The sequence below is a fragment of the Mauremys mutica genome, chromosome 6 (genome assembly GCF_020497125.1).
Source record: "Mauremys mutica isolate MM-2020 ecotype Southern chromosome 6, ASM2049712v1, whole genome shotgun sequence".
NCBI lineage: Eukaryota > Metazoa > Chordata > Testudines > Geoemydidae > Mauremys > Mauremys mutica.
The window spans coordinates 82,997,512-83,069,600 of NC_059077.1; the positions used below are offsets into that span (position 1 = coordinate 82,997,512).

General features: G+C 40.7%; 1 long non-coding RNA gene across 1 annotated transcript; it reads right to left on the bottom strand.

The window, feature by feature from the left end:
* Positions 1-6,991: 6,991 nt before the first annotated feature.
* On the bottom strand, positions 6,992-54,828 carry LOC123372170. Its single transcript, XR_006580151.1, has 3 exons — positions 54,316-54,828; positions 16,319-16,692; positions 6,992-7,250 (listed from the first exon to the last, which is right to left on the bottom strand). It is a non-coding gene; the product is annotated as an uncharacterized LOC123372170 (long non-coding RNA).
* Between the last annotated feature and the right edge of the window lie 17,261 nt (positions 54,829-72,089).

A 72,089-nucleotide genomic window follows, 5' to 3' on the forward strand; every position in this document is an offset into this window, starting at 1 on the left:
TAGTGCTGTTACTTTCATAAGACAATTTCTTATCATTATGGAAGGTGCTTCTAATGAGAAAGGAAGAAAAAACCCTCACTCACATAGATTTTTCAGACCTTAAAACACAGCAAACAGAGTATAACATCTTGCCAGAGGACACCTAAAAATAAATATCTTTAAGCTTCTATAAAGTAAGTATACATTTCTGCCAGTAGAAAACTCAGAGGTCCCAAAGGAACATTATCCAAAAATAGCAATTACAAAGTAGACAATACAAAATAATTCCAAAAGAATAGCTAGTGCATGTCAAAAAAAATCTCCCTCTTTCACAAATACAGTAATATAGTTTTCTGGAAAATTATATTGTATGTATAGTAATGCTTGCAAGACAGCCAGACAAAGAAAAGATTATAGACACAGCAATTAGCAGAACATTTTCATGTCTCCTTTTTCCATCAAATATGTAATAATATTTTGCTAGTGATGCTTTAAATAACTGTCAGGTTTTGCTGCAGAAAACACATATCTACATATACGCATTCATTAAACTTAGGGTATGTCTACACTGCAATGTAAGCCCAGGGTCAGTAGAGCTTGAATTAACAGACCCTGAATTTGTTAATTTAGGGCTTGAACATCTACACTCATTTGTAACCCCAGGTTAAGAATTGCTGAACCCTGGGTCCAAGCATGGGGCTCCAGCATCTATACTGCATGACCCGAGTCCAACCATCCATATCCCAGAATTCCTCGTGCCCTTCCAAAATATGGCCACTCCCGCCCTTTGTTTGTGTTGCAGTGTTGGAAAACTTTACTGTCCAAACTTGTGAAACCCACTGATTTTCAACTTACCAGTAGCATCATAAGTTTTTTTTTCAAGAGTATAAAAGCATACAGACAGCTTAAAATAAAGAATATCACAACTTCCAAACACCCAATAACAACAACTCCAACGACAACACTGGCATGACAATGGACACAACAGTCAATCTCCCCTTTCCAAACTGGATGGGTATGGACTCGTAATAGTCAGGTGTGACCAGCTTCCAGATAGCGATGGCAATCTATTTCTCAGCAGGCATGGGAATCTGCATGTTAGAACACTGCCTTTGCAGCTTCAGGACTAGTTCAGTATATATCTCCAAAAAGGTTGCCTTCACCATCCTGAAATTCTTTTGACACTTCTGATCACCCCAGGTCTGCAGAATGATCCTTTTCCACCAATTGATACTGGTTTCCTGAGCTCAGAAACAGTGCTGCATGTGTGATCCTGCTTCAGGAACAGCTTGTATAGTAGCAGTTACTCAGTATCATCCTCTTCCCGTTGCTGCTGCTGGAGGAGGTGCTGTGGTAGCCACATTAGCTGCTTAAGTGATGCAATGGCTGAAATCCCAAGATGAAGCCACTCTGCACCAAGAGGGCAAATAGAACCCCAACAGCATCTGCATATTTGCAGTTGCCAGCATCACAATGGGGAGCACGGTTCCATCCATGCTGGCCAACAGCAGTTTGAAAATGGCATTATCCCAGGCAGAAAAAGAGGAACTATGGGATGGAGGGAACAGAATTATGGGATTTTTGGAGTTTACACCCAAATCCCAGAATTCCACTGACTTCTGCTAGGTATCTATGCACAGCAAGCAAAATCGTAGACTGCACAGAGCTCAGCAGTGAAGCAAAAGACTGTGGGATACCCACCCAGAATGCTAGGCACTTAGTGCATCCCAAGCCCCTGTCATGTGTATACAATGATGAGAATTGAAACAGGACACAGCTTTCCTCTGTGCATGCTATTGCTGCAGCTTTAGTACTGTGCACAAGCTAGTGAACATCAACTCACTGTGAACTAAACTCTTCCTGTGGATAAGCCCTGAGAAAGACCCATCCCAGAATATCCTATAGCCCAGTGGGTAGGCTACTCACCCACAAGATGACAGACCTGGTTTCACATCTCTGCTCCATGAGGCAGAGTATGGATTTGAACCCAGGTCTCCCACATCCTGGGCCATTTTGGGCTATTAGGTATAAGGGTGGGGAGCACCAGCATCACCTTCCTTTCCCCCTCTTTTTGTAAGAAAAGGCTGACTTGGCTTAGGCACCTAACTCCAGGAGAGGGTTCACAGCTGTGAAACCAAAGCAGAGGTAGGTACCTCTCTCTGACCCAGAAGGTAGGCGTCTAACTCCCTGAGGGGGCATGGTTTAGGCGACACTACTTTACTTAGCATTTCCTACTGGCGAGTTTAGGTGGATCCTCACTTAGCATGCTGGCTTTTGTGGATCCCATTCTTTGGCCCTCAACTCTCCCCATTAATTATATAGGGAGCCTGGATGCCTAACTCAGAGCAGAAGATTCTGCTGCGTATCAGGGTACCCAAACTTGGGAATTGCAAAACCAAGCCTAAATCTTCTGTGGCTCTATCCCATTCTATCTAATTTATGGATAGAAAATTTTGGTTACCATGACTATCAATCCATCACTAATTAAAGTACTAAATTCACTTTTAAAATTAATATTAACCTGAAGACTATAAGCATAATTCAACAGTAGATAAACCATTCCTTGTGAACACTAGCTGCCACTGTGCACACAGGGTGAGCATAATCTAGGGTTGGACCACAGGATTCAAGAAGAGTCAGGAAAAATCTAGTTTCTACCCCGGCCAAGCCACTGATTTACTGAGTGACTTTGGACACAATTTAGTATGTCTACCTCATTTTCTCTATCTGCTATTAGTAGCAGTAAACAGAACTGGATGATTTTTTTAAATCATTTTTTAAATGAGAAATGGCTTTTAAATAACAAAAAATAATTTTCACCAAAAAATCCATTTTGGTCAAAATTTTCCAGTTTTCCAAAGAAAAAAACAGAAACTGAATATTTTTCAGTCAAATGTTTCGGGTTTCAGTAAAAATAAAATAAAAAAATCTTTGGGGGGGTTGATTTAGTATTTTCATAAAACAAAAAACATTTCAATGAGCAATTAAAATAACAGAAAATGATTATGTTAAAAATTTCCCATGAAAAATAAGTAGTGTTTTTCAACTAGCTCTATCAGTAAATATCTATATTATGGTATTGCCTAAAGTCACTAACAGGAAATAGAGGCATTATTGTGCTGGGTGTTGTAAAAGCAACAATCTCTGCCATGTCTCTGAAATTAGCATAATGATGCCATCCTTCACAGGGGTGTTGTGAAACTTATTTTATTATCTGGAAAGTGCTTTGACATCCTCAGATGGAAGCTGTGAACAAGCTACTATGGGTTGACATCCAATTTCAATTTGTCTTTTATTCATCATACTTCAGGAACTATGAATTGTCCAAACATGGAGAGAATACATACTGACTGAGAATCTGTTCTCAAGGTGTTTCTGGTTCAAATGAAAATAACAAATACTAAGGGTACTAGTTCGCCAATCTCTACTTCAGTTTAGCAGATCTAAGATGTCTGGATATACTGAAGAGTATCCAAACTCTTTAGTGCTGATTAAAACTGAATACACTCGCTGAACCTTTTGAAGTTCACCTGCCACTAATTCTGTTCATGAAGAAGTTTTCTGAGTCACTAACTTTGTCTTTGATACTGCAGTCCTGGTGCAAGTAAAACTCCCATATTTCAACTTTCACAGTCCCCCTTTTGATTTCAATCAGTTTTGCATGCCCAAGGACTGCAGGATTGGGCCCATATCACAGCAAATGCTGGCTAGGTGGCAGTGGAAGCCTTTAATCGGCCACAAATGCCCTTAATTTTAGTCATGCAAAGAAAGCAGGAAAATAATAATAAAAGGGCATAAACTGGAGTTTTACTGAAATCTTGCACTCTCAGGAAATCCCTTACAAATACAAAAGTGCCTGCATGAAAGCAACTGATTTAGTTAAGGTATCTGTTTCTATTGTCTTTACATGGAAGGCATAATAAAACATACCTGATTTTACCTGTAATTAGACTTGCTCATGATCCACAACAGTGAACATTTGGCTCCTTGCAGATATATGAATGTATTACATGTTGTTCCGTTTAGGTTTCCCCTAGTGTTACTTGTTAATAATGTTCTATTTGTTTTCCTCTATGTACGTGTGTTTTGTTTTATCTTTTAATTACTGGCAAACCAAAGGCCTTGGTATTCTTTCATTATTCTCTTAGAATTTCTGTTACTTTTGTTTCTACTCTTTCCTAAATTTATTTTATTTGCAGCCTGTTTCTTTTATGGCTTCTGAATGCCTGGAGTACCTGTTGCTGATTAATTATTTCACTGAGCCATAATAGCAGCTGTTCTGTTTCTGATGCATACAGCCTTCAAGAGGTGCCAGAATACACAACATATGCAATCAGCCTGGTGGGCATGCAGATTGAACAGCACACATTGAGTGTCTGCACTGCTGTTTTCCTGGGAATTCAAAATCTCCAGCAGGTATAGAGAGAAAAGATGAAGGACTGGTTTAATGCATAAAATGTGTAAGTTGACCAGAGGTGTAGGACTATGGGAATAATGGATGCAGCCAGTTAGTGACACATTCCTTTAGTATGGATGAACTATTGAATTGGTTAGGCAGTTGATGTGTTGCAATCACTTCTTATTTCACTGTTCATAAATGGCTCAATGGTCCCATGTGTTCCCCCATCTGTTTGCTGTATCCACTGGTTGGCTCTTAAACTTAGATTGGAAGGTATTTTGGTCAGGGATCATCCTTTTGCAATATGTTTGCACAGTCCCCAGCACAATGCAGCTCTTGCATCTAGGTGCTACTGCAATAAATCATCATCATCATATTAGTCCACAAAACCTGAAAATCATTTCCATCATGTCGCATTTGTTCTCACTATCACTAAATATTTCTCTGAGTTATGCTGCACATTGTGGAACAGGGACATTTTTTTCTGAGTTTCGTCCCAGTACTCCTACTATATCATGTATTCACAAGAAATTATTAGATTCATTGGGTCATTTATTTACATTAGGGGTGGCAAACTAGTTCACATACACTAAGAAACAACCTTTTTCTCAGAATGAGAATCAAACCCAATTCCAATATTGTTTTTGGGGGGGTTGGAAATGATTGGTTAAGTTTTTGGTTTGTTTGACTCGGATGGTCTTTTTCCATAAATTGAATGAGCAGTAGGCTTTCTTTACTGGCCCTCTGAGTCTCTGAGGATAGGAGTGGGCCAGACCCACTACTCAAGAAGTTTCCCTAGAATTGGAGGAGTGTTCGAGGTTGGCCTGAAGTTGGCCCAAGTTTATTCTGGAGTTAAGACAAATTTCCTCAGTTTTGCAGGTACCTGTAGAAATTTCAAGCTAAACTAAAAACAGACCCGAGTCTTCATACAAAACCTAAACCTTCATACAAAACCTTTTGGAGAATTCTTAGAAATTTGGCTGACTTCTTTCCTCCCTCTATTATTTTTCATATTTTCACATCCATGTATTTCCAGGTTTGAGCCTGCAGTAGGAAAAGGAGTGCCAAAACCATAATGAGGTAAGCATCCAAATCAACCCACAAAATGGTTTGCGGTTCATCATTTACCATGCTCTCAAGTGTACCATTTTTTCCCTCTATTAGTCTACTAATCAAAACAGAACAGTAAAGAAAAAATAGTCAACTATGAATAGAGTTCTAAATGACATTAAGTTCTCCCTATTTAGAGGCAAAGTCACCTTTTTTATGCACGGCGCACAGTTGAGAGAAAATATATAAAGAGTAAAGTTTAACTTATTCTCCGTAAGTATGCAAATTTCCTGCTCTACCTGAACACAAAGACCTTTAAAGACACTCTTCTTAGGAACAAGCATTCATAAGCAAGTGCTAGTCTACACTAGAAGTGCTACATTGGCACAACTGCACTGATGCAGCTGTGCCACTGAAGCATATCTAATGAAGACACTCTATGCTGATGGGAGAGAGCCCTCCTGTTGGCATAATAAAACCACCTCCATGAGAGGTGGCAGCTATATCAGCAGGAGAAGCTCTTCTGCTGACATAGCGCTGTCCACGCTGCCACTTAGGTCGGTGTAACTTACATTGCTCAGGGGGGGTGGCTTATTCACACCTCTGCACAACATCAGTTATACCAAAGTAAGTGGTACTGTAGGCCTGGCCTAAGTATTTTGATTTTTCAGGGCACGGTTACAATAGCTGCCACATTTGACCCCAGAGGACAGCCAACAAAGGACAATCTCCAATATCCATCATCATTGCACAAACTAATCAAGGACCACCATTATACCATCTTTCAAAGTAGGCAGTGGGGCAAAGCAGGGGATGGCCTGGCCTTGAAGAAAGGGGTGGGGTGGGTTCAGTGCTGGGCCACAGTGAAGGATGACTTGGCCCTGAAGGAAGAGGTGGGGAGGGCTATGCTGAAGTAGCAGGAAGAGGTGGGGTGACTGGGGTCAGCTCTGACCTCATACCTCCGCATAGTGCTATCCCTGCTGCCACCCTGGTTCAGGGCCTGGAGCCACTGCCTCATCCCCATGAGGGGGTGGATAGAGCTCCCTGCGCAAAGCCACACCCCTCCAACTCTCTGAGCCCTCTTGTCCATTCGAGGGTGGGGCTCAGAGGGGAGGCACTGAGACGGAACATGGTGGGGGGGTCAGAGGAGGCACGTCCCATGGGTGGGGCTCTGAGGGGGGCTTGGGCTTCACAACTGCTCATTGTTTGCTTGCTCCTGTTAGCACCACGGGGACAGATGCTGCAGGCTCTAGGAGCTGTCAACAGAATCTCCTAGGCAGCAGGGCCCATAGCTGGTAGAGCCCCGGCCAGAGGATCAGAGAAGTGGGGGCAGGGCTCAGGCAGAGTTGTATGTGTGAAGTGGCTCAGCGGGCAGAGTGGGAGTCAGCCCAAAGGGCAGGAATTAGACTGGCACGAAGAGCAGCATGAGCCGCTGGTTTCACCTAGGCCAAAGGGCCAAGGTAGCTCCAGTGATGTAGCAGGCAGCACTGAGGTGGCACATGGGGGGGGGTGGGGCGGGAGCTGTTGAAGCACCTCTACTGGGCTGTGGACTGAGTTGGGTGGCAAGTGACTGCGGAAGGGGAGAGTGAGGTGTGGAACGGCTGCAGGAACCAGAATTGCCAGATTCCTCTGACTTTGCAGCATCAGTGGCTGAGGATGGAAACAGTTTCACAATGATGCTAAAAGAAGTCTTGGAGTTAGAATTGCAGGAACAAACTCGGGGGAAACAAGGCCACCTCCCTAGTTCGTGCTCAGTTTGCGTTGTGTACATGGCGTTTGCTGTGCTGTGTCCTCAGGCTGTCTTAACTTCTCTCTTCAGCGCCTCCAATGAAGAGAAAAGGACAAATTCAATTTGACAATATTGATAAACATGGAAAAGGGGGGGGGAGACACAGGTTCACTTAAATTGCTTTAGTAAAGAAATCTTTAAAAGGGATTCACTATAGTGTAAAAATAAATGTCTAGTGTCATCCTTGTTGCCAATTAGTTTGGTCTAATGCAGAAATGTGAAGTTTGAATGAAAAATAACTATCCACAATCATTTTAAAATGCTCGGTAAAATCTATTGCATTAATGTGTGTTCTGGCTGCATTAATTTGGAAAGCTTCATCCTTGGCCGAGGTCCAGGAATGAACAAATACCCCAACTTTCTTATCTAAATTGAGTGTTATCTGATTTTCTTAAAGTTGGATTGTTACTTTCTCTAGCTCAGCATGAAGAATAGTGTTAATCTTACTAGTCTCTTCATCAGATAGCAGCAATATAGTGTCATCAGCTTACATGTAAATAAAATATTTATCAACATGAGAGAGAGAGAGAGATTATACATATACAGGAAAAGGAGGGAGTAAACACTTGAACAATTCCAATATTGACTATGGCATTTGAAAAACAATCCATATATAATTTCAACTTGTTGCTTCTCTTTTTAAAACAAGATTGTAATCATCAGAATACTCAGTTATTAATATCTAACAGAGAACTGCTTTAGCAGAAATTGTGATGAACTCTTCTACATAAAACAGTTCTCAAATGAAGTGTCAAAGTTCTGTATTTCAATCTCTTATCTAAAGAGGAAAATATTTCATTTGTAATGAAAGAACTAAAAAGTCATTCATGTTATGAGCAGCGGCCATTAAATGAATATGATTGAGCTCTGGAAAAGATTCCAGTTTGGGTTTTATCTATATTAAAGAGAGGTGAAACACATTAACTGATAGATAATTCCAAGGAACGTGAAAGACGGATTCCTGTCTGTATGTGGGACAGACTTTTTTTCTGCTAATGCTTTTCACCTCTGACAGTCACTGGTAAAACTAAAAGGAAAATGTACTACCATTCCCACCCACAGCAAGTCTCTGGAAGGGCACGAAAAAGACTGATTATTGTTAATAACACTGTGGATATGATACAGCAGGCTTCATGGAACAGGTGGTTATTATACAGAACTTAAAAAAAATATTCATCCTATAGTCCCAACGAATCTGTAATTATGATGGGCTGTCATGGGAACTAGTGCTGTGCAGAGGAATCACTTCAGCAATTTCCAAAAATATACTATATCTGCCATCAAGCAGTACTGATTTTTTATTTTATTTTGGCGGCTGCCATAAGTCACTTTTGATGTTTTCATCAGTCTATCACAGATATTTATAAAGGATAAATATTTTCTAGTCTTTGAAAATCCAGAAAGGAGATTAAAGCAACACGAATTATACAGGAATAATGATGAAACAGAATGCATTCATAAATTCCACCACAACTGTGCCAACGTGCAAATCAATGATTCAAGAAAAATATAAATAGCCCCCCAGTTGCAAGACAGCACTGACAATTATTGATTTAGGAGTATTGTAAAATATTTGAGAGAGATCTATAGGCTGAGTGAAGTATAAGTACATAGTATCAGAAGGGTAGCCGCGTTAGTCTTGATCTGTAAAAAGCGACAAAGAGTCCTGTGGCACCTTATAGATTAAGGTCGCTTTTTGTAAGTACATAGTTTCACACTGATGTTAACTCCCTTGATTTCTGAGGTTTCATTTACTGCTTTGACATATCAGTGTTTTGAGATAATATTTTGTGTTCTGGTATAAAGCTGCATTATCTCAAGAGCTTATGTGAAACTATACTTATTTATTTGGGACAGATTATGATACCCTTATTCACAACAAATAGCACCTTACTCTATGAGTAGCTACAGTGAAGTCAATGGGAGTGTTTTCCAAGTAACTTACTGCTCACTAAGTGCATTGGAATCTGGTTCTTACAAATATTTTCTTTGACACCAAAATGTTAATAACTGGATTTTAAACACAAAGGGCCAAATTTTAAACTGATTAATAGCCAGAGCAACTCTGTAGGCCTTATGAGATGTAAATCAGCACATTGTTTAGTGTAAACAGCTAGCAGTTGAAACAAATTAAAGCAAAATTATAGTATTAATAAAAAGAAATACTGAGGAAAACATTTCATGAACCTGGAAAAGAACTAGGTACAATGCTTAAATCTTCTGCTGTTTCTTTATACACCAGCATCAAAGAGTAGCGTTTACCAAAGAGGAGAACTCTTTAAACACTGGGATATTTACGCAATCCATAATCTATTTGAAAATATTGTCAGTTAGCTAGATATATCTGTTCTTGATGCTGTTGGCATAAATATGTAAGGAAAGCTTTGCGCATAATGTTTTACTTTGAGGAATCAACCATGCCAGCTAGAATGGCACAACACATTTATGCATTACAGGAATCAAAAAGTGATCTCTTTGTCTATATATGTCAAATTAATAAAATTGCATGGGACCTCAGAAAGGAGAAATCCTCATAACTGACACAAAATGAAATTGGGTTTGCTGCTTTAAGTTGTTTTCAGTCTTTCACTTATTACCCAGATAAACTTTAAACAGAAAAAGATTTTATTCAAATTGACTTTGCATAGATCATACTAAAGTTTATCTAGAGAGTAGATGAAAACTATTATAAGATCAGACATCCTTTTTATGGGAGAGGAGGGATGATCAATGATTATTGAGCTATATATGATGCATACTCATATATGGCCCAAGACATAACACCTTACGACCCTTAAAGTTTCAAGAAAAAAAACGAAAAAAAAACTAGAAAATGTAGATCAATCAATACAAAAAGTTAATGTAACCTTAGTCAATACAGTAATCACTTCTGTTGTACATACAATTGTAGAGGGTCATCATACCAAAGACTAATGCTGTAACATACACATTTTGCTTTATATAGTCATATATAAACTTACACTAAGAATATGGTCTTTAATGACATTTATTTAAACGATCTAGCAGCATTAGCATTAGTACTGGGAAAATGTCCTTTTCCTTTACTATTCAGGTGTCAGCCTAATCAGTCTGCTCACATGTGGTGTCTAACTAAAAAAAACATATGGACATTTACTGTAGGCAGTCAGATTTCAGTAGCTATTAAGGAGGAAGTTCAATTTTAAACATGTTTTCCAATAAGAGTCCCTCTCAAGGGAAGGTGCATGAGGAATAGGATGAAAATGGTTAAGTCAATACAAGACTGACTCCATTACTCTTGCCATCTGTTTATCATGGACCTTGCTACAGCTGTTTTGCACTCTTCTATTGACTAAAGGATATTAATATTGCTTGACAACTGCCTGATGTATGAAATAAATGATTATCTCAATTTTTCCCTAACAGCTGTTGATTCATCCATGCTAACATATTTGTGGCACATCAATCATGTATTTAGAAGGTGGACAGGTCTCATTCTACATTTGGTGGGAGAATATTGGACAATGTAGAAAGGTGGATGGTAGGAGCTAATGACAGGGCTGTACAAATAACTTGCAAAGTTTTAATAAACTACACATCAATCACATTGCAACAATGACTTCTTCCCCAGGCTAAAGAACCCTGCAGGTGTGTAGATAAGAGCTATTGCCAAAATACAACTCAAATAAACATCAGCTTCCTAAGTTACTCCAGACGACTGTTTTCAAACTTGATGGTTGTTGTGAAAAGCTTTTCAGCTCTGGTAATACTAGTGGAAAGAATGACTCTCAAGCAGCACGAAAGATAAAGGACAGAAGAAATTTGAGTTTGATGATGAAAGATTCTTGGCTCTGAGGGAGAAGTACGCCTTTTTCTGTAACTGGAAACTTTTATGAAATTTTTTCCTTTTTTTTCCAAAATTTTCTGATTTTTCATTGAAACGGGATTTTTCTGATTCTCTTTCCATTCTGTTCCACTCCATTGAACACATTAGAATGAATGGTGTCCAGGGGGCCTTTGGGTTTTTCCCTCCATTTCTTCATTTTTCCTTTTTTTTTTTTCCCCCACAGCCACTCTGCAACTTCTCAAAGCTTCCACTTTTAAGAAGTTATAGAGTAGGAAAAGAAAAAAATAGAAAAATGAAAAAGTGAAGAAAAATTCAAACTCTTTAAATCATTTGTTCCATTGCACTGCATTCAGTGGCAAAATGGGAGGAGAAGGTAAAAGGGGGAGAAAAACAAATTTAAAAAAATTAAATGTCATATTTTAATGAAAATTTGTTCCATTTTGAAGTATGAATATTTCAAAATTCTTCACAAACCTGTTTCCTTTTTTCAATCAGTCTTCCTCAAACCCCACCCTTGGAGGATTTTTGGAGTTAGCACCACAATGTACAGTAGTTTTGATAGGAATGAGCTATTTGAGGTTTCTGTGGAACCTAAGTGTGAGCCTGTGTTCAGACCTCAATGGAACCCACAATGAGAGCTGGAATGTAAGCTGCAGGCAGGTTTGAGTCTATTTGTATACACTAGTTAAATGTCTCTCAGGGTACGTCTACACTACGGGATTATTCCGATTTTACATAAACCGGTTTAGCAAAACAGATTGTATAAAATCGATTGCGCGCGGCCACACTAAACACATTAAATCGGTGGTGTGCGTCCACGGTCCAAGGCTAGCGTCGATTTCTGGAGCGTTGCACTGTGGGTAGCTATCCCGTAGCTATCCCATAGTTCCCGCAGCCTCCCCCGCCCCTTGGAATTTCCGGGTTGTGATCCCAGTGCCTGATGGGGCAAAAATCATTGTCGTGGGTGGTTCTGGGTACAGCCTCACCCCTCCCTCCCTGAAAGCAGCAGACAAGCGTTTCGCGCCTTTTTTGCTTGGTGAACTGTGCAGACGCCATAGCACAGCAAGCATGGATCCTGCTCAGCTCAATACCGCAATCGTGCATGTTTTAAACACCTCGCGTACTCTCGTGCAGTATATGGTGAACCAGGACCTTCACACCGAGGCGAGGAGGAGGCGGATACGGCAGCGCGGCTATGACAGTGATGAGGACGTAGACACAGAATTCTCTCAAACCACGGGCCCCTGCGCTTTGGAGATCCTGATGGTAATGGGGCAGATTCTATCCATTGAACGCCGATTTTGGGCCCGGGAAACAAGCACTGACTGGTGGGACCGCATTGTGTTGCAGGTGTGGGACAATTCCCAGTGGCTGCGAAACTTTCGCATGCGTAAGGGCACTTTCATGGAACTTTGTGACTTGCTTGCCCCTGCCCTGAAACGCCATAATACCAAGATGAGAGCAGCCCTCACAATAGAGAAGTGAGTGGCGATAGCCCTGTGGAAGCTTGCAACGCCAGACAGCTACCGGTCAGTCGGGAATCAATTTGGAGTTGGAAAATCTACTGTGGGGGCTGCTGTGATGCAAGTAGCCAAAGCAATCACTAAGCTGCTGCTACGAAAGGTTGTGACTCTGGGAAACGTGCAGGCCATAGTGGATGGCTTTGCTGCACTGGGATTCCCTAACTGTGGGGGGGCGATAGAGGGAACCCATATCCCTATCTTGGCACCGCAACGCCAGGGCACCCAGTACGTAAACCGCAAGGGGTACTTTTCAATGGTGCTGCAAGCACTGGTGGATCGCAAGGGACGTTTCACAAACATCCACGTGGGATGGCCAGGGAGGGTTCATGACGCTCGCGTATTCAGAAGCACTACTCTGTTTAAACGGCTGCAGCAAGGGAATTACTTCCCAGACCAGAAAATAACAGTTGGGGATGTTGAAATGCCTGTCGTTATCCTGGGGGACCCAGCCTACCCCTTGATGCCATGGCTCATGAAGCCATACACAGGCAGCCTGGACAGTGGTCAGGATCTGTTCAATTACAGGCTGAGCAAATGCAGAATGGTGGTGGAATGTGCATTTGGCCGTTTAAAGGCGCGCTGGCGGACATTACTGACTCACTCAGACCTCAGCCAAACCAATGTCCCCTATGTTATTGCTGCTTGCTGTATTCTCCACAATCTCTGTGAGAGTAAGGGGGAGACCTTTATGGCGGGGTGAGAGGCTGAGGCAAATCACAAGGCCGCTGATTACGTGCAGCCAGACACCAGGGAGATTAGAAGAGCACACCAGGAAGCAGTGCGCATCAGAGAAGCTTTGAAAACGAGCTTCATCAATGGCCAGGGTACAGTGTGACTGCTGTGTTTGTTGATGAACACCCAACCCCCCTTGATTGACTCATTAAGCAACTCACCCTCCCCCTTCGAGTACAGCTTACTTATGCAAATAAAGTCACTCTCGTTTAAAAATCATGAATTCTTTATTAATTTATTATAAAAAGAGGGAGAGAAGTAAGGGTGTGGTTTGGGAGGAGGATAGGAAGGATGGAGAAGGCCATTAAAAAAATTTCACATTAACGACAGCCTTCTGGTTGGGCTGTCCACGGGGGTGGAGTGGGCGGGTGCACGGAGCCTCCCCCCACGCGTTCTTACACGTCTGGGTGAGGAGGATAAGGAACATGGTGAGGGTTGAGGGTGGTTATACAGGGGCTGCAGCGGCACTCTGTGATCCTGCTGCCGTTCCTGAAGCTCCACCAGACGCCGGAGCATGTCAGTTTGATCACGCAGCAGCCCCAGAGTTGCATCCCGCCACCGCTGATTTTCCTGCCGGTCTTCCTGCCGCCACCTCTCATCTCGGGTGTCCCTCCTTTCCTCACGTTCACTGGCCTCTTTCCTGTAATTTGATACCACGTCCTTCCACTCATTCAGATGAGCTCTTTCATTGCGTGTAACTTCCATAATATCCGAGAACATTTCATCTCGCGTCTTCTTTTTCCTCCGCCTTATCTGTGCTAGCCTTTGGGATGGAGGAGGAATGGTTGAAAAATTTGCAGCTGCATGAGGGAGATAAATATTTAGAAAGATACATTTTACAGAACAATGGTTATACTCTTTCACAGTGAACAGCTCTATTCACCTTACATAGCACATGTGATTTCCCTACAAGGTCGCATTTTTCATCTTAATAGTGAGTGCCTGCAGCTCTGGAGTTACAGATCTCACAGACACAGGTCCAGGCATCAGAATTCAGCTTGCATGCGGCCATGGTAAGCCACTGTCTTTCGGCTTCTGCAGTGATTTACCCCTCCCCCCAATGCATGGCTAATACCACGCTAGCTCCCTGCTAATCAACACCCTTCCCACCCCCCCACCCACTGCGTGGCTGGTAGCTTGGGGAAGCCCCGCTGACCAAACACAAAAAAGATCATCGGCATTTCATTCCTCCCCTCCCCCCGCTTGACTACGTGGAGGAAAGGATTTTTTTTAAGCTGCTGCAGTCCACGAACCCAGTAGGAAAATGGCCATCCCCCTTAATTAAATTCCTGATTTTTAACCAGGTTATCCTGAACGATATCACTTTGCTGAGGATAACACAACAAGATAAAGAACGGATGCTTCTTGAATGCCAGCAGTCACCGGGACCATACGCTGCTATGCTTTGCCACGCAATGATACCTGATTACTTGCTACATGCATGGCGTGGTAAAGTGTCTACCATGGTGGGCAGAACAAGGCTGCCTTGCCCAGAAACCTTCTGCAAAGGCTTCTGGAGTACCTACAGGAGTGCTTCATCGAGATGTCCCTGGAGGATTTCCTCTCAATCCCCGGACATGTTAACAAACTTTTCTAAGTAACTATACTGTCTGCGAATGCATCCCAAGTCCTCAAGGCAAATCAATCATTAAAAAACGCTTGCTTAAAAAACAATGTTTGCTATTTACAAAGGTACACTCACCAGAGCTCCCTTCCATGGCGTCATTGTCTGGGATACTTGCTTGGGAGGGCTGGGAGGAGGGTAATTCCGTCAGGGTGATAAAAAGCTCCTGGCTGCTGGGGCTCATGGAGTGCTGTGTGCTCTCTGCTAGGTCTTCCTCCTCTTCTTCATCTTCATCTTCCCCATCTGCATAATCCTCAGCCATGGCAGAGATTACAACCCCCACCTCGGAATCCACGATCAGGGGTGGGGTACTTGTGGCGCAGCCCCCTAAAATTGCATGCAGCTCAGCATAGAAGTGGCATGTTTTTCGACCTGCCCCGGACCTTCCGTTTGCTTCTTTGGTTTTCTGGTAGGCTTGTCTGAGCTCCTTAACTTTCACTCTGCACTGCACTGAGTCCCTACTGTGGCCTTTATCCGTCATAGCCTTAGAAATTCTTTCAAATACTTTTTCATTTCGTCTTTTGGAACGCAGTTCTGTTAGCACTGAATCCTCTCCCCATATAGCGATCAGATCCAGTACCTCCCGTGCAGTCCATGCTGGGGCTCTTTTTCGATTCTCAGGAAACTGCATTGTTACCTGTGCTGATGAGCTCTGCGTGGTCACCTGTGCTGATGAGCTCTCCACGCTGGGGAAGCAAGAAATGAATTTCAAAAGTTCGCGGGGCTTTTCCTGTCTACCTGGCCAGTGCAACCGAGTTCAGAATGCTGTCCAGAGTGGTCAGTGGTGCACTGTGGGATACCGCCCGGAGGCCAATACCGTCGCTTTGCGGCCACACTAACCCTATTCCGATATGTTAATCCCGATATTAGCGCTACTCCTCTCGTCGGGGAGGAGTACAGAAACTGATTTAAAGAGCCATTAAAATCGATATAAGGTGCCTCCTAGTGTGGACGGTTGTGGCGTTAAATCGGTTTTACGCTCCTAAAACTGATTTAAATGCCTAGTGTAAACCAGGCTTCACTGTGTAACTCTTCTGGCAGGTGGCAGCAGCAGCAACAAGAGCTGGGGTCCATATCTAGGAGTTACTCTTAACATTATAAAACAGAACCTACTTGAGCCCCCTCCCCCAGAAATCTGGAAGATTGAATACTTCCCATTTGCAAGTCCTGCCTTGAGTGCAGGGGACTGGACTAGATGACCTCTCGAGGTCCCTTCCAGTTCTGTGATTCTAAGTACTGAGTTTGTGTATAACAAAAGAAAACTTTTAATAAAAGGAGACGGAACACAGCATTAATTTTAAAAAGTACCAAAAAATTATTTAAAAGTATGCAAATAATAAGTAAACACCTGCCCCACAGTAGTCTTTTGCAATAGTCCTTTGCCTCAGTTTCCTACCTTGCAGTGTGACAGTCCAATAGACGAAAGCCCCTTTAACACGCCACTTAGGGCTGGTTCTCTTGGATCAGTGAAATCCCAGAATCTCAGGGTATGTCCAGGTGTGTTCACCTCTCGCCCATGTGAGGAGTGAAGGTTGCTGCTGCTGCCCACTGTTGCTGCCACCTCTGTCAATGTTGCTGCCCACTAACATCATTGTTGCTTCTGCTGCTTGCTGCTCTTTAGTTGTGATGACACAGTCTCAGGTTCCACCATTTAATCCACTTCTTAGTGATTTCAGTCAGTAGTGGGGAACCTCGCTTCTGCTGCATCCTCTGCCTTGCCTTTCACCACAACACTGTCTTCCCATCAGGTCTAAGCCTTAGGCCCCTAACCTGGAATAGAACCCAAAATGATACTCACATTTTAGGGAAATATTACTTAGCCTCACCAAATAGCTTTAGTATCCACTCGTGTATAATGATCACACTACGCACTCTACATATGCTGGCTCCTCTGTGTGTCCACCTGCTAGATGTTCACCTATTGATTTATTTCACCAACATTGGCTTGTCTCTATCACTCGGGTAACAGTTGACTATTAATATATCCTGTTACTTCCTGTTTACATCCTTTTCTGTATGGCCAGTATTTTCTGTGCCTGGCTTTAAGCTCTTTCTTCAAATCACAAAAAAATAGTATAAAAATAAATTGGCAAATACTACACAATGACATAGCAGGATACAGATTTTCTGCCATGGCAAAGACAAAGTGGTCTAGAGAGACTCCTCTTAGAGAAAATGGAGTACCAGCAAGTTAAGGACCAAAAAGAGCTAGAGCTTTTATGTTTTTAATTTTCAGGAAAAAAAATAGTTTCAAGAAAAAGCTATGCTAGAAACTTTTTATACAGCCTTGTTTGTTTAGCCCTTTCACGGCTGTTACACCATACATGTATCTCAGCAGAAGTTCTCGTAAGAGATGGTTCAAAATTAGAATCTCAACTCCAAACCTATTTACATTGCAGGGTAGAGTCATTTCAGATTAAATCCATAAATCCAAGTCCACTTCCTTAGTTCTGACTACAGGTTATATTAAAAAAGAACCAGGTTATGATTTGGATGGAACCCAAATCTCATAAGAACTGCTGTTTTCACAAGATTTCCACCCAGTTTGGTGTAAATCTTTTGATACCACAGCTGACCTTGAAAGATTTCTTCAAATAAGAGCAGGAACTTGTGAGAACAGCCTGTAAAATGTAACTGGTGACAAATCTGAATCCAAACTTCAGTTTTCAACCTTTGAGCCTTAAACCCAAACCTAATATTAACCTTATGGAATCATTGCCTCTTAAGCCTACCTCTAGTTGTAATACTATCATAGTCATTAGCATTGGGAAAGACCTAACTCATTCAGTTCCACATTCTGCTAAAGCAGAATTGCTTCCTCCAGTATCTTCTCTAGTGTTTCATCTATTCAAATAAATTGAATGTCAGGATGTAACTGCGGCCACATTGGACAGAAACATTTCCTGAAAGTAATTGATACATCTAGCAGCATCCAAGGGGGTAATTTTGAGACCAATTGTGCACAAGTTCACAAAGGTTCAGCCTGAATGTTCACCTTGAACCTTGTAATGTTGGTGTTATTAAGTCTGTGTCCTGTTCATTTAATAGGATTTCAACGTAACAAAGCTCAGATGTTTAGGACTTTTAAGTTTTCAATAGTATTTAACTTTTATTCACTAGGAGAACAAAATACAAAAGAATAAAATCAATTATCCAAATGAAAGAGCAGCATGGCCCCGTGGTCACAATATTCTGGCTAATAAATCATTATGAGATTAAAGTACATATCATTGTGCTCTGTTCTGAACACTGACCTCGCGTGGTTTCCTCATACTCCCAGCAATATTTTTTATTCTGATTTAGTCAATATGGCTTACAGCACACCTCCTCAGGCTATGATCTTGTCAGATCTTGCAAACTAAACAGGCTTGGTCCTCATTAATACTTGGATGGAAAATGTCCAGGGAAAACCCTGAGTGAATGCTGCAGAAAGGGGTGTTAATGATTAGAAAGTGGCATTCTTCCTTCTGAGAAGTTTTCTTGAGGGAATATAACTCTGCTGCTGGAGATGCTGTCTTTTTTAAGAGATGTTTAAAAAAAATAATCAAGATTCTGTCCACTTGTGATCATTAAAGATCCCATTGCACAAGTTGCAAAAAGCCAGGTGTTAGCCTGGTAATATAGATTAATTCTGTATTTAGTAGATACGTTCTGCCTCCCTAATTCCCCCTTGCCGTTTTAATTGGAAACTGTGCTGAACTGCTGTGCAGTGTCACTGTGCTCTGTTAAACAGCTGCTGAATTCTCGACCTCAATGAATCCATTCGTGCAGCTTGAAAAACGTTTTCGGATAAAAGTGTAAGGAATCATCAGTGCTGTACTTTGTTTTCACATTTCTCATACAAATCCAATAGAAAAAGTTAATTAGCTATGATACAATTTGGGGACCCATCCTTCTCAGAAACCTCTGGGCTGACACAAATCTGATATATTATTGGCATTAGATTTATAAAATAAAACTCCTTTCACTTTTCTTTGCGCATTGAGTATGGGAGCTATACTTTCAAACATAATTCACCACTGTGTTACTCCAGGTTTATTCTGGTGTAACTACATTTATTTCAGAGACATAAATCTGGAATAAAGCAGTGGTGAATTAAGCCCATATGTCTTATTGTGGCATATATTTGCCAGATTTTAATCAATCAAATATAATTAGTTTAGTTCACAAGCGTTATTCCTTATTTGTATAGATATTATAGAATTCATAGAAAAACTCTCTCTACCTTTGAAGCGTCAGATTGTGCCCTACCTAGATGTGCAAAGAAAGAAAGGGGGCTTGGGAGGAAAGAGAACAACAACAACAAAAATCTGGACTCTCTGATGAAGCTTAGAGCTGTGATCCTTTTATCTCTTTTAGACACTATAGTGCTACCTAAACTGTTTGTTCATGGCTTAGATACAACAGTGATAGGAACCTTAAAAATACTTAAGATCAGTGAGAGTCAGCCAGCTAGCTTTCAGCCTTGCTTCAGTCTTTTGTCAGACACTGGGAAATTCACTCAGCAGCTCTGGACGGTTCACATGAGCCGGCAATACAAAGCTGGATCACATCCATGTACTGAAGGCCACCTACTCTAAAATACATCCCCAACTCTCCTAACTGCTTCACATACACATTGAACAGGAGGAGTATTCTGAATTGCTCAGATAGTGTTTTGAAAAACTATCAATAGAAGAGAATTAAATGACATTGAGATGATATGTCAGACCTAATCTCCCATGACTAGTCTGACTGTTCAAAAGCAGCTAGTCAGACAGGATTCAGCACAAGGCTCTCCATTTTTCCTGTGAGAAATGATGTGCAGTTCAATATAGCAAATTTTTCACTTGTGATTTGAATTAAGCAAAAACAGAGTGCAAAGCCACAATCACTCACGTCAAGCTATTCTCCAATAGCCATGTGAAGGCTTGTATTAATTGAGGGACTCTGATTATTATCCAAAGGCCCAAGGAGCACACTGGCCTAAATTCTACCCTCAGTTACCTCTGTGCAATCTCCATGGACTTTTTTATATAATCTGAGCACTTATTTTTCTTAATTTGGTAATATCTGTTTTACATATTATAATACAATGAGCCTGACTCACCTCTCCCTTACACCAATGTAAAACACCAGTAGCTCCATTGTAGTCACTGGAGTTACTGGGTGTAAAACCCAGGTAAACAAGAACAAAGTCTGGCCCACACTGATGAGGAGGCTGCATCTTCTCCCTGGTTAAGGCTGAACCAGCTTTTATTATAAATTTCAGTCTCTGTATAAACTTTAGCTTGGAAAAGTAGATTGGCCTGAAAATTTCCAGATTGATTCTGGGTCAATGAAAACTCCATGCATCCCTCTTTTTTATTTAAAAACCTGTACTTTCATTGATATACAAAATAATAAATAAAGAAGTAACAAAACACATACAAAACAAAAATACCTTGGGAAGTTCCAAAAAGAAAAGCAACAACAAAAACTATTTGTTTTAAAAAAAGCTAGGGTTGCTAAGTACAGCACTGTAGTTCTGATCATATTTACATACTCAAAGCAAGGCAATAGCAAATACTACACAGCCCATCTGCTAACCATGAATACATTTTTCTTAGCATGTGTAAGTACTGGCCAAACATAAAGAGGAAACCTGAAGGAAACGTGAAGATTCATGAGGCAATTGGAGCTGCTCCCTGATTTGCAGCAGTGAGGCAAAGTAGGGGGAGCTCTCCTTGCAGGACCAACTGTGTAACAAATGCAGCTGTTTTCAAAGGTCCTGGTAACTGCAGGATCTGTTACATGCAGTTACATGTTTTAAGGTGTCTTTACAAGCATAATCATTAAAATCGTTCTTTTTTTAAGTAGCTCAGATTCTACTGAAGGTGGCTAGCATTGGTCCTGCTTAGCTTGGAGAAATTCCTACTCTCCCCAGACAAGTGGGATTTTGTCAAATTGGGTTAATATTGAAGAAGGTGTGCACATATGTCTAGGATAACTAGATAGCAACTGTGAAAAAAATGGGACGGGGTGGGGAGGCAATAGGCCTATATAAGAAAAAGTCCCAAAAAATGGGATTGTTCCTTTAAAAACGGGAGATCTGGTCACAATATATATGTCCACGACAAAAATGTTGAAAAGAGGATTAAGAGGTCTATTTGCTGAAAGTGCAAGTGAGTAGTGGGAGGCATATAGACACCTGTTTAAAAATAACATGCAGTGTGCATTATTACAAAATAAAACAGGCTTCACTTTGACTTAAGCCATCTTCTCTGTCTTTTTCAGTGTGCTTCCTCACTCTCTTTTCCATTCCTGTCCCCATAGATGTAAACCAATACACAAAACTGCAGCCCCAACAACTTATAAAATTACTATATAAATATATGTGCAACATGAAACAGTCAACTTGCTGGTGATGAAATGCTATAATTCTTGCTCCCACCCTCTTAATTAAATTGACTGTCTTTCTACTGTTTTAATTAGTAAAACCGTTTAATCAATTTTATGAAAAAGAATAGTAGAAAATGTATCATGACAAGTAGAGGAAACGCTATTCTTATCTTAAGTGAGTATCATTGTTTTCTTTAGAAAGACGCCTTTCTGACATAGAAAAGTTCAGCCAACAAACACTTGTGGTATTAACTTTTTTCCCCTTATACTGAGGATATTTGATATTAGATAGGATTATCCAATTTTGAAAGATTCTGAGCTAAACTTTGATCTCGGTTATGTTTTTTAATGTACAAGGAGCAAACAATATATTTTCAAATGGTCTTTATATCAGATTCAGGAAAACAAAAAAAAAGAAAGAATGGATTAAAAACTGAATGAGAGAAAGAGAGATCTTAACATTCTGCCTCTGAAATAAAATACAAAATACCTCACAGCTGTCCCTTCTACAGGCACAAACACAATAAAAAGAAAACCATCTCCTTTGACTTACATAGTTACTACATACACCGCAAACTTCACTGAAGTTATTCCTAATTTACACCAGTGTAACTGAGATTAGAGTGAAATCCTGGTCCCAGTGACTTTAACAGGGACAGGATTTCATCCAAGAATTTGGCCCAGAGTTTTTACATAATTTTATTGCTGAAAAACTATAAAAAATATGAAACTTAACAGAATTCAAGTTAGCTGATTCAGATTTTATTCTCTGTGATTGTCTAATAAATTTAAGCACATTAAAGAAAAAGAAATGATCTTAAAGAAAATGGCAGTAATAAAAATTCTACACATATTTCCTTATGGCTCAGTTGAAACCTGATAGATGCTTATGTATGTAAGCAGAGTCAGGATGAGCCCCACCCTGACATCTGGTGGTAAATTATGGGGAGTGCGGAAAGAAGTTTAAAGTGTTGCATTGGTATTTTGGTTATTTGCATCAGCACTCCCACCCCACTTAGCATACCGCAAAGCAGCATGGGATGGTTATTTTCACAGCTGTGGGAGCCCCAATTTCATTGTTATTGGGGCAGGAGCAATAAAATGTTGTCACCCCGATTAAGTAAATGAGGAACTACAAAACTGTCTTATGATAGAGGGTTTCATTATCAATTAAATAGCACTTGCTAGACAAGGGACATGGGTTCCAAAACCCAGTCAAGAGAGAGAGGCTGGGGACAGATATCTGTACTGGGTGGTGCAGGCTTCTTGTGTGAGCCAGAAGCACCAGTTCCACCTGTGCCTCTCTCCACTGTGGAATGTCAGAGTTAATTTTTGATTCCCTTAAGAATCTAGATACAGGTTACTGAGCTGAACTCACTGGCACTGGGGCTCCCCTACTATGAGCTGGAATCACTAAGAGCTGAAATCACTGAAGAGCTGGACTTGCTGAGCTGAGAGCACTGTGCTAATGAGTGGGGGGAGCCTGAAGCAATACCCTGGAGCAGAGCAGCTGGCAGAGCGGAGTGGAGCAGTTTGTGCAGCCACTGGGTGAGTGGAGCCAAGCAGCTCGCGAGGACGGCTGGAGTGGCTCACAGGACAGCTGGTGGACCAGAGCAGCTGGCAGAGCGGAGCAGCCCACAGAGCAAGCGGAGCTGAGCTGTTTGCGGGGATGACTAGTGGAAGCAGAACCCCACGAAGAGGCAGGGCAGTTGGCCCCGAAACCACGTAAGGTGCCCCTTTCTACCCAGGCTGGGGAGGGGGACCTCTGCAGAGAGACTCTTGAACTCTGGGGCTGCACTGACCCCAAGACAGAGACTTTTGGATTGTGGGACTTTTGGGACTGTGGGTGATTTGGGGGCTGCTGGACTCAAGGGCCCCGAGAGAAGGACACGGCCCAATTTGCTGGGGTGGGTCTTTGCTCACAGTTTGACCCATGAACTCTAGCTGAGGTATTTTCCCAATTTAATGCTTGTTGTTTATCATGTATTAAACCTTTTCTGCTACACCAAGACTCTGTGCTTGCGAGAGGGGAAGTATTGCCTCCTCGAGGCGCCCAGGGGTGTGTGTAAGATTTTCCCAGGTCACTGGGTGGGGGCTTGAGCTAGTTTTGCATTATGTTGTGGGGAAGGGACCCCTATGTATTGAACCCGGCCCTTGCTGCTATCGTTTCGGCCCGGCAGAAGGGTTACATGTACATCAGAATATATTTTCAAAACTCCACATACATGCATGTTAATAGATTTTTTGAGGCTACATAATGATGCAAATGTCTTTTACCTACAGGTAGATATTAATCCTTTGGCTTGAAATAAGTATAGTCAAAATGTTGATAACATTTTTATAGACAAGGAGCAATAGTGCCACCAGAGCAGTGGCTGAATTGGCAAGCATCTTATACTTGGCTTTAAGTTGCCAAATATACATTTTTAAAAACTGGATGAAGTGAATCACTTCATTAAGAACTGATTGGCTAACTTTCATCAGAGACTGTTTTCCCTTTTCATCTAGGTTATAATGAAAGACTCTAAAAATAAACCTATAATCATATGATATTAACCTTTCTACCTGAACAGACAAAGGACCAGATTTTTAAAGGAAATCAATGGTAGTTAGGTGCCTAAATATATTTTAAAATCTCCCCAATGCAAAGAAGTTCAGAAGAAAGGCTATTCCTCTTTCCTGATCCACTATGATGTACGTATTTGTAGCCTACAGAAGTACTGAGACCATGGTCCAACAAAATGAACTTTTATCCATTTATGGCAGATTGTTTTCAAATGCATAAAAGGATTAGATTGATAGCAATGATAAATTATTCACACTGGTGCCAGATAGGGATATGCAGGCATCTGAATACTGAAGTCTTCATGTCAGTCTACCACTCATACCCATCTTACAATAGTTCTCCCAAATCTTCAGTCCTCAAATAAGCAGCTCTGGCTCCCTCCCCATTAAACCCCTATACACTATAACGTTCTATCCCCTTTCACCTTCCAATACTCTCATGATTTTCCACATTCACTGACACCCTCTAATACAACCATGCCCGTGTCCTTCCCTTATAATCTTATTCCAACCCTGGTTTCCTCAAGCTTGCTTTTCATGACCTCATTGATACATGCATTTTTAACGTATCCAAAACCAGATTATCTGACTGTCAGCATAATATGGTGGGTTTAACTCATGTGTACTAGGAATGAGGCACAGCTAACTAATTTTACCCAGACACCAAACCACCATCCAATGATATCGACAAACAAGTTACCAGGCTTCTGAGCCAATCAGTTCCCTCTGTTAATGCTTTCCTATGGAATATAAACCTTTTGATGTCTTGTATTTCAGAATAATGGAAACTGTATGCTTGTTGTATTCTTGTTCCTGTAATTGTTGGTCTTCATGATCTTTCCTGTTTTCCAAGAATCTAGAAGACACTAAAGAATTGCACAGAACACAATCTGATTGCCATTGTCAGCACTTGGACCTTATTAATGACCACTGTTTAAATAATGTGCCACTAGTAAGGATCTGTATAAACTCTCACTGTCACTGAGAGGATTATTAGGATCATGTTATCATTCATTTAGCACCATTAGCACAGCTTGAGGTATCATTGCATCCTTAACAGAAAGATCTTGCCGCTGGTGTTTTCTCATTTGTTTGGAACTGTGTGTTTCTAAATAAATCAACGGGGTTCAATGTAATTACACACTTGTGAAAGGAAACAACAGATTTCAGAGTGTAACACCCAATAAAAAGATAACGGTCTTGTAAGTATCATGAAGGTAGAAAATACCCACATCCAATCTATTAGCAGCTAATAAAAGCATAGCATACTACACCATCTTAGTTAGCACTGGTAGCTAGCATAGTTCTGGTTCAGTTTCAATGTCTGGTATGGACAGAATTTTTTTTTAAAGACAACTGTTAGCAGAAACCATTCAATCTACTATTCCCTAACAAGTCTATATGTTGGTTTCTTCTCCTTGATCCTCAATAACCCATGTCATCTCACTATTCCACACATGACCATAAACTTTTCATTGTTTCTCTGACCTCTCAAATACCAGTATTGAAAACCTGATCCAAAAGTCACTGTAGCCAAGTGGGAATCTTTCCAGTTAATTTTATGAAATTGGATCAGGCTTTGAACTTGCTGGTGACAGTTGACTCTGAAAATCAGGTCTGATTTTGCATGAAGTACTTCAGGACCCTACAGCAGAAAGACTCCAAAAATCTTTCTGCTACCTGATAACAGTATAAAATCTATGTTAACTATACTTTTTTACTGAGCCTGCCCATCATAGTTAGACATTATTGGGCAAATTTTCAGCACTCCACTATAATATGACCACACAAACACCCATAGTTCTTTTCGGCTGACATAAATATAGGAAACTGCAAAGTTTGCAGATGCATTCCTGGCCTTTGACGCTTAGCAATTAAAAGTGTCCCCTATGCAACAGCACTTGACAGTAGAACCTATGGTACATTTCCCCTAGCTGGAAGTCACTCTAAGAATTATTTGAGTGCATATAATGCTGCCATATACAAACCAACATGTATATTGTACCACAGAATAAATGGAGGCATCAAGTTGGAGTATCAATGGCAAGATTTTCATCTGTGAATGTAAAGAAAGAATTTTTGTACTCACGGTCTAAAATTGCTAATCCTAGTCCAAGCCCAGACAATGGTCACCTTTATAAACATAGCAATTGTCTTAGATATCCAACTATGGTTACGTCAGTAATTACAATATAGTATATAATTCATTTAACAAGTACAGGGAAGTTTAAGTAATACCACAAATACCGAGGTTAATTTAGGCAAAAATGGCACAGATGACAGCAGCTGAACTGGAAGGATGATGAGGAACCACAGAAGGAGTCTAATTTAATGCTTATTGAAAGTGCACTAGGCTCTTTTAAATGTCAACAAGAATAATTCCTTGATCTTGATGAGTTTCCTTGTGAATACTATAGAGTACCAACCACACAGCAGTAGCCTGTGTATAATTCCAGCCAAACAGAATCCTTTCCTCTATTCCTTGCACTATACAGAACATGTCTGCAACTACAAAATACTTCATACCTTCCAGCTCTTTTTAAATCATGAATTAAAAGTCCGGCTAAATCTTGATGATCATAACTTGAAAGGATAAAAAGACTGAACTGCTTAGAATGAAGACTTGAAGAAACTCCTCTAAAATTTATGACTTCTACTATACACACTTTAAATTCTCCATGTAACACAACATTAGACAAGGTGCAGGCATAATTTTTCAGAGATTTTTACCCATGGCTATGTCATTTTAACTTTGACTAACTTTTTATTTAAAGAGCCATAGAAGGAGCTTTTTAACAATATCCAGTGTATTTTACACTCTCTGTGTTTGTTAGGTCCCTCTGTATAAAACAGACATTAAAAAGCCAGGACACTTTTATTTACCTTACACTCATGACATTATCAATATGTAACATCAATCGCAGTCATGTGTTTGTAAAATGTGGAATGTTATGACATACATTTCTAAACAGAAATAGTCTTCCTTCTTAGCACAAAAATTAACAAATATGGTTGACATTAATTCATGTATAGGATTTCTAGTTACAAAGAAATTGAGCCATGCACCGTAAAATCATCTTGGAAAGTCTCCTTCACCTCTCTGTGACTCTGATTCCCCTTCTATAACATGGGGATAACAATACCTACACTTCTTTGTAAAGCACTTTGAGATGTATGGATGAAAAGCACCATATGGGCCTGATGCACAACACCCTTGAAGCTAATGGAAAGACTACCTCTGTCTTCAATGGGCTTTGAGTGGGCCTTATATGAGCCTATTATTATTATTATTATTAATACCTCCCTATCAGATATCAATATCCTTAAAAGAGACAGTAACCAATAAATGAGTCTGTAATATATGTTACATGTCAAATAAATTTGGTGGTTACTGTTATTTTTATAACCTTTTTTATCTGCAAATAACAGGTACCTTGCTTTAGCTTGGGGTGGGCAAACCACGGCCCACGGGCCAGATCCAGCCCAACAGGACTTTGGATCTGGCCCACAGGATTGCCATTCTCATGGCGCTGCAGGGCTAAGGAAGGCTCCCTGCCTGCCCTGGCCCCATGCCACTCCCAGAAGCGGCCAGCACCACATCCCTGTGGCATCTGGAGGGGAGGGGGAGAGGTTCTCTGCATGCTGCCCTCGCCTGCAGGCACCACCCTCCGCAGCTCCCATTCACTGGGAACGGGGAACCGCAGCCAATGAGAGCGTCAGGGGAGGTAACCACAGGCAAGGGTAGTGCGTGGAGCCCTCTTCCCTCCCCCTCCCTCAGAGGCTGCAGGCATGTGGTGCTGGCTGCTTCCAGGAGCTGCATGGGGCCAGGGCAGGCAGGGATCCTGCCTTAGCCCCACTGCTCACCGCTACCACCCCGTGCCACTCAAGGTAAGCGGTGCCAGGCCAGAGCCCACACCCCGAACCCCTCCTGCATCCCAACCCTCTGTCCTGAGCCCCCGCTGCACACTTCCTGCAACTCAACCCCCTGCCCTGAGCCTCCAAACCCCCGCCCTGACCCCCCTGCCACACTTTACACCCCCCCCCACAGCCCAACCCCTTGCCCTGAGCCCCTTACTGCACACGCACCCCTGACACACTCTGCACTCCCTCCCGCACCCCAACCCCCAGCCTTACATTCATGGCCCTGCATGCAATTTCCCCACCCAGATGTGGCCCTCAGGCCGAAAAGTTTGCCCACCTCTGCTTTAGCTTATACATTCAGTATATATGAACTAGTGTACCTCTTAAAAATAGCCAAAAGGTGAATTCCTAAGAGAGGTACAATTAAAATAGTGGGAACACCCCATACACCAGATTTTGTAGATGTGGTAATAACTGCTGCACATTATACAAGAATCTGACTTGATGTTCTAAATGGCGTGTACTTACTTTTTGTAATAACTGACTAACAGTTGAGGTGACTCTTGGCTGTTTCAATATAAAAGGCACTCTCTAGGAACCACATATTTCTTCAGATGTACAAAACCAGCTTAATTGCACAGTGATGTATTTTAATAATTAACTGAGAGGACTATTAAAAATAAAGTGTGCCATGTTAAGGCTGCTGCAGATGTATTTTCCAGACCTATGTGGCCTGGGAAGTGAGATGTCGTTTCAAAGGGGAGTCGACAACAGAGCTAAAAGCCGGGGTTAGAAGGAAAAGAGAAACATGAGAAGTCTATGTTTCCACTGGCTTCTAATGAAGCAAGATTATCTTTATTCTGAAATACTCAGACAGATACAACCAGGCCTGTTTTTATAGTTCATTATTTTCCTTTTCTTAGGATAATTCCAAAGGCTATTTTTGAGATATGAAGGTTTATACACTTCTTATTCCACACTATGCCAGATTACCAACTTGCCTTTTTTTTCTATTTCACTGAATTGTTATTTTCAGAAACTCAAGATAGGGTGGCAGGTAGTCAATGGTACAATAAGCAAATGCTTGGTCACACTACAAAAAGTTACGCAATGTATTTAAGGGATTACATTGGGACTCAGGAGATCTGGGTGATTCCATTCCCAGCTCTGTCACAGATGTCCTGTGTGATCTTGGGAAAATCCTTTAATCTGTTTGTGCTTCAGTTCCCCATTTGGGGAAAAAAAAGGAGTAATAATACTGCCTTTCTCCCACCTTTTGTCTGTCTGGCCTATCTAGATTGGTAGTTCTTTCAAGCAGAGAGTATCTCTTACTATGTTCTAACACAATGGGCCCCAATATCAGCTGGCACCTCTATGCACAACTGACCTATTAATAATAATATTAACCAAAAGGTATGTTTTCATATGTCCAGAGAAATCTAAATCCTGTAACATTTTGTGTAAGCCTTCATCAACCAAAGATCTAACTACCTAGTTTAAACCTCTTATTTTTACAACTTTGTTTTCGTTACACATAACTGGGATGAGCTACTGATTTTTGACAGCACCTGCCTAGATGCAGATTATAAATTATTTCAGAGAATCTTCTTAACCTTTCCTGTGTATGACATGTTGTCTAAATGTTGTGTTATACCTGATAAACTCTGTCTGAGGTACTTCAGTTGATTAAAAAAACATCTGCAATACAGAATAGAAACAAGGGCAGAAAAATGGAACAATTAAACAAAAATTTAGTGTTGAGAAATTTAAAGGTGTAGCATTTCAACCCATCAGAAAAGACTAAACAAACCTTCCAGAACCTGACACAAGATGCACAATATCCTGTAGAAGACTTTACTGGTGAAACACAAGGATTGCAAAGTCTGGAGGGAAAGATTCAGACAACCAACCAAGGGCATAACTGGGAGAAGTGGGGAGCTGGTTTGCCCACATGATCACAATTTTCAGGGAGATTCTGGTCCAATTCAGTTAAATGGCTAAAATTAAGTTTCGGGTCACTTCTTGTTTTGCTTCAAACTCATTTGTCTATACTAACCAGGCTTACCTGGCTGGTTACATGTAAACAGTTATTTACTCTGGCTAAAAAAAAAATCCAAGTGTTTCCCACTACATATAAACAAATTCTAAAGATGAAGACAAAATGCTAAAGCAGGCACCTATTTCAAGCAAAAAGGCTGGAGAAATTTCAAGCCCATATAGTACTTAAGCTAAAGCTGAACCCAAGTATTTGGCTTGTAACGGGGAAGGTTGGTCTTGTGGCTAAAGCACAGACCTGGAAGTCACGAGTTACAGCTTCCTTTCCTGTCTTGGCCTTAGACTCCCTGAGTATCCTTAGGAAAACCGCTTAGGGCCAGATTATGAAAAATGAGGATGTGAAATACTTCACTCTGTCTCTCAGAGGTGTGGTGAAACTTAATTAACTTATTCTTGTAAACACTGAGATCCACAGATGGAAAGGGCTAAAGAAATCTAAATCCTGTAACATTTTGTGTAAGCCTTCATCAACCAAAGATCTAACTACCTAGTTTAAGCCTCTTATTTTTACAACTTTGTTTTCGTTACACGTAACTGGGATGAGCTACTGATTTTTACCAACTTGCAAAGTATGGTATTACCAAACATGGAAATTATTGCTGGTGTTTCATTAAACTTTTCTAGCATTTAATTAGTCATCTCCCTCTGGATTTATCAAATTGGGAGAAGGTTCGTGGGGGGGGCAGTTATGGAATGGGACAAAATAAACACAACTAACTTAACATGGTAGGGATTTTTCCACAAGACTTAATAACTCACTATAGATAATGTACTGCAGTCAAGCATCTGCTTTTTTTCCCCAAGATAAATATTATTTACTAATATTGTGCTACCTTTTCCTAGGTAGTAATAAGATACAGTGTGGACATTATTAGTATTCTTGGGCTATCAGTGGTAGATATATCTCAATATATATTTCTTTTACCCAGTATTAGGTTTTTATATTTGCACACATTTCATATTGTAAGAATGAATGTTTCTATGTTGGCAGAGCTCTAGAAATACTATGAGATTGAATGTCTGTGTTGCTGACCAAAAAAATGACTGTGCTTTTTAATACAGATCACTCTCTCGTACAGGGCAAAATATGTGGTCAGAGATGCACATGTGGTTACAGAAGAGCAGATATGCTACTCTGTACAAATGCTGATAGACAGTGTAGTAGACATTTTACTGAGGAATTACATATCTCTTTCCAGATTAATTTTGTTGAGCAGATTTAATGAATTTGTAACAGGCACTAGTTATTGTATTTTGAGTGAAAATCTTGAGCAAGCAAAGAAAACAGTATAACAAGAATGAAAACTTTCATCCAATATAACTCCACTAAAAAAAAGTGTGGGAGTAGAACAGTCTCCTCCCTGCATTTAATGTACTGAAAGCTCCAATGTCCCTTGCATGCTGCAGAGCTGTCAATATAGCAAGTTAGCCCTCGGAGTGTAATTCCATAACTTTGAAGATATGTGTCTATTTTAGGAATTCTAAGTCACCAGTCACTGGAGTATCAAATTACTGCATGTATTCATCAAGATTCCCAATCATTTAATCTAATCTTTCTGCCTCTCCTCAAATCCAGTTTTCCCTATATCTGCCTCCTCCCAGCTCTTCTCTTTCCATCCCTTCTCTCTTTCCTTTTCTCACCCTCATCTCTCACCAATTCTATCAGCCTAAGCCCTAGCCTGAATATATTCAGCTCTAACACCTTCCCACAATAACTACACCAAGAGAGGCTACAATAGTTCTCTCTGTTTACAGTTATCACCATTCTAGTGATCTGGTATAGCAAAGGCGGGCTGGAAACCACGTGCTACTTTGTGAGGTCATTGGTGTTAAGTGTAAATTTCTTTGGAATTGGCTGGACTATTTCATACTTCAGGGTGCCTGCTAGTCTGCTTTCTATGAAAGAGGCATTTCTCTTACCACATAGGCCCCGATAATCTGCCATAGCTTTTACCACCTATGAGGGGCAAAACTCAATGTTCCTCAAAGCCTTCAGTGCTTTGTGAGAGCATGATTAATCCAAACAGTCCAAGTAGGACAGCTCTTTGGTTCAAGTTCTGTTTTCTTGGTTTTAGAGAGCGCCTGATTCTATTGACTTATCAGTGAAGTAAGGGGATATTTTTCTGATCAAGTAGGAAGTAGCATTCCAAGGCAGCCCATCATTATTTTTCAAGGTCAGTTGGGGCTAAGAAGATTTTTTTAGCTGCTTTAATTGTAATAAGTGTTGAAATGTTGTTGGACTGGGGTTGCATGGTATTTGCACCAAAGGTGTTCTGATCTGCTTTCACACTTATGTATTTTGGTGAACTACTGAGATAGTATGAATGAAGGGGCCATTATAGTGCTACTGTGTCAATGCTTTCAGTGAGCAGTGAGCCAGTCCAAGTATGTCTTGGACTGGCAGCTGAATAATTCTTTTCCCTTCTTGCATTTTCTGTAAATGCAATAGGATCGGGAGGTTCTTGGGCTAAACTAATTTGATCACTTTGCTTAGACAGTGTGTATATGAGAATATTGGGGGAGGGTCTCCTCTGAGCTCTGCTTTAAGAAGGTTGTGGTCTATCCCACAGCAAAGCTGAGAGCCAATGTGTGTTCAGCTGCATAGATGGGGCCAGAGAAGTCAATAGCAGATATTGGGGGCATTCACTATTTGTATATTGAAGTCTCAGGACAGTGATCCTTGGGAATCCACCGTTAAAGGTGATGAGAGCTGGTTTTGGTCCAGCAGAAGACTTTGGAGTTTATACACTAGTTTAAGTGCTGAGTTCTATATTATTTCCATTACTAAACTGGCATATTATGTAGATGTACTTAAATGACTTCACCTTCCAGAACCAATTTTGCATTGGAGGCTGCATGGGAGAGAATGGCTTCTACACCTTGTTTGTCTACTCTTGGGTTATACAGTACTAAATAGGTATAGATAGAGATAGGGGCTGAACTGGAATTTAAAATCTAAAAACCCTTGAACTGTGGGAAAGAGGAGAAATCCACATGTGAGCTAGGATCTTATTTTATTGCTCATATCCATCTCGGTTTGAAGAGACAGCTGCAAAGTAGCTGGTGAGAGTGTTCTGTTCTTACTTAGGAAAGTTCAATGCTATTTTTATCCTTTGCCTAAAATTCACTCTCTCTGTATTTAGTATTTGTAAGAGATGTTATATTGACAACTTTCTTTAACCATAGAACATACACAGGCTGTATCTGCAGTAGCAAAGGTGATACAAGTGTGCCTGCACTGTCACATGAATATGCCTCAATTCTAACCTGAAAGTAGCACCTGTAGAAGCAGAAAGTTTTCCATATCCTTCAAAACTCTTGAAAGAAATTGCTGTTTTTTCCAAAACCATTTGTGAATTTTGCTGATTAGAACAGAGTCTCTCTCTCTTGTAAATCCTGAAAGAAGAGGTCAAGGTACTTTAAATCAAGTTCAAATCTCTTTCTAAAAAAATATATTAAAAGTTCTACCAGAAGATATTGGAGTTGGTGCCAAAATTACTGGATGAAAGTCTATAGCCTGTGTGGTGGAGAAAGTCAGACTAGATGATTATTATGGTCCCTTCTGGCCTTAATATATATATGAGAGCTGGTTAAATTCATTCTGACAATAATTTACATAAGTGAAGTCCCTTCCTAAGCTCTGCCAAATGTATTGGGAGGGGAGTTCGGTGACTCTCCAATCTCCTTACATGCAGATAGCAGGGGAGAATTTCTACCACATGCTCAAGAAAGTAATAGGAAGAGGGAGCACTCCATTTTGTTCTCAAGGTCCACAGACTCCTGGCTAGGAGTTGTTCCCCAGACTGGTAGTAAATATGCTGCAGTGAGCAGCATGCATTAACTGGGAGCAGCTGAGACCAACTAAAGAGACAGGTGACAAAAACTGTCATCCTTCCCTGCTCCCCTCCCCTGACTTTACACCCTTTTTCCTGTGGGGTAGGATTTTGCCCTTGGTTTCTGATATAATTTTATCTATAAGATCAGTAGTTATTTCAGAACAAGAGCACGAGAAAGAAAGGGAGGTTTTGACAGTGACAGTGCACACTATCAGACAAAAACTCCACCCAACATTTGCTAAAAATAGGTGAAAATTGCCTGTCACTTCGTTCTTATTATTGTTCTGATTATACCTTAAGTCATAACAATTACTTTTCTAATACAGGCCAGCTAAGCAATTATATGATCTAGCAATACATTCCTTATAGTACAATGGTTTCTATGGCTGCACTGGCCTGAGTCAATAGGGCTTTATTCCAGGCACACACACACAAAGTGATATAATTGCAGGTATGTGATGCCCTGGGCCCTTTTTATAATCTGAAAATATGACATTGTACAACAGACATTTGGTGTCTCATTCAGCAAAACCTTGGAAGATAAAAATGGTTGTAAAAAATTGATATCCTCCCACTGTTTTCCTTTTGTTGGGGGAGGTGGGTGATGAGCCAATGGAGAGGGACTATGAGAAAAACATTATGGGTCGGGTGCTGGGACAAGACGTATATTTGGGAGGAACAGACCAAAACACTGGGGGGGGGGGGGGGAACAAGGAGAAGCAAGCAAAGGAGCAACTCAAAGTAGAAGAAAATAGAAAAGGGCCCATATGAGTAAGAAAACAGGATCCTCTGCTTAAAACAACGATAAGGACAGAAGCCAATAAAATGACAACAGTCCTATATGAGTCCTGTGTCCAGAGGGAAAAAAATGTGAAATACAGTATTAGTGCTACCTTTCAAAGGAAGAAAACTAAGATGAGCACAAAATTCTGTCAAATTTCACTAGAAGAGCAAGAGATGCTGAACTCAGGGGAAACGCGACAAGGTGTAGTTGGAGGGACAAAGCTAGGAAATGAGTGCCAGGTGTTTGAATGGAAACATACAACTTGCTGTTAACTAGCCTTACCCTGCCAACCAGAATTGAATGTCAGAAGAACATATGGTGTTCTTTATAATACAATATGTATGCTATGTTGTTTTAGTGGATTGTGTTAGGAGACCCAGAGAACATAACCCTCCTCACAATTCCCTTTCCAATCAATCTACTGGACAGGCAGTAGGTCTTGACAGTCAAGTCTCTCTCTTCCTCTCACATACAAACCACCACATTTTCTAGCTGTTTTTCCCCACCAGTCTTAAATTCACTGTCTTAGGCTTTTAGCTGTATAGAAGGTTTAGGTAAGGAGTCCAAATTATTTCTACTTGTTTACTGCCAGGGGACTTTTTGAAAAAGTTTTACTTTTTTCCCCATTAGGAACTTTGGAGGTAAGTCTTAGTATGTATAGGTCAAACTTGTGATTGTGTCTCCAGGCAGCTTTAGGCCAACTCCTAATTAAAATGGAGTTTAAAAATCAGAAAATAGTTTGTGAAATGGCAATTAAAACATTAAAATATTCACTTTATGATTTTTTTTCTGGAGCTCTGATAATTACCATTGCAGCCATGTGTGATCCATATGATCTCAAGTCTCTTAATTTAAAACCCAATCTTAATATATATTCTTTTTCAAAACATCAATATGAATGTCTAATTCAGTGACAATATATAACAGGGAAAAAAGCAGATTAGGAAAGAGAAAATAAATGTGAGTTGAATATGCTACATGCAAATGGGGATATTCTGAAAATTCATAGAGTAATTTTTCTTTTTAATTTCCTGAGTAAGATAATCAAGAGGCTGGTAGGTTTGGGAAACATTTAAAATGTCGGTTGAATACAAATAGGAAACGAGAAGTGTTAATTTATTTGTAAACTGGCTTTTAGAATTCCAGTAAGGTCTTTTTATTCTATACTTGTTAGTTTACAGTTAGCAATGATAAATGAAAATGTTAGAATTACCTCTTGTATATTACAGCCAATCTAGTTTATCTGCACTGCAAACCAGCTGTTTGGGTACATAGTCTAGTGCAATAAAATACAGTAAGGAAAATGTTTTCAGTGATTGCCACCATACCAATATATTATTGTTACTGTGTGCTTTGTTTCAGTGAAATTCTTATGACTAATTTCTATAACCTAAACAGGTCTACATTGTTAGGCATTAGTGAAAGGATTGTGAGCAAGCAATGTGGACTCACTCCCAGCTGTGAGTAATAACCGCAGACAGTGATAGTCTACATGGTTTAGTAAACTAGTTAACTGATAAATAACCTTTTATTCTGATGCATTTTGCAGAGACATGTGAATTCCCACCCCCCAATATTTCCTAGGGAGGTGGGATTTCATAGCATGAAACTCAGAGTTGGTAGTGCCAAAGGAGTCAGGTGGTTATATCTCCTTTACCAGTTCATAAATTTGTTTTTATCAGATTAGAGCTTGTTGTGTCATGATGTGTTAAATAACCTAGAGCACTCTGGTTTGTTTTAGGAAACCACAATAAAATTTGAGACACTGAGGTCAGATTACTTTTGGTCAAAAGGCAAATTGTCCATTAATTGTCAATGGCAGTTTTAACATTAGCAATGCCTGGCTGTCTGCTTTAGTATTGATTAGCAATATTCAGGTCTCTCTCTCTCGCGCTCAAAAAAAATTGTTTTGGATTGGTTGTGATGTGTTTTGTTAAATTCTGGGTAGTGTTGCTCCTCCCCTGTAGATGCAAGTGTACACCAAGACAATAAGGTTGTTTTGCGATGTTTTAATAATGTTTCCTTGAGCAGTGTACACCCACTTTTGAAAGTATAGTCTATCTCTTGAAGAATAAAATGTTTACAAATTGTGAATATTAGTAAAACACTGATTAGCATACAATTGTTATACAAGTTGCAATTTGCATTCTCTGAGCATTGATTGTAATGAATGAGCTTCTTACATTTTTATCACTTTAGCTGATTTATTCCCTGTAGCTGAGACCTGACCTAGAAACCTATTTTATGAAACTCTGATATTATTTTATTATTTATTTTAAAGTAAAAGAGCAAAGAAAGCAAAAGAAAACAAAAATAATTAAACTAAAGTTTCCAGGACATGATACTGCCTTACTGCACAGCACCACCTACTGCCATATCTAAACCTATTTGGGGATTATTCATTTTATTCAGGTCCTTATGCAAACAAACAGTCACACCACAAAGTGAAAAGCAGAGTTGGGCTAACAGTATGGTTATCAAACTAGAAGTGATCTTTATAATGGAGTTAATTTCACTTCATACAATAGAAGTGGAGGAAAATGTAAAAAAACAATTACACTTAGTCTTACTTTATCCACTCCTCACCCTTTTTTCCCCTGGACAAAAACAAAAGGAGAGGAGTGTTTTATTTGAAGGGGGGGGGGTTGAGATTTAGGAATGGAAATTTTCATTTTGTTTCAAAACTTGTCAGGAAATGAAATTTCTACAAAAATCAAAAGTTTGTCAACATTTTCATTTTTAGTTGAAAAGCTTTAAAAAAATCCAAACATTAACAATTTTCAACTAGCTCTTGTGCCAGATGTTCCTTAGGGACCTCTAGCCATTTGGAGACTGCTAGAGATCATTGTCCTCTTTCTATACACATGCCCGCCCCTAGCCCTACTCCCCAACACACCCACTATGCTGATGGCTTACAGGGAAAGCAGCATAGGAAGTGGCTCTGCCAACGATATGCCTGCTGGTGACTCTTCTATGTTGAGAGTATCCAGCAGGAGACGTGTAGAAGGTGTTTGCTCCCTTTGAGGCCCCTATGTGCCTGATGATTTTTCCATTTTGTACACTGATATTCATGACCATGGATTCACTGGTATGCCAGCCATAATGTTTTCCCTGTGCTGTCTCCCTATGCCAGGAGGCTAGAGGATGGCATGGGAAGTGCTACAATGTTTCTATGCCACAAGAGGATTCCTCTATGCTGGGAGAACAGTCAAATACCTCTCAAACTTGGCAAATAGCATTAGTGGGGCCAACAATCTGCCCCTAAGCATGTAAAGTCATAGCAGTCATAGCTAAGGGAAGGTAGAGAAATAAGGTGAGAATAAGGATGGAGAAAAAGCACACAGAGGTGCTGAAAGGCGTCCACAATAATTAGTGTGGTTAAAACGCTCAGCTCAGGGAATCAAAAGCAAATACTTTGATTCTACCAGGATCGTCTTTTTGAGCCAACAATCCAGCAGTTTCTTTTCCAATTTTGAGCTTGTTTTCATTGGCATGCTTCACAAAACATGCTGTAAAATGTATCTCAAGTACACACAAAACCTGTCTTCTCAAATATAATATTTTAATAATTTGAATGATATTTAAATTAGCCACAAAATCAGCACATTTCATCAAACTAGCTACAATGAATGATTTGTATAACAGCAAAGTGATACATGGGGTGATCTGTTGGTCAGAACCATTCATTACTTAGTAGATACTAAAGATACAAAGAATTTAAATGACATTTTTCCTGAAAGCAAAAATCACATACTTTATAAATTATTATTAAATCTGACATTTAGTCTGAATCTCCAGGTACCAAATGTAAAATTTGCTCTATGATAAAGTTTCCAGGTATTTTACTTGACAGAGTATGTTTGTACTCAATACTTACAGACAAATCATCCCCTCCTAGTGAAAAATGCAAAGAAGGTTCAAAATTAGACTATATATATATAGCTTTGAAGTCATGGATTCCCATTACCTCCTGAAGATGAGGTGAGGTCCAGATTCTTCTCCCATAGTAGATCAAGGGTATGAACTCTATAACCCATGGATATCTCCTGATATCCACAGGATTTAACAAGGGATGGAGACCATCAATAAAATTCCCAGGGCTCCTGTGGGCAGGCAACCTCATTCTTCTATGAGCCATGATGGTATGACCCCCCACAGATCCTCTCCCCCCACCCCAATTGTTTTTGAAGCTGTAGAGTGGACTTTTGCAGAAGTTAATACTGAGAATATCAGCTTTTATCTACTCAGTAATGTACACTATGGTTTTCCACATGGATGGTGTCAGGGAAAGCAGCTTTCTACACCCTGGCCTCTTACACTCCCCCCATACAAAATATCTGGAAGCCCAGCCATATGAATTACACAAAAGGGACTTCTGTAGAGTTAAGATGAATATGGGACAAGAGGACATTGCCACAGCCCGCTCCCTGTTGCAGATTATAGCCCAGTTGCTGTTCTCATCCTCTCCCCTTGTTTTCCTTTTATCCCTAGTCCTGTAATTCATAAGCAGCTGTGAGAACCAGCTGTCACAGTGATATGCATGTGAGCGGTGGTGACATTGAATGCAATAGATGCCAAATATTGAAAGCAATTAATAGGGATTGTTAGGCGGAGAAAAATTAAGACAAGCCTTTTCCTTCAACAGAAATACATTGGACTTGATAAATATGGATAGGCAGAGTGGGAAAACATGATAACATTAAAGGACTAAGTGCTTTCACTGCTGAATAGGGATAGTTGCCATATTTAGTAAACTATCCAGACTGCAGCGGTTTGAAATTGTTCCATCAGTTACGGTCTCTAGCTCCCTACGGTTAACTCAATCTTCTGGCCTAAGCGACTAACAGGTCCAGAAATTACTGCCACTGCACCTGAATTTTTGGAATTTTTACTGATGATACAGGGATCCACACTGCTCAGTCTCTAGTGCGGGATGCAATACATGCTGCTATAACTGCACTCTGGTCATCCACGTGCTAACTTTATTTTTTTAGTTAAGTTCCTCATTCCTGTGCCCACTTTACATTATGTCATAAATTCTGGCAAGAATGCTTGTTGCTCCCCACGAGGAGGAAGCCCCATGCACACTTTTCATTTTCAAGATATTTTAAGAGGTCTAATTGCAGAGATTATTTGATCTGGGATTTTGGCACTGAGCTAATATTTGTGGATGCAAAGGCTGTGCATGTCCCACGGGATTTTGTTTGCAATCAGAACCCTGGAGTTTTGGTCACAGGGACTGGAAGAATACCATCTCCTGAAGGTTCACTGAAGAAGTTAAGTTGTCTTGCTAGGTAATCAGACCATGTACATTCTTGGCTTCCCAATTTTAAGTTAGCTGCCTTCCTGCTGGTGGTTAACTGAGGGGGCTGTGAAAGGGAAATAAAGATCTGAGAGAGGAAATGTACACAGCTTCCCAGAACAAATATGTACTAGATATTAGCACTGATGTTAGGACCCAACACAGTAAGTAAGTGCAGTCATGGTTCACTCTTCACAATTATGAACTCTACAAGTTTGGATGATCTGTTTAGAAAAGCACTCAAATGTTTTTCTACTTACCCACATCTTGTGTCTTTCAAAGTTGGGCTGGAAAACGTGGGAGAACCAGCATGCTCAAGAGTTCTAGCAGCATGTTCTCCCCTTTTGGAGAGGCAACAAATACTAGGAGAATTGTACTTTTTATCAACACAGCCAAGACTGGGAGACAGAATAAATGGGCAAAAAATGAAAGTTAGGAGAACATAATTGAGACTGCCAGTCTGCTGTAGGGGGGAGCATAAAGGTGTATGTGTCCCAGCGGTCATTCTGGGATACATTGTGAATCAGATAGGCATAATGCGTCCTGGAAGGCAAGGAGAGCATAGCCACTGTGCCAACTAGAGACAGGATGTGTTTTCCTCTAACACACAGGGCCAAATCTTCTGGCCAGTGACCTCAGTTATGGGTGGGGCCAAAACTGCAATCATGCCCCAATACATCAAGGAGGAGCAAAGGCGAGAAAACCACTCCTCAGTTCTGAAGCCCACACCGGTAGGAAGCTTATTTTTTGCTGTATGCTGCAGGATGATATTACTCTATACCTGTCTTTCCAAGGTTGTCTTTTTCTCACTCATGCTTTTATTTTTGTCTGCAGCCTCAGATATGAGACTGTGCACTGCTTGCTTCCCACACCTTCTGCTATCTTAACACCTCTTGTTAAATTATCTGTATAACTTAACACTGGCTCAGGTATTGATCTTTTTTTATCCTGTTGGATGCTACACACATTGAATTAAAAAACAATCCTGGGCCAGCTGCATAAACCAGCTGTGCCTACAACAGCATGCTTTATCTGAGCTGTTTAATCTTTTTCTAATAAACATGCTACTAAGAAATGCTAATAATGTTAAAAACATGGGGGTTACCCACCTTATCTAAATATTTTACTCTTAATTAAAAACTAGCATTAGAATTGTATCTTAATATCAATATTGATTTGATTTCCAGGATGTTAGCACTGAGAAGATCAATATTAAATAGCAAAACCACAAAAGGTTTAGCCACTTTCATTTACTTACCAAGAGATTCTTTGGAACAAAATTATGCATTTCACAGTCAGACTCCAGTGCCTTTTTTTCAGTCTGATCCAACTTCACTCTGTTTGTAAACTGCCTTTTTAGTTGCATTTTTAAACTCCTTCCCCAAAGATTACATGATTCCCTCTGTTCTTTGCTCAGCCATTTTGCCAGAGGGCAAAGAAGAAATACTTGTCACTGATTCCTATCCTGGATGCTTTGTTACCATGTTCATTCACTTATCCTTATTACACAACCTGAACCATGTCTACAAATAGGAATTTTAGTAAACAAATTCCCATTGATCTTATCGCCAGGTCAGCTGCTCCTGTGATAGTAAATGAATGCTTGCTAAACATTCTGAAAGCAGACAGAGGCTTAGGGCTCAATATTAGGGCTCCTACTGATGGTACCACTGGCACACCTGAAGCAACAGTAGCAGGGATGAGATTTTTTTTGCTAAGATTCCTTAATGTATATAAGGCCTAAAAGAAAACCAAGGCTGTACCCATGGTAAACTCCTGGAATGAGAATAGGGTCTCATTATGCACTGGCAATTGTATTTGGAACACTGCTTGGCTGTTACATCTAGCCAGACCTGCACTTGAGATGAATCCCACACTAGAATGAAATGGCTATGCAAGAAAGTAAGCAGTGGAGAAAGCCAATTGGACTACCAGCATTTGAACAGAATGTCTGTCAGTAGCCAGTACAATATGCAGGAGAGAGCATACCACCATGAGAAGTGTTTACTTCTGAACCACTACTGCCTAGCACTTCTGCTGACAGGCATTCCTTACTAGCACTTGCTGCAATTAGGTAATATAGTTCCCAGCTCAGGCCTCTGTATTGTGGAGGGCTCCCACCCTACTATTTGCACGGGGGATGGAGGTGGAAAGAAATTGTCCCTGTTTCCTCAAGACCCACCCTAACCCACTCTTGAGGATCAAGTCAACTTAGTGCATGATTTGATCCTTAGTGTGCAATTCTCTGGTCATGTACTGTCTAAAGACAAATTAGGGGAATGCACCATTAAATGAGATACTAAGAGCTCTTGATTACATGCTAATTCAATATGTGTAGCATCCAACAAGTTAGGAAGCACAGCTCACACCACAAACTCTAAAAGGAAAATTGTTTTACATCAACTAAGATCACTTGATCTTATATAGTTACATAATATGCTACATACAAACCAAAGGATTTAACTATATAAGGACTTTTGTATTGGTGGCACTACGCTGCTGAGACTTAGAATAAACTGCTCTAGTGCAAGTCACTTTTCACACCTGTGCGGCATATCTAAACTACACGTTTGAACTGCTCGAGCATCAGTATAGTATAGTTACAATGGTATAAACATCCCTAGCATAGACAAGTCCGCAGTTTACTTTGTTCAGGTCTTTTTGGCAGGGCTGCTTGGTTCCATTATTGATCATCCTGATATGAGGAAATCTAAGTAAGCCTCTTTTAATATAATCAAGATTGGATGTCCAAATAAAATTAGGACACGCAGATGGGGAGTAAAGCACAGTAATAGAACCCCATGCATCCTTTGCCTATATCATAGTATCTGGGGACCACAGGAAAAGTCTTTGTTCTCCTCCTTAACCAACATTAACTAATGAACATAAAGGCAATCTAGCTTAATGGCCTTCCAACCAAGAGGACAACCGGCCTTTCTTTATTTGTCATCAGCTTCCTAGCTGCCTCTCCACAAAGTAATATTCCCAGAAAAATAGGAAGTGATTAGAGTTTCTGTTCTAATTCAATGAAGTTAAAAGTAAAACAGCACACGGTCACATCCGGATTTTCATGTTTTTATATTGTATAAATTACTTTATGTGTGAGTCCAAATGAATACATAGATGGTATTATGTATTTTTCCTCATTTTTATGGTAGCATAGCATAATTGGTTCTGTGTACTGATAAGCAGGGTGCAGCTGCTGTGAAGTATGGGATGGAATGTCAGTATGCAAACTTCTGGTTCTTTCCAGCCACAAATTATCTGCTTCTAACTCTATTTTATGGAACAGAGAAAGTGGTATTATGAGTTATTGTGAAATTGACTGTGGTAACTCATATGATTAACCTATTACTGCTTGCCATACATATAATTACACTCCCTGTCATGATATATCTTTTATTTATATGTGATTTAGACAACAGATGACAACTAATGTATTATCTAAATTAAGAATCTCCATGAACAGAATGCATTACAAATTCTCAGCTAGAGCAGGGGTCTCTCCCAACCTATACCTTGGCTAGAAGTGTCAAAAATGGTGGGTGAAAAATGTCATTGATATTTCAATTTTTTTGAAAAACAAACTCTATAAGCTGGTTAAAAAAATGCAGCAACATATTTTTGGTAAACAGATTTCATTTTTTAAAGACTATTCAAAATTTACTGTGTTAGGCCCTGATCCTGAGGGGGAAAAAAATCCTGTTCCAGGCCTTGCACTGAGCTTCTCTCGACCCCTTTTATGTCTCCCTGACAGTATTCTTTTCTCATAGTCTTACGTCACTTGAAAAGATATTAGGGAAGATGGAGACTGGGCCATTATACTGGATAGTGACCCATCTGTCCAATGCCACCAGATACACAATCTCCCTTGCCCCTCCAGCAGTTCCACATTGCCCCCTTATGGAAAGTAAAGTGCACCCATTTGATCTTCAGAAGGTTCAGGGGGGTGAGATCAAGAATATCCAGAGTTACCATCATTAATGATAACCAAAATTTTGGAAGGAATATTAAACCACATTTGTTAGTGTTTACACCAATCTCTGACAACCAGAGACCTGGATTAAAACTAATGTGGGGGTGGGATGGGGGGAGGGCGGATCCTACATCTCTTAATGTGCGGGTTCCTATACCTTCCATTCCATCAGAGACAAGACACTAGATAAGATGGATCACAACATATGATCCAGCGTGACAATTACTATGTAATCTTATGCATTTGTTAATTTAACAATAATTTCCAATCTGATTGTCCCATCTCCACATTGGATCTGCACCCACTAGGCTGATCCTGATTTGTGCCTCTTAGACTTGCTGTAAGATAAATACAAACATAAAACAATAAATAGTTTTATATATATATTCACCATTATTATGAGGAAGATCACCACAGAGGATTATCTGCAAACAGTAGTAGAGCCTAGCTTGACACTTCTGTTATTGGTTCAGGCCTGGTCTACACAACGTGTTTAAACCGGTTTTAGGAGCATTATACCGATTTAACGCCACACCCGTCCACACTAAGAGGCCCTTTATATCGGTATAAAGGGCTCTTTAAACCGGTTTCTGTACTCCTCCCTAACAAGAGGAGTAGCGCTAATATCGGTATTACCATATCGGATTGGGGTTAGTGTGGCCGCAGATCGACGGTATTGGCCTCCGGGCGGTATCCCACAGTGCACCACTGACCGCTCTGGACAGCAATCTGAACTCGGATGCAGTGTCCAGGTAGACAGGAAAAGCCCCGCGAACTTTTGAATATTTCCTGTTTGCCCAGCGTGGAGCTCCGATCAGCACGGGTGGCGATGCAGTTAAAAATCAAAATAAAGAAAGAGCTCCCGCATGGACGATGCGGACGTGATCGCTGTAAGGGCAGGCAAATCTGTTCTATCAGCGCTCCGTTACAGAAGACGAATTAAAAAACATTTTTAAAAAATCTCCAGACAGACGCCATAGCAGGGACTCAGCGCACTGCTGCGTGACAAGCGTAACGGAAAGCCAAAGAATCAAATGGACGCTCATGGACTGGAGGACTCAAGCTATCCCACAGTTCCTGCAGTCTCTCTGAAAAGCATTTGCATTCTTGGCTGAGCTCCAAATGCTTCTAGGGTCAAACACAGTGTCCGCGGTGGGTCAGGGCATAGCTCGGCAATTTACGCACCCCCCCACCCACCCCCAGAAGTGAAAGGGAAAACAATCCTCTCTTGACTCTTTTACATGTCACCCTATCTTTACTGAATGCTGCAGATAGACGCGATGCTGCAGCACTGAACACCAACATCCTTGCTCCCCCCCCCGCCATGGGTGGCTGATGGTGCAAAACGACTGGTACCCGTCCTCATCATCAGCCTATTGGCACATGGGGCAGTGCAAAAGGGCTGGTAACCATGCTGACTAGCATCCGTCAGGTCGATCAAGGGCGCCTGGCCCTAATTTTTCCTGGTAGATGGTGCAGTATGGCTGATAACCATCGTCATCATAGCAACAGGGGGCTGAGCTCTGTCAGCCCCCACCCTTCATGTGTAAAAAAAAGATTCAATTGCCCCTGGACTAGCAAAGGGATGCTGGGCTCCTCTCCTCCACACTCCTTACTGTCCTGTCTGGACTATCATAGCAGCTGGAGGCTGCCTTCCACTCATTTCTCACTAACAAGTCAGTGTGTCTTATTCCTGCATTCTTTATTACTTCATCACACAAGTGGGGGAACAATGCTACGGTAGCCCAGGAAGGCTGGGGGAAGAACGGAATCAACAGGTGGGGTTGTTGCAGGAGCACCCCCTGTGAATAGCATACAGCTCATAATTTCTGCAGGATCTGACACAGAGCAGCTGTGCTCTCTGATACAGTGGTTCTCTAGTACACTTGCCCATATTCTAGGCAGGACTGATTCTATTTTTAGATACCAAAAAGGAGGGATTGACTCAGGGAGTCATTCCCAATTTTGGCTTTTGCGCCCCTGGCTAAGAGCAGCCAGGGGCACTTATGACAGCAGCAAATGGTGCAAAACGACTGGTAGCCATGATCATCTTTTTACCAATTTATGGATTGGTAGATGGTGCAGTATGGCTGGTAACCATCTCTGCTGTCATGCAAAAGCAAAAGCATGCTGCTGTGTAGCACTGCTGAATCGCCTCTGTCAGCAGCATCTAGTACACATACGGTGACAGTCACAAAAGGCAAAACAGGCTCCATGATTGCCATGCTATGGCATCTGCCAGGGCAATCCAGGGAAAAAAGGCGCGAAATGCTTGTCTGCCGTTGCTTTCCCAGAGGAAGGAGTGACTGACGACATTTACCCAGAACCACCCGCGACAATGACAATGATTTTTGCCCCATCAGGCACCGGGATCTCAACCCGGAAATTCCAAGGGGCGGGGGAGGCTGCGGGAACTATGGGATAGCTACGGAATAGCTACCCACAGTGCAACGCTCCAGAAGTCGATGCTGGCCTCGGACCGTGGACGCACACCACCGATTTAATGTGTTTAGTGTGGCTGTGCGCACTCGATTTTATACAATCTGTTTTACAAAACCAGTTTATGCAAATTCAGAATAGTCCCGTAGTGTAGACGTACCCTCAGTTTCTCAAGTGTTAAAGAAGCTTGACCAAGGTTGTGATAGAAGAACTGAAATCTGCAAAACTAACATGAAATAATTCTCCATTCATCCTTTAGAAAGAGCAATTGAATTATAATTTTAAATACAAAGGATCAGTTTAAATCTAATCTCTTAAACTATTAGGATTTTTAATACCCATTTTTTTCATAGATTCCAAGGCCAGAAGGGACCATTATGGTCATCCAGTTTGACCACCTGTATAGCACAGACCATAGAACTTCCCCCAGATTATTTCTAGAACATAACTTTTAGAAAAACATCTAATCTTGATTTTTAAATGGTCAGTGATAGGGAATCTACCACGACCCTTGGTAAGTTGTTTAATTACCCTTATTGCTAAAAATTTACACCTTACTTTAGTCTGAATTCATCTAACTTCAACTTCCAGCCATCGAATCACATTATACCTTTCTCTGCTAGATTGAAGAGCCCATTATTAAACATTTGTAGATACTTATAGACTGTAATCAAGTCACCCATTAACGTTTCTTTGTTAAATTAAATAAATCAAGCTCCTTGAGTCAATCACTATAAGGCATGTTTTCTAATCCATTAATCATTTATCTAAACTGTCTCCAATTTATCAACATCCTTCTTGAACTGGACACACCAGAAGTGGACACAGTACTACAGTAGCAGTCACACCAGTGCCAAATACAAAAGTAAAAAAAAATTTCTACTACTCCTAAGACATTCCCATACATTATAAATCAGTATACAATTAGAGTTTTAAAATTTAAAAAGGCAAGCAGCTCAACTCAAAGGCCTGAATATAAATTATTTTTAGATATCTGTTTAAAATGGCATAGTTTAGAAAAACCCATAGTTTTGATTTCATAATTTTAGCATTACCTAATTTAATAATTTCTCTCGTTTTAAATTTATGATCAGTTTATGACTTTTGGTGTCTAACTAGATTCATGCACAGAGCCTTTTAACTGGAATGAAACGTGGCTATTTAGGGACAGATCCTCAGCTGGTATAATTTATAACAACTTGAATTATGACAACTTGCATAAGTTTGAGGAGCTGGACTTTAGTTCCTAGAACACTGCTTGGAAAAGCCATCCTTAGAGGTCCTATTTTCATAGGTAAATAGCTGGAATATCTCCGGCATCGGAGCTCTGCTTCATGCTGGAGAGATGTGGGGGCATTGGGAAAGGATGATTCTGAGGGCCACCTCAATGTCACTTAACCACTTGTGCAACTCAATTCTTAATGAAACCTACGCCAATGAAGGATTGACGGAGGTTGGCCCATCTCCCCAGCCTCCCAACACTCCCCCTTACAACCAAGAAGCAGGGACAAGATGGACAGCAGGGACTTCCTCTCCAAAAGGAGAGTTATCTGCTTGCTTTCTGTGGCCGCATTTCAACCTTTTAGGTTATAAACCAGATGACTTGGATTATAATGAACACATCACCAGTGAAAACAGTGAATTAAAACCATGAAAATACTTATTGGCTGAGCAAAGAAAGGCTTTGCATTCAACTTGATGGCATTTCTCTGTTTTTCTATCAGTCTGTAACGAGATCACTTTTGAAGACTCCATTTAATCAATTCCAAAATTTCAGGGAACGTTCTAGGTTTCAGTGAGCGGAACCCTATTGATTCTGGTGAAAAATCAGAAAACCCCAATTTCCACTAATCTACCTGTTATAACATAGGCTCTGGATATAGGGGTGGGGCAGTTACCTCACACAAGCATGTGACAGGGGATCAGAGTTGCTTGGGAGACAGGAGTGAGTCAATGCCATTAAGGTTAAAGCAAGGGTTAGGGGTTGGCATTAGGATGGCAGAGAGCTTCCCCTGTCAGCAGAAGCAAATGGGCATTCTGTGGGTCTGATTTTAGTGGAAATCAGGAAGTGTACAGATTACTAGCAATTTGGAAACTTTTTGCCTCCCCCCACACCGTCAGGCAAGCCCCTCACCTCCACATCAGCCAGCCTCCCAAATCGGATCTCGATCCTCCCAACTCCACCCACAGTCTAACCGGGGGAGCAGTGCCTCGCCATAGTGGGGTGAGGAGGGATCCAGCTAGGAGTACAGTTCAGCTTACATAAACAATTAAGTGTGTAAACCTCTTGTTTTAAAGGTTTCGGAGAATAAGTTGTCTTGTTCTCTCCCCCTCCTTTTTGGGCTCAACAACTCACATCTTTTCTACCCATTTTTTTACTTAGAGCAGAGCTGAGATGACCATGTGACTATTCTGTTGATATTATTTCTTCGTGCTTGACATTTGCTCTGTTCTAGGTCGATTTAAAAAAAATGTTAACCATTCCTTTAAGAAAAAACGCAATGCTCATGGAACATTTTGAGATGACAGAGATTTAAAATGGTGATATTCTCTATTTATCTACAGAGGCGATACTGTCTAGGTGGCAGCAATGCAAACTGCCCAGCAATGCCCTGCCAATTTGCTATAATCTTGACAGGGAAGGACCAAGTAAGAAAAGAAATGTAGTCTCTACACTTATTTATCCCTTCTCTCATTTGCTCAGACTTTCAGCAAGGGTGTAAATGAAATTTGATAGTGGTATTTTTTGACATGTACACCAATGGGCAAGGAACTGCACTGACTGAGACCACAAACATTTCTTATAGATGACAAATGGAAGTGTTATCAGCTTTACACCCTGTTGCTACAAAGCCAGGTGCTCACAGGGAAATTTGTAGCAATTTACAACTGTAATTCCCTAATTTCTCAAAATTATTTCTCCCTATTTTGCTCTCAGTTTAACAAAGTATTTACAGGATACGGGGGCTGATTGTGTACCCTATATCCACACTTAGAGCATCCCTGAGTGTCTAGTTCTCATTCACCTGGTGTGTAACAAGGGGTGGAGAAGGGCAGCCTCCTCCATGGCACATTCACTCCTTCCCAGGAGCCTAAGAAGAGTTACAGTGGTTTGGGGATCTGCTTAAGGGGAGGGAGTGACCCTTCACTAGTTGGGGGCAGGGACAGAGACAGGGTGATGCAACATCGTCTTATTGGCAGTACAGAAATTTTCTGGGAAAGCAAATAGAACCTTGGAGCTTCCCGCATCATGAGAATCCCCTGCAAGAGGGTTCCAATGAGCAGCTGTAGCCAGGGCGAATCCATTAGAGTTGTATGAGTTGTATGAGATTTGCCCTGGGTAGGAACAATCTAGCCCATAAAGCAAATGATTACGTGGAAATCTAAGGCAAGGAAGTTCTACCTTGCACATGTACAAAATAAGTTTTCTTTGAAGTCTATACCTAGTAAAAATCCCTGAATATCAAATACATATTGACAATTACATTATCGCCATATTTTTGTCACAGTTAATGGCTTTGACTTTCCTCGCACTTTTTTGTAGTGAGATTTCTGTTTACCTACTTTGTGTGACTTCCTGTCTTCCAGGAACAGGCAAGAAGACTTTGAAGAGATGTCCATTTTACTCATTATGTTTTATGTTGACGCGTTAATTGGTTGGTAAAGCAAAATACCGTAATAGAGAGCATAGCTGGGTCTCTTCAAAATCCTCTGCTTTGCCAATGTATGTCAGGAAGACAGTGACGAAGAAGGATGAAAGAAAACTCATTCTACCCAAAATGGCAGCCTCCCTTCTCTCCCTTCCCTCCTCCCCAACCCCTGCCAGCCCTTTTTTTTTTTTAAAGGTATTATGTTTTTAGAGTCAAAACTAATTAGGTTTAAAAAAATGTGTTTTCTCTTTAAGTAATCTCTCTTGTGACACTTTCAGGAACAAACAGACAAAGGCCTAAGTTTTTAAAAAGTATTTAGGCATTGATCCACTTAGTGTCACAATGCCTAAGTCTCATTTTCAAAAGTGACTTAGGCCCTCAAAAGGTATTTAGGCTTCTAATTCCTGTTGAATACAATGGGAGTTAGGTGTCCAGAGTCAATGGAGGCTCAGGCTCATAAGAAAAGTGAGACAGGCTCTTAAATCCGGTATTCAAAAGCTGAGCAGAGCAATGCCTATAAATACCTTTAAAAAAAAACAAAAACACCTTTGCCAAAGTCTTCAATAGTTGTGGGATGAAGTGGCAGCACATACGTGACTTGGGAGAATTATCACTTTGGAAGTGATTACAAGAGGATGGCAGTGTGGCCTAGTAGATAGGGAATCAGGACTGGCAGTCGGAGGACCTGGGTTCAGCTCTGCCACGGATCTGCTGTATGACCTCTAGTGACTTCATCTGTTTTCCACTCTTTATTTGTCTTGTCTATTGAGACTGAGAGATCTCCAGGACAGGCACTGTTTCTCACTTTGTGTCTGTACAATGCCTAATGCAACCAATCCCTGATCTCAATTGCAGTCTCCAGGAACTACTATAAATAGAAGATGATGACTGTCAGCCTAATCTTACAAACAATTATGCTTTCGTCATATGACGCATCCCCCTGCAGTAAATGCGACAGCTCACATGAGTAGAGTTACTCATGCGAATGTCTGTAGGATTGGGCCAATACTAAATAATCATGAAAAATGCCCCATGTACTGTGTGATGACACATCATGCAAAGTGGTAGAAGGAAAATTCTTTGGAACACAGTTACTAGGGTTTTTGTTTTGGTTGGAGGTTTTTTTTGGTTTGTTTGTTTTTTTGTTATGCAACATATAACCTAAATCTATTTGGCTAATTGTGTTTCATATGTTTCAGACATTGTCAGTTATAATAACAGATAACCAGAGTTAGTAAATAGTGGGTGCCCATTAAATATATTTTCATTACATAGTTCATGTCTACTTTTGAGGGAGGCTCCCAGCTGTGTGGCACTTAACTTACCCCCCTAAAATGCCAGAAGCACACTAGTTTGGGTTCATTCCAGTTACTGATGGTTACATGGAGAGGTCCAAATTTATTCCTGTTTAGTTGTTTTAATTGTGGGCCCTGGAGTTCACAATTAACAGATTCCCCAGCGGTGGTTCTAAACAGGATAATTTTTTATAGATCCAACTCAAATGCATTAACAATGAGTTCCCTCCCCCTCTCTCCCCCCGCCCCCCCGCAAAAAAAGGACCAGTGCTGCATGGTACACATGGCAATTGTAGATTTTCCCATTTTTTCTAGTTCTGAAAACTTCTCTCTAGAATCATAACACAGGCCATCCAACCTCTATCTGTTCCTTCTAGAATCGATGGGCTTCAGAGGGAGCTACAAATACAGCCCTTCTCAACAAAGGGAAAACATGCCACAACATGGGGCACTTGATGATGGAAGAGTACAACTGGGACAAAATTAGAGTCCCTAAATAAGAAGGCACTCGCTGACCTCAAGGGCTTTGGATCAGGTCCTTGTTAGAAGGTACAATGAAAATTTGTGATGTGCCCATTTTTTTTTTTAATTTTAATTTTATTTTATTTTGAGGAGAGCCTTTTAAATCTGTGTCTGTCGCTCCCTTTGAAAAGGCTCCTATTGACTTCATGGTCTTTAGACCAGGCTCACAGTACCAATGGGTATCTGTCCTTCAATAGTACTACTTCAGCATCAGTCATTCTTTTTGTGGCTTTCCCCAGTGCTGGCCCGCTCTGTATCTAACAATATTAGAATTCCAGGACAAGCTGTTCTCAGTAGCAGACGATTCACAGAAGTCCATCACTGACCTATAACTCTTCCTTGTGAGATTACATAGAACATCCTAGTGTAGGTCAGTGAAAGACAGAGTTTGTGTTTGGCTGTTATTCATAACACGGAGGCATTCAAGGTACAGAAGCTTTCAGCAACCCTGTAGCTTTTGTAGCATATTTCAATGTATCATTACATCTGCACCCCATTAACTGAAAAGCTACTAGAAAAAATTATCTTCACAGCTCACTGGATACTTGTATTCAGTTTGCACTCTAGCTTCCTATGCAGCAGAGTAACTAGAGAAAAGTTCACTTTATGCTTTGAGGATTTCCTGAGGATTATACTTGTGATAGAGGATAAGGTGTTCCTAACTCTGGCTAGAAAGAGTACGAGTAAATACATCACCTATAATACCTATTTTAGCAATTTCTCCTGCATTTTTGAATAAAATCTTTCAGTGGGCCTGTGATGGGACCTCTGTGTCCCACCATTGGCAACAAGGTGGTAAAGGAAACAGACTCTCAACTGGCAACAAAAGGGCTAAGGAGAGACTGTGGACCCTGTTGACCCCACACTGGTGCATCTGCATTGAATGTCAGGCATGGGGAAGGGGAGCTAAAAGGTGGAGACCTAGCTCAGTTCAGGGCTGACCAGAAGGAGAGGAGAGCTTTGCTACTTCCTTCGTGAGGGAAGCCTGGTTCCAGCTGAGAACCAAAGACAGCTTGCTACCTGCGTGAACCATTTGGTGGATGGGATGACTAGACCCAGGCAAACTGACAGAATGGGACTAGCTACCTGGAAAGAAGCCCAGAGCAGACAGGTGAGGGTCCTCTCAACAAACCCACAGACAACCTTGATTCCAAAGTTTGCTGTTTTCCTTTTTGTTCTGGACTCTGACACCCTGGAAATGGTAGGGCTGAAGCATTCCTTCGCCAGAGGTCTAAGGTTCCATGACAACTAATCTATGAAGGGTGATATGTGGGGACCTGCAGCAAAGTGAATCATGCCCTGATGGACCTTGAGGGGGCACTGCCTAGACAACTTGGTTACAGCGACTTAGTTAGTGCTGCTATTATAAGATCTAATGTTCTGTCTCATCTATGCTTCCTCTAGCCCATCTCCCTTTTCTGCTGACCAACTCTCCCACCAAAGTAAAGTAGTAAATATTAAAATGTTCATTTAAATATGAAATGCATCTCATGTGCAATGTTTAGCTATTGTTTATATTTCTCTAAGGTATCTGTTTGCCCTAATGGCTTTGTATACTTTTTTCCTTTCCAAACAAAAGCCCAGTTTTAGCATTCTGCAGCAGAAGTGCAGTGCCATGGACAACTTCAGGGTTGGACAATGGTCATAGTGATTCACTCAATTTCTGCTGGTTACAAATGCCTACTTCCAAAGTTTATATAATTTGGAGGGATGGGGAAGTGGATTAATGAGAACAATGAAAGTTTCGAGCAGCTGCCATCCATCTACTTAAGTTCACCTCTTAAGTCAAGATTTGCACTTGTCTGAAAACAAGTGTAAGCTGATTCCATCTTAAAACAAATTTAATAATATATACACAAGTTCTGTAATGTACCTTTAAAAATCACAGCAAAGGAAAAGGAACCTACAAGACATAACATCTGTGTTTTCAAGGCCCACATGTGACTTGGCATCTCGTGGCTGGTACTCAATGTGGAATGCACAGATTTACACAAGTATCTTCCATTAACTTTTACCCTTAGAAGTACTTTCCTCAGCCAAAATGCTTTCAGAGATGCTTTGGAGCCTCTAACTAGGTAGCTGTTTGCAGCTGTATCTTTTAGTTTTTATGCTCTGCTGGCAACTGTTAAAATACAGAGCATATAGGTTTTCCCAGAGCACTTGATCTTTCCAGGAGAGAAAAGGAATATTATTATCTGATAGCTTCCTGGATATGGGGCAGTATTACATGGAGCAGTAAACTCAGGACATTGTTTGCACAGATAGGGGGAACCATGAAGATGAATGACTGTGACCATAGCTCTCTCCTTTTGCCGGTTGGCAGAACTTTATTTTTTCTTTAGTGTGCTTAAGTTAAAGTGTATTGACTCTGTTAGGAGAGGCTATTATAAAAGACCATTGCCTTAAGACAACCCATATGGTGTTATCTACTTTTAGGAGAAGATAACTATAATCAGAATACATATAACATGCTCATACTACAGTATTGTAGAATATAAAATCCCAAGGAGATTTGGGAATTAAAAAATATACCATAAATATTAGTATTAGCTTGCTTTAAAAAAAAAAAGAAAAGAGAGAGAGAGCTGACAGGATAACTCATAACAAACAGTTATCCAATTCATTTTCTATTATCAAATTCTCACATTATTCCTTATTTGATCTTATTTCTCAAATGGTTTTGGTGACAACTCTTGGTCTGTAGATTGTACATGAGCAGCTCATTAAATTGTGGAAGGGTTAACTCACCTCTGACAGACCCCTCACAGCTAGGTGTGGCACAGTAGCTCTTTCCTAGAAAGCAGCCTTGCAATGCAGTGACTTTTCTTCTTGCAATTCAGCCTTCTGGGCAGGTCACATTAGTTCCCTCCCTTTGAGGATATCAGCAATCCACACAGACAGCACCCCACTGACACTGTTCTATTCCACTCCTCTGTCCTTAGTAGCCTCAGGCCTTCTGGAATCTCTGACCCAAAACAAAAGACACCACACCAAAAGCAACTACTATCCTTTCCCTAAGCTTTAACTTTTAGTCCAGCCTGGATCCTCCCCCCTTCTCTATTCTTCTGCAGAACACTGACTGTCAGGACTCTCTAGAGTCTTGCCCCTAGTCTCCATGTCTACTCCAGTCTATACCCAGGGCCTCCTGTCTATCAGTTGCCCTACATTAATACCCACTTCAGGAGTCTCCGTCACTTCTGATGCCCTCTCTTATTGGGGGTAGGAGGAAGCTACCTAGAGAAGGGCTGTACAGTTCTTTTCCTCTCTCCCTGAAGCCCCCTCTATAGAAACCATCCAACTTATCCCCACCTGGGATTCATTTTTAATGGCTCCTGGGCCACGCTCCAGGTGCAACCAAGTGCCTTAATTGAGCCTTTCAACTCCAGTTAAATCTTCAAGTGCTGGGGCAGGGGAGGAGGGGAGGGATATACCCCATCACACATGCATTCAAAATTCAAGGTTTGTTCTGATTGCACACACTTTGGTCCTTGTCTGCATGAGTACCACTCTTAGAATCAGATTTTTGGCATGAATACTCCTGACATTGAAATGAAAACTTGCTTTCTGTGATTAATCAACATGTGCTTAAAATCCTGTTTCTGCAAGTAAACTCATTCAGTAAAGAACTCACAGACAACAAATAAAAAAAGTATAAACGCATTTGAAGTAAATTTGTTTAAATATTCAGGCAAATAATCATATAAAATCTTTTGCAGTATCCTATCAATGCTATTATTTTTTGTCTGTTTGCTTGCTTGTTTATGTAAAAATAAGGCTGAGTCTCACTGCCCATCGCTAGAGCTCCTGTACAGGGAGAGCATAGCAGGGAAGAGGTAAGAAAGAGGAGTTTTACAATTTGAATGTTACTTTTACCTCTGACCTTGTCCTCCACAAGTAGCATGCTGGGAAATGTAGTCCAATGGCCATCTTTGTTGAATCATATTATTTCAGTAACAGGGTTTGTTTTTTAGTGAAGGTATAATTTTGAGTTGCTTGTCTACAGACTTAGGGAACATACATTATATCTACTTCGCAATTAAGAATCCTTCAAGATGGAAGATGCTCAATAATTCTTGAGTCTGAAGGAAAGGTTTCCTAAATAGCCAGGTTTTTTTCCATTTCAGTACTGAAAGTGTGAAAACTCCCCATTGGAGTGGGGAAAGCCATATTGCAAACCCCAAATCATTCAAAACTCAAGCGTCAGGCTAGAAATAAATTATGAGATTGTACAAATTATGAGATTTTAAGATAAATAGCATTTGAGGTTCTTTTTTAGTTGCTTTCTGGGTTTTGAGCCTGCAAGGTGAACCGATGTCACATTTACAAACTTTTCTCCATAACTATAAGGGCTAGAAGCTTATTCTTTTTTAAGAAAAAAAAATGCAAGCCAAGATTATTCAGCTACACTATTCCCGGAGCTGGGGCTTAAAGGAAAACACCTCACAGTGCAAGACTCATAATATAATTGTGAGAGTTGTCAGCACTGGGAAAGCTTGAGTTTTAGTGAGTCCTTGGAATCAGTGCTCTATTTTGCTAGCTCCTTAAGACTGTTTTTATTTCTTAGACTTATATTTTCAAAGAAGCCAGAGGGTGTTGGGTCCCATAGATGCAATCAACAAAGCAACTTTGGTGCCTAAACTCTAGAGTCAGTTGCCTAAGTCCCCTTGTGTGGCACCACTGTGATCCATGAAACTTCTGCTTGGCTGCCACCTAATCCAGTAGGCATCTAAACTCACTCAGCACCTAACTTCCCACTGTGAACGTTCCCAGGGTGCCTACGTTTTAGATTCTGGGGCACAAGCACTGCTGCCTCCCTCTAGGCATCTGGACACCTATCTTATATTCTCTCTCTTTCTTTCTGGCCCAATGACTACTGAGAGAATGGGAATGACTCCGTAGTTCAGTGGCTGGGTCACCCGCCTGGGAGAGGGAGCAGTCCCCCTGCTCCAGTCACTCTTTTGTTATTTATCCACAGTGGAACAGCTTCAACAGGATAGCCCCATAACAGACTTCTCATAGCTCAGTGATTAAATCACTCTCCTGGAAGGTGGGAGACAATTGTCTCCCATGTCTCAGGTGAGGGCTCTAACTACAGAGCTAAAAGTTATAAGGTGGGCAGTGGTGGCAGCATCTCCTCCTCTGGCCATTTTATGTGGATCAAAGCAGGTGCCTATCTCATTTCCCACAAAAAGCAACTTAGATGCCTAAGCCACCTGACTCCAGGTGGCAGGTTCCCATTCATGGATTGCAAGCAGAGCTAGGCACCTCCTTGCAGCCTGTATTTAGACTGTCCATCTCATGGAGATGGATAACTTAGCACTCACCCCTCCTCTTGGCATCTCCCATCAGCTAGCTTAAGGTGCTCTGCACCTAGAGTGCTGTGGATCACATTCTAATGAGTTTATCATTCATTGTATAGGAGCGTAGGCACCTAATTGAAGCTCTGTGGATCATAATATTGTTCCTGTAAGGTTTGTTTTTTGGTTTTGTGCCTAAAAGTTAGGTGTCACTTTGCAATGCCTACGGTCTTGTTTACACTTGAAACACTATAGAAGTGCAGCTGCAGCTGCGCTGCAGTAGCACTTCAGTGTGGACACTGCCTACGCTGACAGGAGAGGTTCTCCTGTCGCCATAAGTAATCTCCCTCCCTAAGAGGCAGTAGATAGATCAAAGGAAGAATTCTTCTATTGACCTAGTGCTGTCTACACTGGGGTTAAGTCAGCTTAACTACTTTGCTCAGGGGAATGAATTTTTCCCATTCTTGAATGATGTAGTTGTATCAACCTAACTTTTTAGTGTAGACCAGGCCTCAGTCCCTTTGTCAATCCCACCCACAACTCCCATTGATTTTCAGAGCAAAGAAAGTGCTGTTGTACTATTTTCTGGTTGTTGGCCAAAACCAGGATGGTGCTGAACACCTGCAATTTCCACTGTTACTAATATGAGGACTCAATATTAATAGGCTTCTTTCAAAGCCTAACATTTCCACACTCGTTTCCCCTGGCTGCCAGACAAATGCATTCTTCTGACATAAAAACTATCTGCATACAGGTTAATTCTGTAGACCTCACAATGAATATTTACTCCATTGTAGTAAAAACAAGAAAATTATTGTGAGAGAACAAGATTACAGGCAGAAGGGTTAAACCACAGGTCCAGCCTCAGAGGAGCTTGATGAGAAAGGAAAAGTAATATCTCTTCTCAGCCAAAGGGCTTTCAATTTCCCACTGCTAGCACACTGTGTCATCCAGAATAAATATGTTCAAAATCCATCTGCAGCCACACTAAAAAATACAGACTAGAATACGGTTGCTATTTTCACTAAATAACTTCCATTACAAGATAAAATACATCAGCTTTATTTTATTTTATTTTATTTGGAGGAGGTGGGAGGGAGTGTTATTAGCTGAACCACCAATCCCCAGCAGCTCACTAGTTAAATATGATGTCTACCGAAATGAATTTGGGGAATTTACTCCCCTTCATTGTACTTAATGAAGGCTTCAATAATTCAAAGCATAATATGTTGCAAAAGGACTTAACATGAACAGAAAATGACACTTTGGTATCATCCTGCTATAGCCATCTGTCCCTTAGTTAACAGGCTGTCCCTTTTTCAAATATGTATTTCTCCTTTATATTGATGATTCATGCTGCTGGGCTCTACAAATATTTTTCAGGGTAATAAATAAATCTTAACTCTTTCACTGCCCCACTGACAGATTTATGAGGGGTGGGGGAGAGAGAAGCATCTTATTTTGTTGTGAAAGCATGTCACAGGCCCCTGTATTCAGTGCAAATTCATTTAGGTGGTAAGATCCAGGAAGGTGCACATCATTAGCTATGCAAAAGATAAAGGCGATCCTAATTTAAGTCAATTTTACATTATCAATCCATAGACAGAAGAGACTGAAAGATCCTTAAGAGCCTAAGGCTGTATTAACTTGCACTATTTCTCCCTCCCTGGTGGAGAATCTCTATTGGTAGGGCATGGAATTCAAGGGGCACTGAAGTGGTAGAGTCCTTGAAAGCATAACTCTCCACAGCAGAGGCCACTCAAGAAAATCTGTAGCTCCAGGCAAAACTTCAGTGTGCCTCCCCACTCATACCCAGTAGAACAAGTTCTCAACTGGGAGTGGGAAGGACATGTTTGACTTTTCTGAGGGGCCCAGAGAGCCTTCTGATCATTTGGTGGTAGGGTGACCAGATGTCCCAATTTTATAGGGACAGTTCCGATTTTTGGGTCTTTTTCTTATATAGGCTCCTGCTATCCCCCACCCCTCATCCTGATCTTTCACATTTGCTGTCTGGTCACTCTATTTGGTGGTTACGGTACAAGGGAGCAACATTCACTCAGGTTTGACTCTGCCAAGTTAGGCAGAATCTGTTGCTCTAGATAGCTGCCTGTTTTTCCTATGGCTAGGGTGGCCTGCGCTGCAGAGCCCACTGACAGATTAGCATCACAGAGAACCAAGCAGCATCTGCCCAGTTCCCCATGTAGACAAGCCCTAAATGTTATTGAATCCTGTGGAATATTTAAATTTTGTACAGATATGGAAGATCCATGTGTTAAAGGCCCTTAACTTCTTCTGCAAGCAGGGACCATGGGAACCAAATCCCCTTCATGGAAAGACTAGTAGGAAACTTAGTCAATTGAAATTTTGTGATGTTTCATTTCCCCTTGGTGGGCGTAATTCTACATAAATCAACATGGGCTCTACAATACTTTAGTTTTGTACTGGTTCTTGCATATTCTTCAGTCACATAACCCTTTTTAGGATTTTGTACAGTTAGTGCAGATCTTCAATGCTGACCCATTTATGTGTGGTAAACTTGTAATGCCGCATACTGTTTATATACGTTTAGCTTTTGCGTAGAATTTGGAAATAGATGTTGGATAATGCTGCTATGCCTTTGGATACGAATACCATGGAAGAATGTAGCCTAGGCTGCAAGGTTTAATGTTAAAAAGGAAATGGGAAGAACTTTGCACCTAACTGAGGATGCATAGTAGATTTTTGGGAAGGGAATTCTGACATGTAATGTTGCATTGTGGATGGGAGCTCACTGGGAGAAGAATTTAATAATGATCTCTAAAAGCCAGGCCCTGAGCCGGTGTAAATGACAGATAAGAATAGTTCCAATTAAATCAATCAAGCTATGCCAATTTTCATCAGCTGAACATCTGATTGAATCTTTATAGTTTATTAATAGAGTTAAAAAAGAATAGTGTTCACTCACCGGAATGCTTATGTCGTTTTTCCTCTCATCTTGCTTCACTTTATCAGAGATTTATTTTTTAGTCCTGAACCTTGGAGCTGCAAAATAAAATTAAATTGATATAATGCTAATCCCATTTTCAGTGACTTGTTTGTACAGTTTGATCTCCTGAGTTTAGAAAAGTTCATAAAAAAGAATGTTTAAAATTCCACTTCTGGGGAATCTATTAGAAACATACTTTTTTATGATTTAGCTAAATAAAAAACTGATTAACTTTTGTCTGGAATCTTTTATTGCTGGTATTTCTTGAGTCACAAATGATAACCCTGGATGCTTAAAACTGAAATTTAAGGACAAATTCAAGTGATAAATTCTGGTTAGGTGGCTGAGGTAAAACATAACTATGTTGTGTGGTAGAAAATTATTAGTAGTGATCCAAAACTTAATAACTTTTAAATGGAAAGACATAATTGTCCCGCTATACTGAAAGTTGCAGCCTGATTAAAACCATATCTAGTATCTCCTGTCTTTCTTTCGATATAGTTGGACAATGAATAGCCTTACATCTCTGTCATGTGTAAGTATAAGTAAGGGGGTTCAGCCAAAGAGAATTAGCAAGATCACATAAAGAAAGTTAATTAATATCCACTATTAAAAATTCTGACTTTACTACATGGTAAATTATATCTAATTAAGTTGGTACAAACTATTTATTAAATGGTATCTGAATGCCTAGATGGGCAAGCTAATATCTTTTATTGGACCAACATCTCTTGGTGAAGAAAGGACAGGCTTTCAAGCTTCGTGGAACTCTTCTTGAAGTCTGGAGTTTGTCACAACAGAATGCAATTGCATATTTAATACCTTAGTGATTTTTTAAACATTCATTACATTGCACCTAGATTCTTCTGACATCTTTGCTGGAAGTTCCATAAGTCTTCCACTAGAGCCTGTTTTTTCCAAAACAAAGTCAGGTAAACAGTGAATGTGGACTTCTATCTTAACACTGCAGTGTACAATTCCTGTACAAATCTGTATGCACAAATCTGTGTACAGATCTGTATGCACACGTGGTTCTGAAACACTCTCTTGTTAGCACAGTTATGTGATTTGCATATGCTCTGGCTTTAACTAAACACACAAAAGTAGATGTGTAGGTGAACATGCTAAATACATGCAGACGCATGACCTGTTCATTGGGAGCTATGAAAGTCAGGCCTTATACTGCATATAGAAAATCTAGGAGATGGCAACCATAGAAGGGTGTAGCTCTTCTGACTTCTAAGGGTGGCAATGTAACTTCAGCAAGTATTTGTCTGGGCTGCAAAACCCATTCCAAATCCAGCAGACAAAGCTGACTGAGGAGTATAAAATAATAATAAAGAAGCAAAATAACTCTCATTGAAAGTCAGTGAATCTGCATTTAGGCACCTACATTTAACACTTAGGTGCCAGTGGCATTCAGAGAACCACTGCTCAGCTACCGCCTAAGCCTGTAGGCTCCTAGCGTCCCTAGACACCTAAGTTTCCTCCACTAAAATCTGCAGAATACCTACATTTCAGCAGATGAATACGCACACACAACTGCCTAAATTCTGACACTACCCAGAAGCCTGTGAATCTTCCTTCCCATCCCCTCTATTCCTAACCTAGCAAAGCATCAGACTTGTGTGATTTGAATTGTTTTAGTACCTCCATTTACTTCAATGTTGAGGCAGCATGGTCAAATGGAGAGGGCACTGGAGTGAGAAGCCCTGGCTTCTTTTTCTAGCTCTGCTACTGAACTGCAATGACCTTAGACAAGTCACTTCCCATCTCTGTTTCTTGATTTTCCTTCCAGCCCCTTTGTCTGTTTGTCTAGTTAGATTGTAAGCTCTTCAGGGCAGGGGCTCTCTCATTTTGTGTTTTTACTGCACCTAGCACAATGAAGCTCTGATCTTAGTTGCTACTTTAATATCAATAATTATAATGGTGGAGATTACACATGTCCTTTGCCAATATTTAAATAAAGAACAATACCAACTCCCACCTACATTCAGTCAATGATCAGCTGCAGAAATGTCTCATGTAAGTCAGCTCCCTAAAGATATCGGTGGAGTCACTGTTCACATGAATCCTTTCAGCATCAGAAATGTGGGAAGCTTTCTACACACAGTCACAGAGGAGATGAGACTTCTGGTTCTGTTCTTCTGAGGAAGTTGTTTCTCGACCTCCTGGTCAGCATTACATGGCACAGGAGAGATTATGATTCTGGCTGCTGAATCAGAATGAGCCTTTCTGAATGAATTCCAAGATAGCTAAACTCTGCACAGTATACAAAATAAATTAATATATGCAGTTTTGCATTGGACTTGGTAACTTCTCACTAAGGACAAATTAACTCTTTACTTGGCAAACAAGTATCAGGATTATAAAACTATGTGCGCCCCCTACCACTACTATGATCACACTTCTACAAGAGCATAGAAAAGAAGTTCCCCAATGCAGATTGTTAAAGGCTGTCGCATTTGTTTGCTTTCCCAAGCTATTGTTCATAAGATTCAGAAAATATTTGCAATATATTAGAATGTTTAATTTATTAACTTTGTGAAAAGCAAAGGCTTCCTGTCAAAAAAATTTCTGTCTTGTTCTATAAGATATAACACTTGATTAAGAGCATGCTAATTAATTTTCTTTTTATTTCCTTTACTATTTTATTTTGATTGTACTGTGCTCTGTGCAAGAGCAGAGGAGGATGGTAAGGGTGAATTTAAGCCATCCTTGTGACTCCTGAATCCTGGGGCTGATTTCTGCTGGTCTGAACCCACAGCATAAGTTAGAGAAGCCAGGAGGGCTGCTATAATTTACGCCTGTTGCCCACTGCCTCTAAAAGGCCACTCTAGAAGCTAGATGTTAATGAATTGTAGGGAATGCTCCATCCCCAGTACTTTTCTGCAGATACATTTCATTTCAAAAAGGAGGAATGGCACAAAAGCCATTAAGGTAGTTCTGTGCCATCTGAAAAATTCCCCAATTAAGTAATGAAGTTTACAACTGTTTTTTACCACTAGAGTAGGGTGAAGGACCTACCCCCATATTTTTGTATAGATAAAATGTTGTGGGTGGCAAGATAATTGAATGTTTTTATAAGTGAATCTTGAGATGTAATCCTGCAACATTATATTTTATAATTTTAATTATGTTTTGTTTTTATTTATGGGAAGATGACTTTCCTTATGAGTATTGAATGAAAAAGAACTTTTTAAAAAAATATAGATTACATTTTTGTTGGACATAGAACTTTATAATCAACCAATATATAATAGCATTATTAGACACTAAGATTTAATTGCTAGTTTGAGGCTAAACACATCAGTCGAATGTTTGTTATAGACCAGGCTGCAGTTAACAATGTTGATATTTTAAATACAGGCAAGTCTTGTCTTACGCTGGGGTTATGTTCCATTGTCAGCACGTAAAGCAAAATCGCGTATAGTCAAAATTACACTGAGTGTAATGGCGGGCGGAATCGCCCGCACTACAGGTACAGTATTTAAATTGTTATTTTTCTCTCTTTTTTTGTTTTTGTTTTTGCCGACCGTGCAAAGCTGAATTCGCACATGTTAAATGCGCGTAAGATGAGACTCGCTTGTAGTCAGTCCTCAGAGTCAAGTCACTACACTGAGATGAATGGGAATGGATTCATATTCCCTGAGCTATTTTCTCAGGCTGACTGCTTGTAGACTTGGGAAGGCAACACTGCATATGTGAACGGTCAGTTCAGATTTTGTGTGTACTCTTTGCTACCAAATGTGCTAGAACTGCCGTTGTTTTTTTTTAAAAAAAGGAAAGCTTACATTTTGGAGCACACATGAATCTGCAGAGAAGATTTTGCAGCCAGTTGGTTAGCCGCAGACTGACCTAAAATACAAGGTTCTGGTTAAAGCCATAAAACATGAAGGCTTTAAAAAAAAACAAAACACCTAAATGGAGGTAAGGAATTAGTTTTGTATAACTTGCCATGTCTTAATAGTTTAGTGACAAATGATCAAGTAGCTCCACATTGATATTTTAGAATTTGGTACTCAGATTATCAGATTTGATTTGTTTTATAACAGAAATAAAAGTTCTTGCCCCGCCTCCCCATGTTGTTTAGAACTGAGTTGTTTTTCTTTAATTAATTTTTCCAGCTGTTCAAACAAACCCAAGACACATTTTTAAACCAATTTGGTTATATCAGAATTTAGCCTCATGTAAGTATGTTACCTAGGAAATGTTAGGTTTAAATTAGCTGTCAATCCTGTCTAACATTTAATTTAGCTGAACACAACCCTTATGGAATATGGCACAAAGGTAATGTTAATTTTTGTCTGTCTGCAACCAGTGTAAATGCCTGGAATACTATAGTAGCTAAATTTAAAGTATGTCGAGGAAAGTAATATTGTAGTTGTATGACATTTTGCTGAAATAAAATTGTCTAAAATGTGGTTTGTAATTAGAAAGGAGGAGGGGGAAAAGAAACCCAAGGCTTGCTATCATGGCAACGAGGAGACTCAGGTTTGCTAACAGACTGAACTCGGGCTTTTTCCCTCCACCAAAGGAAGGTGGAAATTGTGACTAGCTTGCTTTCTAGGAGGAAGATGTTAGCATATTATATATATATGGAATGTGAGGAGGGTATGAATATCAATATTATAGGAAGCGTCTGAAAAGAATACTTAAATTCATAAAAGTATCACCATGCCTGGATCTTTATAATTTAAAAAAAAATCAAGAAATAATCTTATAGGAAGAACGTTACACTCCTTTAGGTGACTTTGTCCTTATTTTGCTTACCTTTACTTACTGCTTATATTAGTCACACAGTCTTACAGCACCAGGAAAATAACAAACAATAAATAATTTGACTATTTTCACTTTTTGCCCTGTTTCCCAATTATCTGTAAGCAGATCACCATTTTCCTCTTTTGTTATTTGAAATATCTACTGCATATATCCTGCAGATCACTCTTGGTCTGTAGATTATTCATGAGCAGTTGGTAACACATTCTATGTTCATAATTTCCACTGTGGTTAGTTTTGATTAGACACTCAGGTCACATGGCATGTTTAGGATACTTGAGAGGATATATATTTTTTTGTTTTTGTTTTTGCAAATTCTTGCATTTACATACTACTTTTTTATGGAAAATGTGAAAAAGTATTTGTTTTATCTCAGAACTTTCAGTGAGTACACTTAATTTTTGCAAGAAGAGCTCATACTCCTTGTGCATGTAAAAAAATGGATCAAACTAGACCCAGGATCAAACCAATTTCAGCTAACACAGGTGACAATGTTACACAGATAACTTCACTTTTCAAACCTTTTAGTGCACCCTTTGGGGATAGGTTTCACCTTCACCCTTCTTTGGGTGGAACCCTGCAGTCCAACCACTCTCATGCTACATCTACACTTGGAGCTTGGTGTGTGATTCCCAGCTTGCATTTATGTACCTGTGCTAGTTCTGCTTGAGCTAGTGTGCTAAAAATAGCAGTGTAGCAGCAGGTAGCACAGGCAGCAGTTTGGGCCATCCATCCCATGTACGTATCTGCCCCAGTATGGGCCCTGGCAGTCTCTTTAATGAGCCATGGGTACCAGGGATGGGAAGCAGTTATGCAGGTATGTCTATGCAAGCTGGAAATCACACTCTCTTTGCTGTCAGGCAGCTCAATACCAACTAGGTAAACTGAGGCACACAATATTTATTTTAAAGTATTTACCAACTTGAAAAATTATCATATCACCTTTTTGTTAAGCCAGGCATCTATGTGGCTGTTGGATATGACACCACAGATCCCATCTCGGGTTGAGATTGAACAAGAATTAGTATATCCTCTCCCCCTTTCAGGCATTGTAGGATTGCATTATTTTAGATTTGATGGCTCCAGAGCTCCCACAATAATGGCTGAGTGTCAAACTTAACTAGAAAGTTTTGCTTCCATAGTTTCTTCCATGAAGCAGTCGCATTGAGCAATTCTATCCTTAAAATTGGTGTCAAAACCTTGATGTGGAGGAATTGGATAGAGACAGGAATTATGACTGTCACAGCTAATTGGCAATAATAAATTTAAACCATATATAAATCTTTGGCAACAATGTGGCTTGCCCTGCTCCAGAGTATGAAAATATCTCCAGTTAAAGCATTTACTTGCAAATGTATTTGGACTGAATGCATTGGGAGCTCTATCATTAGTTTGGATAAAAACTTCCTGGATTTATTCAGCCAACAATATCCTTTCACAATTTTCTGCCCCCCCCCCCCCCAAATTTACCACAGATTTATAATTTGATAGTGAGATTTGGGTCCACAGCTATCTCTGACCTAGTGGAATACAACTGTATTTAATGTTTTAAAAACAACTATAAACCTGAGACTACCTCTTATACACAAAAAAACCACTTGTTCAAATACAATGGTCCCCACATAGTCTAATGCAGTGGTCCCCAACCTTTTCGTGTGGCGGGCGCCAGACAAAGGACCGTGGTGGCGGTGCAGCACCCACCGAAATGCCACCGAATTTCTGCGGCATTTCGGCGGCGACGCCTCTCGATGACATCACTTGTCGGTGGCAAGCAGCAACATCGAGAGGTGTCGCCACCGAAATGCCGCAGAAATTCAGCGGCATTTCGGCTGACATTCCACCGCCAGCCAGGATGTGAGCGCATTTAGATGCCCCTGCGTTGGGGACCTCTGGTCTAATGGTAATAGGCCTCATACATGCTGACTGCTGTTGAAAATGTAACTCCCTTGGTGCTGCATTAGCTCACATGTTTTTGGGATGATCCCTGTATCAAGAATTTCTGGCATGAGGTCGGTCAAAGAACCAATTTGATATTGGATGTTAAGTTGGAGCACTTAAGTTTCATTCTTGGATATATTCCTGATACCCATGTCTTACCTGGTAACAAGGCAATGTGGTTCCAGTGTGCAGCTTTTGAAAAATTAATCCTGCAAAAATGGAAAAGTCCATCTCCACCAAACAGTGATGCCTATCTGACCTCACAAGAAATGAATGATGGAATGAATTCCTTCAGGGGAATGCCCAAAAAATTCAAAGCAATTGGGACTGACATTTTAGAGGTCTATAATTAATGTAGACCCTGAAGATAGATATGTTGCTTCCCCTCCTCTCTCTTTATCCTAACCCTCTTTACTTATTTTGTGTATTATGATGAATCTAATATTGTGGTAAATTTATTGTATTTGGAAAAATTAACAACAATTATAATACACATAACTCCCTCATTCTCCCACATAACTCCCTCATTCTCCACATGTAAATCATATTTCACTAATTTTCCCAGTTTTGACACTTGTTCCACCATTTTAAACGTATGTGCCTACTCCCTAAACTTTAATTATGTTTAAACAGTCTCAAACCAAGGTTCTGAAATGTTTTGGTAACCCTTTTACCACATTTGTTTGTTCTCCATGCGTCCACGTTCTAATCTGTATCAGAAATAAAAGTGCTAGAAATTTTTGAAGAAAACTTGTTCAGCCCAATTTTACAGACTCCAGAGGTTCAGACAAGCATAACAGAGTTTCACATGCAGATTCTTTGCTGAAGGCCAGGGTAGAAACAAACCCTTCAGTGTGTGGGCTGGCTTACATTCACAGCATCATTCATTATCTTAATTTGACTTCACTGAGTTTCCTTGACAGTGAACAGCAGAGGACAACAATGCTATGGATGATGAATAAGGTCAACAACTTTAACTACTTACTAAAAGCTCATGCAACTCTTATCTGAAATCCAAAAATTGAAGTCAATAACCTTTTAGTGAAGAACTTGTCCAGGATAAAGTAGCAAGCATGGAACAAGGCTGTCATTTACACGGGCCTTTCATGTACAATGACATCAGGGAGCGCATGGTTTTCCATGCTGCCCAATGGACCATGTTGGAACATTTTGTTCTGACACTTTGAGTGTCACCAATGTCTCAATGCTGAAAAATCATAGTTAGGCCAAGCTACCCACTTATCCAACTATGGAACAATAAACTGACACTGGAGATCTCCTTCAGGCCCTGCTCTATAGCCCAAAATCTGCTTTATTTCTGAACAGTGACACAAAGCTAGTAGCTATGGAAACTAGGACTAAAGATCAGTTATGCTGTTAGACACTTGATTCAGGACTGCAGCTCTTGCTGACTCTGCTGCAGACGCAGAAAAGGAGGCAGATAGCGAAAGGCAACTTTTAATTGATGAGGTTAAGCAGTGGGGTTGGAACAAATTTTATAGTGGGGGTGCTGAAAGCCACTGAAGAAAATTGTGAATCCTGTATCTGTTGGAAATCACTTCAAGTCAGGGAGTGCTGCTGCACCCCCAGCATCCCTAGTTCCAACACTCCTGAGATAAAGGCATTAATGCTCTGCAGTGACTGGCTTTCTCCTTCTCCATCTAGCTCTGCTCAGAATCAGCAGAGCACTATGACTTACGACATTGCTAAGCCTCATAAACAAGCAGGTGGACATTGTGAGTATGACTTAAGATGGTTCCCAGAAGACATTTAACTTGAGTTGCAATCAAAGAGGTAAATGGAACATCCCAAAATGTCAGACAGTTTGGGGAATCAGCACATTTCCTGTTGGCTACCATTGCATACTCCAGCATCTAAGCTTTCATCGGGGAGAGGGAAGTAACACTATATTTTTACAAAAATACTGTACCAATTGTAAACCCAGGCAGTGATATCTCATTGATTCTGCAGGCAGCCAGAAGTAATAGCTCTGAAGAGTAAGCATTGTACCTCCATTCATTCCAAAGGGGTTGTAACTCTGACGTTTAATACTGTTTGAATGTTAAACATTTGACTGCTGATCACAACACCCAAAAAAGAAGGAATCTTCACATTATGAAGATTTGAACTATATATATATATATATATATATATATATATATATATATACACACACACACACACACACCCCACATTTGGTGTCACAAGTAGGTGTTGGACAGTGGGTGGAGACTGGGAAATTACCATAACTTCATTCCCCCCTCCCAGTCTTACCCATGAGAATTACTGCTCTCCAGTTACTTTGACTGGCAGTAAATTATAATAAAAGACAATTAATAGTATGAGATAATTATACAGCACCACGGGTATGCATGTGGGGTTTATGGGTATAAAATAAGGTAGAGGAACCTGCAGCTTGGGATCTTACACAGAGATGTAATAAATATAGAGATGACAAATAGTTAGGTGTTAATGGGGCAACAAATAAGGGTGGTGGGGGAGTGGAAATCAAACAATCAAACAAAAACAATCATTTGGCAGCCATTTGAAAGACAACATTTTCCAACAGAATACCAGGCAGTTATGAAGTATAGAGAAAAAAAATTTCTGTATTAACTGTTGGCAAATGTCACCTTTTAATGGTGACAACTGTTTGAAGGAAAACAGTTGGCTAACACTTTTGATTTTGGTACCTTGATTGCCCATCCTCGAGTGTCCATTCAGGAAGATGTTAGTCTTTGCAAGGAGTGTGGCCTAAACAGATCAGTACCATAACAGGTGAAAAACTTCAGTTTTCTGAATGTCTACCTGCCCTTTTGTATCTACTAAAATCATACCGGCTTTGTAGCCACAGAAAGAGAGTACATTATTTGGCACCTATATAAAATATATTCATACCCAAAAGTTTAGTTTAAGTTTGATGAGAACTTTGAGGTCCTTGTCATACAGGTGGGTGCATTCATGAGAGACATAGACACCACATGCCAACAGATCTTATGTCACACGTTCATAGAGGAAAGTCAGTGTAGCCGATCTGTTTAAATTTTTTTCATTAGAGATAGAGAAATCCAATTATAGTTCTAAGCATTCACGAACTACATACTATTCACTGTCTCAATGTGGGGAGTCAACTACTCAGGCTGCTTGTGTCTTCATTCTTTTTAATAATATTTTTCCATAGTTACTTTGGCATGTCTCCCCCTCCCACCCCGCCCTATCTTTCCACCAGGGCCCAACAATTTCAAACCATCAGGAGTACAGTTGGAGGCCAGAATTGCTATTTTTCAGAAACCTCAAACCCATTCTTCAGCCTGAGTCAATCTCTTAAACCACACAAATCAGATTGTCATCTTTATACCAATTTCACGTTTTGGGGACTGTCTTTTAAAACCATCACTTGCAATCCTTGAGCAGGGGGTAGTAGCCTGGAGCAATTCCCTGGCACCAGCATGAGTTTGCAAGAAGGTATGTTGTGTACTCTACCCTCATTTCAGAGCACCTGGGTAGGGCCAGGTGCAACTGGATCTCTGCCAGTTCTTCCATCAATATTTTTATTATTTATATGGGAAGATAGATAATGCTGATAAAAGAAAAAAAAACTGACCTATTTCTGCAGCCCGATTTCAATTCCTGTACTATCTGAAATTCACCCAACCTTATGAAGAATCTAGTAAGCCAGTAATTTGTGACCTTGCTCTGACAAATTTCCCTTTAATTAGCTTTTTTTAAAACCTCACTAAGGCCTGGTCTACACTAGGACTTTAATTCGAATTTAGCAGCGTTAATTCGAACTAACCGCTCAACCGTCCACACCAGGAAGCCATTTAATTCGAACTAGAGGGCTCTTTAGTTCGAATTTGGTACTCCACCCCGACAGGTGGAGTAACGCTAAATTCGACATGGCTAGCTCGAATTAGGCTAGGTGTGGATGCAAATCGAACTTAGTAGCTCCGGGAGCTATCCCACAGTGCACCACTCTGTTGACGCTCTGGACAGCAGTCCGAGCTTCGATGCTCTGACCAGCCACACAGGAAATGACCCAGGAAAATTTGAATTCATTTTCCTGTCTGGGCACTTTGAATCTGACGTCCTGGCTGGACATCGGGGCGAGCTCCGCAGCACCTGCAACGATGCAGAGCTCTCCAGCAGAGGAGTCCGGCCAATCCAAGAATAGAAAGAGGTCCCCAGCATGGACAGACCGGGAAGTCCTGGATCTGATCGGTGTGTGGGGCGAGGAGTCTGTGCTGTCGGAGCTGCGCTCCAGCAAGCGGAATGCAAAGACCTTCGAGAAGGTCTCCAAAGCAATGATAGAGAAAGGATACAGCTGGGATGCAATGCAGTGCCTGCGTGAAAATCAAGGACCTGAGACAAGGCTACCAAAAAGTCAGAGCGGCAAACGGACGCTCCGGAGCCCAGCCCCAGACATGCCGCTTCTACGAGGCACTGCATGCCATTCTAGGTGGGTCTGCCACCACTGCCCCACCAGTGACCGTGGACTCAGTGGATGGCATAGTGAACCTGGACAGTTCCTCCTCGATGTTCGCCGATGGGGAAGATGAGGAAGGGTCTGTGGAGGACGGCGCAGGCGACAGCGAACACAAAACCGCTTTCCCTGACAGCCAGGATCTCTTCATCACCCTCACAGAGATCCCCTACCAACCCTCCCCGGCCATTAACCCGGACTCTGAATCAGGGGAAGGATCAGGCGGTAAGTGCTCTAAACATGTAAACATTTATTTTTTATAAAACAGGTATAAAAAAATAGAAATACTATATATAAAATTTTCAGTGAAAAACTATATGAAAAGTAGGTCCACACATATAGGGATTGAACAATAATCCTCCAGGGAAAATTCAAGAAAGGTCTCATTTAGGTCCTCGAAAAGCCTCCGCAGGAGGTTCCTGGGGAGAGGTGCCTTGTTGGGTGCTCCATGGAAGCACACTCTTCCGCGCCAGGACATCCTTATGTAGATGGGAATCATCGCCTCGACAAGCATGGCCGCATATGGTCCTGGTCTCTGCAGGGCTTCCCTTAGCATCCGCTCTTTGTGACTCCGAGGGACCCGCATCAGGGTGATCTCGTTCATGAAATGCTGCATCTAATTAGGGCAATTAGTGTATTGTTACTGTTGTGAATGGTTGACTTTTACTTTGCATAACAATGACCCTCGCTTAACAGCCACATGTTGTAGGCCACATAGGAAAAGCATACATTGATCTTTCCTGTGCACTGGCGGGAGTGGCTGGAAAAGGGTCAGAGTATATGATTTCCAGATTGCCTTTAGCGGGAGGGTACAGCTATCCATTAACTGATAAGCAGAATGTACTGTAAGGCTTACCAGGACTGTCTGCTAGACGGATTCAGCTGTCTCTCCCCACTTGTCCGCTCTCCTGTGCAATGCCGCAGTCAATGAGAGCGTATTCCGAAATCTCGAACTTGGCCTGAGATCTCGTGAGACTTGTTGCCCTGTATGGTCTTGTTCAGAGAAACTGACTAGACTGTGTTCACTGTTCGCAAACATGTATCTGTTCAAGGAAATCAG